The 72,089-nt window shown below is 40.0% G+C and overlaps 1 protein-coding gene across 1 annotated transcript; it reads right to left on the reverse strand.

The window, feature by feature from the left end:
- Positions 1 to 21,163: 21,163 nt before the first annotated feature.
- On the reverse strand, positions 21,164 to 45,263 carry lmo1 (LIM domain only 1). The gene is made up of 4 exons (XM_031748732.2): positions 44,474 to 45,263; positions 31,156 to 31,369; positions 23,658 to 23,783; positions 21,164 to 22,162 (listed from the first exon to the last, which is right to left on the reverse strand). The coding sequence occupies exons 1-4, from the start codon at positions 44,493 to 44,495 to the stop codon at positions 22,057 to 22,059; spliced, it is 468 nt and encodes a 155-aa protein (XP_031604592.1). The 5' UTR covers positions 44,496 to 45,263; the 3' UTR covers positions 21,164 to 22,056.
- Between the last annotated feature and the right edge of the window lie 26,826 nt (positions 45,264 to 72,089).

The following is a 72,089-nucleotide window of genomic DNA, read 5'->3' on the forward strand; positions in this document are numbered from 1 at the left end:
AGGGGAAACTGCACTGTGTTCCAATGGATTAATATGAAAGCCAACAAACAAATAAAGCCATGCATCCCTCCCTCACCCCCCCCAGAGTACTGGTCCCTTTCCTGTCGTCTCATGCTCCTGCACATTTTGGATTAACAGATAATCTTTGAACATGAAGGAAGGTCTGCTAACCCCGAGGGGGTGAGATGTAGTGAGTGAAAGAGAGCACAGGATTGGAGGCAGCGCCGCATTGTTTGAATGTAATGTGCTTGTCTTGTTCTTGTAAACATGAGGCTGTTTTTGTAGTGGTGATAGAGCTTTAAATGCTCCTCCTTTCACTCTTGCAGGTTGTGTCACATTGAGACCCACAGGTCTACATAGATAAAGGGTGCTACACGGCACAGGAGGTAGACCACCATTCAGAAGGTTGGGGGTTTGATCCCTGGCTCCTGCAGTCTTCATATTGAAGCGTCCGTTATTCCTGTATCATTTATTATGGAAAATTTGTAATATTTTGGCTCCTCCCGGTTCTAGCCTTTGTCCTGGTCAGTGTTGTTTAACTTGTAAGCCAGAGTCTAAAATTGCCAAAATATTCCGACTGCTCCCCTTTTCTCAAGTGGTCGCCACAGCAGATGGATCCACATATTTGATATGGCAGATTTGTACACTGTTTGCCTTCTCCTTATGGTCTCTAACTAGGGATCTTTTGTGTTTTTGGTGAATGTGTCAACCATTTTGATGTGTTCATCTATAGAAGTAATTTTACGTATAGACCGAGTGCCACATGTTAAATTCTGGAAAACAGTGCCCACTGGAAGGAATAGCAGTCCCACATTATGCAGCTGATTACCTTTAGCTGACTTAAATTATTAGATTTCACAAGGTCAGAGAATCATTTAAGGACCCTTTGTTAGCGCTGTCAGAAAATTAATGGTAGCTATGTGTTAGCAAGGCTATGTAGTTAGCATTAGCATTATTTGAACATTTAACAAGCATTCTTCAGAGATTTTGGTCCATATATGATGATAGTATCACACAGTCACTGCACATCCATTATATTAATATCCTATTCCACTACATCCCAAAGAATATGTTCAATCTATTGGATTACAGAGCATTATCATTCCCAACGCGTAACATACCAACGATTTGCCACGCCCCTAGGCATCTCATAGTAACGCGAAAGGTACCCTTCCCCATGGATTCTCAATTGAATCCAATAGAATGCCATTCGTGGCGGTAAGACACGCTTCAACCGCAGGCTTCAGCCGTCCATGCCAGCCCTAACCCTAACCTTAACCCTGTCTTTCGTCAGTATATTACGCGTTGGGATGAGAACATGTTGTGGATTAAGACCTGGTGACTGTGGAGCTCATCTGAGTTGAGATGGAAGCAGCCATCGGAAGATAGGTATACTGTGGTTATAAAGGGATGACATGGTCAGCAACAATACAGTACTGTGGAGTTTAAACAATACTCAGTTGGTAGTAAGGAGGCCAAACTGTACCAAAACATATCCCCCAGACCATTACACCACCATCAGCCTGAATCATTGATTAAAGACAGGTTAGATCCATGCTTCCATGCTTCCACTTCTAACCCTACCATCCAAATGTTGCAGCAGAAATCAGATCAGCCAATATTTTGCCAACCTTCTGTTGTCCGATATTTGTGGGTCCATGCAAATTGAAGCCCCAGTTTCCTGTTCTTAGCAAACAGGAGTGGTCTTCTGCTGCCTTAGCTAATCTGATCGATGTGTTGTGGATTCAGAGATGCTCTTCTGCATTGCATGGTTGTAAAGAGTGGCTTATTTGAATCACTGCTGTCTTCCTGTCTGCTCAAAGCAGTGTGGCCATTCTCCATCCACAATGTTTCTCTACATGCCTAATGCATTGAGCTGCTACCAGTTGATTGGCTGATTAGATATTTAACTCAGTGCCAGGTTTCTTGAAATATTCAATTTAGATTGTTTTTTAGATCTTTGTGAATAATTTTACCCTTTGTATAAATCTTGTAAATTATTGTAGCCTTTATTTATGGTTTAGTGTTGTCTGTCAAAATATATTCAATATTCAACTGTAAGACCTCATCTGCTGTCCCTCTTTATTCCCCCTTTTGCTCCCAAAGTGTGCCATTCTCAAAATATGAACCCGGTGTGGTTTTAGAGCCAAGGACAGCAGCAAAAACTGTTGACAGCAGTGTTTGAAGTAAATGAGAAAGCTGAGCCCTTCAAGAGTTACTGAAAGGCGACGAGAGTGCAAGATGGGCAAGAAGGACGATGATGATGGGGCTGACCTTCTGATCAGGTAAGTGTGAGGAGGCCTGCGGACAGAATCCCCTCTCTGCTGCCCAGGCTGGAATTTTGTGCTTGAGAAGTGTTTAACTTTCTCAAATCCCAATTGCACTCAGTGGGGAGTGTTCTCTTTCCCTTTGCCCACAGGTTTAGTGACTGCCCTCATGTGTGGGCCTGAGTAGGAGGGGGTGTGCATTTGGAGGCTGGGGATCAATAGCATGGCAGCTTGTCTGTTTAACAGAAGTAAAGTAAAGCTAGAAGAGAGGGAGTGGGGGTGAGATAGTGAAGGCTATAGATATCTGAGTGGGAATTATCCATGACACCTTGGCTCTCAAGCTGCAACCTTTAAGCACATGATTTAGGATCACCTCCATTTGTGGGATAGCCCTCGCACACTCAGCACATTCAGTCCGAGCCATTGTGCTCTGTTAGCTCTCACAGCTGAAAGCCATTGTCAGTTATTTGTTTAGAAATGCTTTTACTGTGAAACCCTGCTACCTCCATTGTTTTTGTCAGGGAAATTTAATATTATTGCTGCCTTCTTTGGTTTCACTTAGTTGTCAAAAAGATGTGAAAAATCTCTTTAAAGCCAAACCAGTCCATCCCAGCCTCACTTTTCAGCACCACTGAACTGAAGTTGTTCAAGCAATATATATCCTTTCTAATAACCTCCATTCACTGTGAAAAAGGTGTCAATAAACTGACATGTTAAAAACAAATGCAATAGCCTTTATCTCTGTGAAATTTCACAACCTTTGCTTCAAACAGAGACAAAAACAAACACTCAGCTTTCATGTTTTGCCTTATTTTTTAAAAGGGGACAACCTTGGATGAGACTGAAAATGTTGGCTTTCAAAAGGTTGACATTCAACTACTGTAGATATTATGATGGATACATGAGATGGAGCACGTTAATGGAAAATGACGATGTCACGGTTCATCTTCCGAATTCAGGCACATTAATCCAGCAGTGTTATGGAAAACGCTGATAAAAAAAATAAATGCACTGAATCTTTGTAACAAGTTGCATCAATTTCCCTTTTGACTGTCAGTGAATGAAGATTTCTTAACAGATTGCATTATTTACTTTGCTCAGAAAATCACAGAGCTGTAAAATCCTTGCTAGCATATTTCTTGATTTCTGGAAGAGATCCCAACAAAGGCATTTTAAATGTCATTGGGCTGAAATGCCCTATAGTGACAACTTAGCTTTCATCATACCTACGTTAATTAAACTTGGCTTTAGCAAAGACTTTGACACAGTCATTTGTGTATGCATGAGTGGTTCTGTCTTCGCCTGCTTTTTGATGATAGGTTGATGCCGTATGTTGGTGAAAATAGCTTGAAGTAATCTGAATGTTTGAGAAACTAATATATATATATGTATATATATATATATATATATATATATATATATATATATATATATATATATATATATATATATATATATATATATATATATATATATATATATATATATATATATATATATATATATACATATTGCATAGAGAGAGAGAAAGAGAGCAGAGGCAGAGACATGGCAACTTTTTGATCAGCAGTATTAGATTGCCTGGCTTGATAAAATCAATCATAGAGGCTTTTAGAAAGCATGAAATGCTTTTATGTGTTTAAATTAAAACCCAGCTGATAGGACTTTTAAGATTTATACAGATATTTGGGTAATTAAATGTCCAATATATTGACCAATATTTTTTTTACTTAGGTACTCTAAAAAAGTAATACATTACACGTTACTCGTTAATTTTCTTACGTTACTTTTTGCTCACTGGAAAAAATAATTTGTTACACTGCTCTTACATTACTTTGGCGTTATTCCATAAATTATCCATAATTACCAGTTGACAATATAAACCTTAGACTAGGCTAACACAAATAACTGTCTTAATGAGAACACGCGCACTCTTTCTTTTATTGTTTAGTTGTGAACACAAAACAGAGTTGAAACACTAAGAGCCAGTGAAACATCTGCTACAATTCTGCAAACTATTTATGACTGCCTTTGTTACCTTTTGAAGATCAGGCTGTGGCTGCTCGGCTGGGCACGGCAGTTTTAACATTGCTCGTGGTTCTTGGCTAGCTTTGTGTTAGCATGCTTTGTTTTCTATAATTCAGTTGTTTCTATCCTGGAGGCAGTTTGCACGTTACCATTGCACTCTTGTCCTTTTGTGCAATAAAAATATATGTGTTACTGAACAATGTAATGTGATTGTAGTAACACGTTACTTTGGAATGCATCACACCCAAGCTAAGAATTGAGTTAATCACCAGCTACGTTTGACGACTTCCTGTGGAGTGAATCCAGATAACAGAAGGATATCCTGGATATGTTGAACTTGCTTTGTGGTACAGGGCCCAGCTAGTTGTTAGTAGCGTTCCAAACACATACACAGAGATGTTGCCCTCTGGTGGACAAACTATGCGATGAATACTCATAACATGGTCAAAGGGTGTTTCTCCCACATCTTTTTTACTTTTTAAATTTTGATTTATCATCAGTTATAAATGCCAAAACCGATATCTCAGCAAATAGCTAATATCGGCGCAGTATATGGTAACAAACAGTATAAATTAGTGGGATTCACACATGTATATTTAATCTGATAATAAGTACATGAATTTAAAACTGTAATTGTCACTAAAGCACCGATTGTTGTTGTTGACAGCAAAAAAGTATATAAGCTGACACTTAACTCTTTGTATATTTAGATATGGCAAAATTCCTTGAGATGGTTATTGAAACTGGAACCAAAATAATGAGCCGGCATTTTCCAATTGTAAGACAAAGCATATTTAGCGGTGCAGTAAATTACATTTCTTAATGTGTGCTAAACAGAAAAGCATTTGGACCGGGAGCCTCACAGAGCAGATGTACAAAAAGGCTTACTCGGACATCTCTCGATTCCATGTACTTGTTGAATAAAACATCTGTCTCATGCACAAGGTAACGACAGTGAGAGGGCTTGTGTTTGCAGAGATGAAACTCCCCATCCTCCTCTATGCCCACGAGAGTTTAGCCTTGATGCATTTTACACCAGCCTAAAAACCTGCGTTGACAAGTTATCTGTGACCTGTGGTGAGAGCGGGAGTGGCTGCGGTGAAAATCAATCTTCGCCTCTTCTCTCGCCTTGAATACCAGCAGAGCAAACAAACAGGCCTAAACAATACGATATATACCACATATCAATTACACTAAATGCCTCAGTATCTATACTTCACTGTCCCAGGCACACACCGGTTACAAGGCACACACGCTGCTGTAAGACGATAATGGTGTTGCATTGTTCCTCGCCATCTGGGGGACTGATAAGGCCTGCCTGTGCATAGTTGATAATGAGAGCAGGCAGAGGAAAAACTGAGTGTTAAACATTTCCTTGGCCCATGAAAAAGGTTCCATTAAGTCCACTGACCCCAATTGAATATTAATGAGCTAATTAACGGATTTATTGTTATGCGCAATTTCTGGAGGGGCGATTTTTTTCAAGTGCTATTATTTTTTCTAATTATTTTCTGTACTTTTTATAATTGAATCTTTGTAGCTGCCAGCATCCTGTTTGTGCCTTGGCAACAAGAAAAAAAAAAGCAGCTGGCATCTGTTTTTCCTTCTTTAAGCTCGCTGTAACCGCGACAAAAACAAAACAATGTCCGAATGTTTTGATACAAGCGTGCGTTCGTCATCACGGCTACTCCCTGAGCTTTCGTTAATGCAACGCGGTTCCCAAAATGTTGGTCTTTGAGAGCGGCTTTGCTTCTGTGTTTTAGAAATGCACAGGCGTAAGAGATGTTCAGGTGTTGGATTACATAAGTGCAATTACTTGGTTTGGTGCAGGCTGCACTGCATGCATGCACTTGACAAAGGTTTAAATGGGGCAGTGACAGCTGTGCTTGATAGATAGCATAATCAGCTGATGTAGAGGATGCACTGAAGCAGTCCTCTGTGGACAGCGAGAGACTATAGCCGGCTACTGAGAGAAATGGTAACCTTGGGAGGAATGAGTGCTTATAATTTATTTAATAGATACATGGACTGCAAAAGTAAATTGTTATCTTAATTGTGTGATTGTTATTACATTTATATACCCGCGCTGCATTATTTATCACGTTGTAATGATTCTAGCCAGCTTGTTTTGATTTTATTTTCTAAAGCTCAACCATTTCCACACAAATTCACCCCAAACTGTTCTGAATTAAAAATAAATCTTGGGGATGATGAATGCCTATAGGATCTCCCTTTGGAGACAGACCCGTGATGTACCACAGGGATTACATCTTTGAGTTCTTCTGGAATTGCCTGGGGGCGCAGGCAGCCTGATGTCACGAAGTAGCATACGAATAACACGCCAGTTTAGTTAAATTGCTTTGCCTGTTATCACGTGCCACGTGCATGCAAATGCATGTTCCATAGGTCCTGATGAAGCGCTGGGAAGCTGCGGGGAGAAGAAATTAGCGCTATCCCGCACTTAAAAACAGCACCTCAGTTTGAAAGCCGTGAATAAGAAACAGCCAGGGCCATTCTGATAACCTTTTTGGATAAGAGTAATATAATTATTATTATATTTTGCAGTCTGCATGTTTGCCTAATTCTGTTTATGGCTTAAACTCAATTCTAGCTTAATAAAACCATCAATTTCTTTTGGTTACTTCACCAATATAACTTAGAGTAATGAACTCATTTTGCTGTTGTATGGAAATTTTGTCTCATTACAATAATTTTGCCTGATCCACTCGGCGGCCGATATTAAGAGTAAGGCCCTACAGTCATAGACTGGGTTATTATGCTATACATCACAAAGTGCATTAGGCTCATAAAACCTGTCAACAATGAGGTTGGAAAGTTTGCATGCAGCCCAGCAGGTTAATATATTTCCTCCAAAGACTGACTAGAAGTGTCCAATCTATTGCCACTTTACTCCAGATTCATGACCCATCACCGCTTTTTCACTCAGTACTTACCCTTCATCGTTTCCCATCAAATCAGCTACTCAGACTGTTGTAATTCCTGTAATGAAGATTTGATATATATTTTTTTAAAGATTAGGGGAAATATATTTGGTTACTAGAGAATAAGTGAAGATTTTTTTTATTTTAAAAAAAGAGTGAAATGAAATCATGGTCCATCTTAAGCAATGTTTGGTTCATTCATCCTCTAAGAGTCCCTGAAAAAGCCTTGATATCCTGCATCTGGATGCTATACTGATGATTAAGCAGTTGTTTGTTTTTGTGAAAGCTTTTCTGCATCAAACCTAATGTATGTTTTGGAACACTTAATATATTTAAGATTTAATATTTAATGCTCCGAAGTGGCGGAGACGCATTGTGAGGTTTAAATGACTGTGGAAACACATGCATCCACAACTTTCAAACAGCAATTCATTATCATTTTAACTACATCATTTCAGCGGTGAAAGCAACTCCTTATTGCATATTTCGAAGTTGTGTAGGAAATATGCATTCCATTTTCCTATAACTGACATCGCTTGATGGAAGTCGTGATTGCCCGCATGGTTGGCAAGTGAGTTGTAGTCACACTTATAAAGAACCAAAGTGGGGACAAAGATCAAACAACAGCGCATGGTAATTGTTTTGCAAACTGCATGTCAGCATGAATGTGTTGCGCTGAAAGAGCCTTGTTTGCACAGCACTTTGAGGCATCAAATGCAGTTCTGAAAAGCTCGATGTTTTTCTTGAAGAGGGTAATCTTTTGTAACAATCAATTACGATACATTTCCCCCTTTGTCTAGGCACTAATAGCTCCTGTCTGAGCACATGGTGAGGCATGTCTAGTAAATATACACTGTTTTCCTTTTAAATGTCTTATAATATGCATGGGGAACACAGAAACACACTATGACAGAGGGATTGAGCATTAAAGCTGTAGAAGCAATTCAGCTGAGTTTCTCAGTCTAAGAAATGAGAATGGAGCAGTTTGTGGCTTTCCTCCCATTAGCCAGATTGAATTACTGTGTTTTACTTTTAAGGGCCATCTGTTCTGGTTTAATTCATATTTCTAAATCTGTCGTGTGTGTGTGTGTGTGTGTGTGTGTGTGTGTGTGTGTGTGTGTGTGTGTGTGTGTGTGTGTTTGTGTGTGTGACAGAGAGAGAGCGAGAGATGGGTGGTAACCAATTTTTCGCTGAAAATAAAATGAAGTCTTAAGACTATTGTGGAAATGTTGCAGTTTGCAAGCTTCTCAAGACATCTTTATTGGACAGTCTTTGCCATAAGCTGCTGCATGGTAATATGGCTGCATTGAAAACTACGATATCTGCAGTCAACAAATTACCCTTCTAAAAGATGTTAATTAAAAGACAGCCATCACATTTGCAATTCAGCACAGTGCACGGGAAGATTTGTCCCATTTTTCTCTCAGATACCAAAAGGATGCAGAGCTACATAGATACTCAAAGATAGATGGATGTGATGTTGCTGTATATTCAATTACTTACAACCCTTTATTCTGATTTTTTGGGAGCTTTTCACTCCAAACCTCCAAACCTCCTGATTTATTATGCATATTATTATACTAAAATACTTACAGTTGCACTAAAAAAAAAGTAAATCGCATGAAAATGGCCTTTTTCAATCTTTGAAGCCATGAGTTAAGAAAAAAAAGATGACATACTCAAACAAATTATACATAAAAGTGACTACTAAAGTGACATTTTCTAGTCAGTTTCACAATTTGAATAAATATAAACACAGAGAAAGTTAAACATTGGAATCGGGGGTTCTGAATGAAGTGCCAAAGACAGCCTTAAAGACTGAACTATATTTGAAAGTGAGGACTAGGGATTTGTCTTCTCTTTGTTGCTGAAGTGTGCGGCATCATCAGTATATAAAGATTTAATTTATTCAGAATAAATCCTAAATCCCCCCTCTCCCTGCATGAACTCGAGTGACAGTAAATAAATAAACAAAACAAATAAGCCAATGAATGCCATTAACTGAAGCCTTAACATAATGCTCTTGTCATGCATTTATATTGAATTTCAATATTTTACAATGGATTTTGTAATCCATTATTGAACAAATTGATAAAAATTAATGTATATGTTTTTCACACCAGCTTTGCCTGTTGTACAACATCTGTTATCTGCATGATAACAGATGTTGCACATGTGCATGTGCACTCCTGTGTACAAATCAGCATCATCTTCTGTCTCATTCTCGCTGGCAGGTTTGAGTATGATGTTTTGTGCCCTTCTTCTTTGTTGACAATCCATAACCACAAACCTAAACCAGAATCCCAAATTCTCAATGTCTGTTTTGGACTCTAGACTGTAGATAAATTAGCAGACCATATCCACATATTGTGGGTCTAACTGGCTGCTTCTTAAAGCGTTGACTGACAAGGAAGCAGACACCTGGGTAGTTGAGCTTTGCTGATAGATTTTGTTTCACAACAATCATTAAGAATTTGCTGTGATAAATCATTACTACTGTATGCCTTCGTACTATATAGGAGTTAAAAGTTTGATCAATAGAAACGGTTTATCATGAAGACTTATGCCATTAGCCATCAGCACACATAACAACTGAACGGAGCCCTGGTTGAAATCATTTTCATATTGTTACCTTCAATTCTTACAGAGACAAACATGTTCAGATGTTGGAGTTTGTGCTTCACTTTGTAAAATGTATTTACTTTTTACTGAAAAATAAAGTCAACATTAAGCACGTATAACTGCATCATGTCAAAAGGCCACAAAAGTTAGTAAATCCCCACAATGCAGCAAAAATAATAAAGTGTCTGGTTTCTGTAGCCAACTGCGTCATAAGAGGCACGCTTTAGTGACAAGTGGGTGCTAACTAGGTTGCTAGCTGTTGGTTGGATCAGCAAAGTGAAGTCACTGAACTGGACCTTTGTGTGGTGTTTATGTATATGTTTATAATGCAGTTATCTTACAAATAATCTGATTTGCAGTGTGGTTAGTTAGACCGAGAGACAGTCCAAGAAGTCCACTATTGCATGGTTCATGTTACTTTGCAGTGACTCGGAGGAATCTGTGTCTGTGCTATGCACCCATACAGTGTAAGCATATAGCGTTCTGACCAAGCTTCCTAGCATTAGCAGATTTTCATACCCTCTTGTTCAAATAGGGTTACTTCTGGCTCCAAAAGCAAGGTAGCAATGACAATAATGCTAAAATTGATGCTTCAAACTTGTGGTTGATGTTCTCTTTTTACTTATGTATAGCATGCAAGCAAGACTGCATTAGCTAGCACTCGGGATGTATAGAATATCACTGCTGCACAAGAGAAATTTCCACTCTCCTATGTGCACTTTGCTGCTACTGTATGCAGGGGGTGCATGTTAATTTAGATTAACACTTAGAGATCTCTTTTAATTTAATTATTGCTCTCAGGCATTATCTGCCATGTCACATTCTTCCCTCTTTCTCTTTGAAATGCTGACATGAATCTGGGCCTGGAAGAGCCTCTAAAATGTTAGTGATCCACTGTTCTGTTGCAAAGATGGAGGTGCATGGCTTGAGGGGACAAACCATTTCCCTGCCAGCAGAAAGACTCTCCAGAACAACCTCTTCACAGACCAGCAGGCCTTGCACTGTCACTGAGTCCTACGATTGAATTGAATGGTCCACAGATTACTCAATTATTTCTATATACCAGCCTTCCATGGCAGACTAAAGGCCTATTATTGGAGGGACTGAGACCATAGGAACTTATTACATGTGTGACCTTTTAAAGCCTTTCACCATGATGGATCTCAGGTGAGAATTTACTGGAATCAATTTTTATCTGAAAGCTCGATGCTTGCTCACCAGCCCAGCCCTGTGTGAAACATTCACTTTATAAAAAAACAAAAAGCGGCAAAGGGAGAGACGGCCGCTCGACTGCTGGAAATGGGCAACATTTTAAAGCATCCCAAATGCTTGTGTGTCCTTTCCTCCCAAATTAAAGAGACTTTGAAATAGGGGGCTGGAGGAAGTGCTGGAGTATTGTGCTTAATCAAGGTAGAAATACAAAGACAGAGCCAGTTCCCCAAAGGTTCACATCAAAAGGTGCATCCCACTTTGTGAGCTATTTAATCAGTTAAAACACAGATGGCAGGCTGCCGCAATTAATTAATCATATATGAGGCATCCTGTACCTGCTAGCAGAAAGTATGTCAGTGCTACAGAGATCTCATTTGGATTTCATTGTAACTATGTGCCACCAGAATAATTGCTCTTTATGAGCAGGGCTAGCTTTGGAATTTGTTCTGGATATAATGTAAAAAATGTGAACTTTTGCTACTGTCACTGAGGCAGAGTAAAGGGCCGCTGTTATTACTGACAGAATTCTTAGGAAGCTGAGTCTTTGCTTGTGAAGCCTCTTTTATGTTTCAGAAAGAAACATAAAAGGGTAAATAGCTATTTATTCTGGCTAAATTTATGAAAATGGCAACAAGCGTGGGTGAGACTGATGCAAATTTGCTGCAGGTGTGAACTTGATCTTTCTTGTTTCTCTTACTTTCCCAAAAAACTGAGGAAAAAAAGCAAGAAGGGATAGAAACCTAGACACACACACACACACGCTCGCGCATGCACTGCTACTAGGATACATACGGAGATGCAAGAGATGTGTATGTATGTAGAGTTAGAAAATCCTTATAGTTTATTATACTTCTTCAATGTGTTGTATATTTTAACTGCACCGTGTACAGTGCGTAACAACGCCAGAGCAGTATTGGTAATTACCAAAATAATTTTCATCATTATGGTTCTATAATGGTTAACCCACCAGTATGCACAAGCTCTTTAATCAAAAAGGTATTTTTAATGTTAAAATGTAGATAACAATATCGTTATTATGAGTTTTCGATTTTACTCGTCTGCAAGAAAGCCAGAAAAATAGTAAAGTACATTCTTATTTTTTGATTAATGTGCCAAATTACAGTTATTTACTTGCATTCCTTTGCTTTATTGGTAGAATGTTATGCTTTATTAATTTTCTGACTTCTCAGAGAAGTCCAGTGTGCCCGCTTAAAAATGTGAATATAGTTTATTTGCCTTATAAATATAATTTAAGAAAAAAGTTTGACAGATTTCTAAAATGTGTGTGTGTTTTTTTAATGACAGGTGGTCTAATAAACATTTTAAGCACTGTAACCAACAACAACAAGAAATGATCATTCTTCTAAAGAATGTCTCAGCAAATTGACCTCAATAATAACAAAAGAACAGTCTCAACCTCCTGTGAAGACCACCGGGTTTAGCTGCTTAACAAGCAGATATATCCTGATATATTTACTTTGAGGCAATATACTGTATATCTCAGATGACTGGGAATTCTACTTTGCTATCACTCATTTATGTTGTAGCCTGTCCAGAGTTTCATTAAATACTACAAATCTGTGTTTGCTGATGGGTTAAACAGTAACAGAACTACAACAGATAATAGTTATTAAAACAACCATGTATGATGGACTAAAAATGTAGCATTGAGGCAGACAGCCTGTAGAGCAGGATATTATACTTAGTTGTGCTAAATATAAGATCCAAACCAATAAAATCTCTCCAATAAAAGCCTTAATTTGACTGAAAAGTTCAAGGCCTGGTATGTATCCCTATAAAGTTTTTGATTATAATGCAATCTATTCAATTGTAAAGTTACCTAACGTCACTACTCATTTAATTCAACATTTGTTTAATATGCGAAGTTTTGGAAAGAGAAATACATTTAATGCTACAAGGTCACGGTTTAGCTGCCTGGTATGTTATAGAGGATGTCATACATGACTTGATACTGTGGACTGATTTGTAGGATTAAAATAGCAAGTTCAGACTGTGACACACAGGAACTCGTCATCTGTGCCTACATAGGTTCTATCTACATGTCTGCATGGGATCTGGGGCACAGTATTGATTGCAAGCAGGGGTTAAAGTGGGATTTGGTGGGTGGGGGAACCTGGAGATCAGATGCACTATTGCAGTTTGGGGAAAAGAATTACTTAGAAAGAAGTGACACAATAATTTGTTTTGAGGGGTCCAGTAGATTTTTCTTTGTGTACAGACTGGGATCAGCTGATCTGTGGCACTGCTACTCTGATATCCACTGCTCTTTGTGGATGTAGCCAACTGAATTCAACAAAATATAAGCAGCGAACTATATGGTTCCGTAGACACTATAAAGCTAGCATATTTAATTAAATATTAATTGAATATAAGTAAATATAATCAGCAATGAATCAAGCAATCAATCTAATCACCCAAAATATGAATTGAAATATAAATTGTAGCCCAGTAACAGTAACCCAAATGCAAATAGTCCAACATAGTGCATCAATGTAAACTTCATCACAACACTGCATACTAACCAGTATAGTCTGCACTAAACTGGTATTTTCATGCAACATTTGAATAACTATACTTGAATTACTATACTTCAATTTGTTTTGCAAGATATCTCACAAAAACATAATAAATCAAAACATCAGGTACAGAGGGGGAAATAATTATTTGATCCCCTGCTAAATTTATATGTTTGCTCACTTACAAAGAAATGGGCATGCTCAGATTTTATGATAGTTTCATTTTAATTCAGAGAGACAGAATATTACCCAATCCAGAACAAACACTTTGCATAAAAGTAATAAACTGATTTGCATGTCACTGAGTGAAAGAAGTATGTGATCCCCTACAACCTAGCCAGAAATTTGGCCCCCACAGTTTGGCTGTGTGCCTCGAGGAAAATACTGCCTTGGTCTAGAGTGTGGATATGGGCATTACTTTTATTTTTATTGCACTAAAGGACAAGAGTGCGATGTTAAAGTCTATGTTTCGCTGCTAACAGAACTTCAGCTCTTTGCAAGCATCTGCACAGACAGCATGCTAACGCTAAGCTAGCAAAGAGCCCAGAGTTATTTAAAAGTTTAGTAAATTATGACCCGGGCCCAGCAGCCTGAACTTCAACATTCACAGGTAACAAAAGCAGTGATGAGCAGTCAGGCTGCAGCCTCCGTTTCTAGCTGTTAATGTTTCTAAAGTAAAATCACCGTGGCGATCGCTTTAAAATCTCTTTGTGCTGGTTTTCATCGTTGCTTTTGTGCTGCCGGCTTTGTGTTCATAGCTAAGTACTAAGAGAAAGATCATATGTGTGTTCTCATTAGGACAGGGATTGTGTTGGTGTGTGTGTCTGTCTATATAGTTAAATGGTAATTATGAGACAATAAGGTCATTTTACAGAGAAAGGCAAAAGTGATGTAACAGGTAGTGTAACAAATTACTTCCTCTTGAGAGTAATTAACGTACTGCATTACCTTTAAGTGTTCTGTGTAATATGCGTAATACAATACTTTTTTCAAGTAATGACCACTGATCACAATATATGCACAAACATTTGACCACACAGCATGCAGTTCATTTGCATGAATGTAACGTCTTTGACAAACATGCTTAGAGATGGTGGTGACTCTCAAACTCGAGTCAATAAGGAATCAAAGCAATAAGTGAAATCGATGGTGGAATAGGAATCGCTAAATTCTGATCAGTCCTTACTTACATGTATGATTAAAATGTGCAATATATAAAATGTAACTTTCCTCCTTTGTTGCATCTATCAGTGTCACATAAATGTTTTTTTCTCATCCTGAGAAATACAGCAGATGTACCTTTAGCCAAGAGACACATTTTGTGAAAAAATGTGAAGAAACAGTTCAGGTGTTTGCACTTGAAACCACCTGATACTTAAAGTAATGTTACTGACCTTATGCTCACTCCACAGCTAGCTACATGTAAAATACTGCAACTGCAAATTTACGTCTGCACCATGAACGCATCGCAGGGATGAGAAGAAAAAAGATGTATTGAGGGTGTAAGCGGGCCTTGGGATGTCATTATTTTCTTATTACTGAGCAAGTATCTCCACGCTGTCACTGGATGTAGCGCCAGGCTGCAGCACACGAAAAATTAGCTCATTTAATAGTAACCTGCCTATCAGATTTAATTACTCATCACCTGAAGGTGCTGGAATGCTGTTCTGGATCACTCAGGCTCACTTTAACCCCTGATTGTAGGATTGCTCACATTTTGGATGTCCAGGAGGCGTGTTGTGTTTAAAACTGGAGAAAATAGAGGAAAGCAGATGACTGAAAAATGCTTCTGAAATGCTTTCTGCTTAGAGACACTGTAAGAGATTCTGAAAGAGCTGGTAAGAAGTCACTTTGTTGCACTTGTTCTGATTTAGCATTTTATGATTAAAATGTGCTGTTGGGGAAACGTGCAGTAATCCAATGAAATTGAACATTATTTTGTACCATTACAGTGAGGACTGAAAAATATTGGAAGTATTACAGATCTGTGTTAGGACTTGGTTGAATTTTAGAGTGTTTTCTGTCGTGGCATGGAGTTATATAAATTCAAAAAGCCAAATATGATGAAGTGAAAACTGAAAGGACTCTGAGGGCTGACAGCAAAGATTGAAAAAACCACTGGGGTGAGGGCAGCCTTATACGAGCCTGTGCTAGTATTAAGTTAACTCTGGATGTGTCAGTATTGAACTGCATTGTACATAATAATGAAACCATGAAAAGGACCACCGAGCATATGGTTTGTGCATTTGTGAAGTAGCGTTACACCATCGAACTGATGCATTCGGAGCTTAAACACAGTACAAACTACTCCCCGTGATTTTATTTGCTCACTCACTATGTAAATACACACAGCAATGCAGTGATCTCTCAGCTTTTTTTTGGACGTTTTATACATGAAGTGTTTCCATCCAATCCCAAGTGCCTATCCTTGGGGGTGTAAAGAGACAGCATCACATCAGAGATAATAAAAATAATATACTGTATATGTCTTCTCTGGATCATCCATACTCAACAAGGTGATGCGCACGCTCGCTATTCTTTATGAGAGAAGAAAATTGCACATGTAATAAAATCCAATTTTATATTTTATTCTGAGAACTACAATAAACACAAAACAAGCAGTAAATAAGCTTTTCAAAAAGCTGATTACCAAAGCAATTTATTGCCAAGTCCAGGACTGTGTTAAAGCAAAGCAGCGCTGGAAAGTGGAGGGACCCACATTCCAAATCTTCTCTCCCTCAAGCTCTTTGCTTGCCACGTTATTAGCTGGGCTGCTTGCTGAGGAGCCAATCTGATCAACTTATTTTACTATACAATGTCCCAGCTCCCGCTGAAAGCAGTTAAAAATTGCTTGTGATTGAGGTCATCTTTGCATCCATTACAGTGGTAAACACTATGTCTTTGACTGAGGACATTTCCAGTCTAAGAGTTAGCTTTTCTACAACAAAGAGACGGAGCTTAGTGGCAAGAAGTGTAACAACATTTTAATGTTTTCGAAGAGCAGATCAATCTATAAAGTGTTTATTTGTGGACTACATGTTCCTGAGCTGCATTTTGGTTTTTTTGTCACGTAATAGATTTTACTACAGTGTACAATATAAGGTGTCATGTTATGAAACTGTCTACTCAAATCACCATTTTGCCCTTCTCATGTTAGTTACACTTTTTTGTTCTGAATCACTGATAAAACAGTGTTAATGTGAAAAATGCTTCAGGGATTTCGTCGGCTGTATTGTATTGCAGATATCTGAAATTAGCTCTAACTTTAGGTGAGGATGATTGAGGAATGAGCAAAAAGTAAAAAGTCTGCATAATATTTTTGAATATAAATTGAGGCTGTGATGGCAGGAGAAAATGCTATGTGGGGATTATTCACAGTTATATAATGTTAGGAAGAAAACCAGGCGCTTCTCATTTTGGTCACTTATCCCTCATTGTAAAGGTCTGTATATTTCATTGCTGGTGCAGCAGCTTAGGGGATACATTTCAAAGCAGCAAATAAAAATTGGCTAAACTTCCAAAATTAGCACTTCAAAGTCAAACATGATTTGCAGCGAGGGAAGGGGTGGAAGCAGTGTGACTGTGAAAGTGTGTTTGTAAAAAGCTAACTCAGTGTGTGTGCGTTTGAGTGTGTGTGTGTGGCAGAGCTGATGTGCAGAGTTCAACATTAGGCCTTAGAACCAATTTCTAGGCAAATTGGTTTCATTTAAGAATGAGATCAGAGTAAGCAAACCTCTTTCAGGGCAAGTTCATGCATCTGTAGCCATTTATTTCAGTTTTATATGCATTGCTTGGCACAGGCTGTTTGTAGGTAGAATATGCATAATCTTAGCCATGGGCACCATGCTATAGTTAACATGTTCACATTTACCTGTTATTACCATGAATTTAAATAGTTTCTTCCATTTTTATTGCATTCTGTCACAAAGAGCTTCAGCAGTAATTTAGCATTTTGTTTTCTATATTCCTTCCAGCACTGCTGTGGAATCAGTGCTAATCAAAGCCACTTGTAACTAATTGCCCTCTCCAGTCTCTTGCATATAGCAAAAAGCAGGCCTATTAGGCAGCAATGGAACATATGCTGAAATTTTAGAGTAGCTTTGAAAATCTGTTTATTTGCAAGGGGGAATAACAGTCACTTGACCACAATTAGCATCTCTGTACATATCCTTTCATGTAAAAGATTAAGTGTACCCTGTAGAAATTATACACAAATACACACACAGACCTATAAATTTGGACAAGGACAGATTTAATCCATTTAAAAGTGCATACACATAAAGGTGAGCTTCAGAAACATAAAAATTTACATTTTTCTGTCATCTCCATAATTCGAGTTAATAAAAGACATCAGTCACAGGGAAAACTATGTACACTTCTACATTTATCACATCTTCACATCAATACAATTAGATCACGGAGTTCCAAATGAGATGCTGATAACTAGAACATGCCCCAGTCACACAAGCCGCACAAGACAGCCGCCATAGAAAAATGTGGATTCTTCTTTTAACCGGTTGGCTATCGACTACAGTCGGTCGCTAGGTACAATTGGTTTCGAAAACCTCCCTGTGATTAGTTTGGTTGCTGTCAGATTCACTGCAGTTCCCCATAGTTTGCATGAAAGACGTTGACTTCTCTGCAGACACCTGCAGCTTCTCACCTCGCGGTGGTGAATCTGTAAAAAGTGCAATGCAAAATGGAAATGCTGCACCTTTTGAAATTAAAGGCATCCACTGTCACCAAAGCAATAACACTTTAAGGTTTTTACTGCAGCACCGCCAACCTCCAGCAACCTCAACCTCCACTTTCTAACCAGTTGGGAAATCTACCTTTTTCTCCCAGTGGCTGGAGGATGCCAGGGAGTGGCTGAACAGTCTCAAGGCCTGTGCAGCTGAGGTCTAAATAAGTGACAGGTGTAACCCATATCATTTGAAAATTCTCATATCTAGGATATTGTGTTCTCTGTAATATTGAAGTATGCAGTGTCATCAAGCCAAGCCAGTCTTTGAGGCCTTCAGAAAAAAAAAAAAAGGCTGTGGATGCCCACAAATCTGGCAGGGGATTTAAAAAGATCTGCAACTTATTGAAATAAGTCCCACCTGCCCCCACGTTGTCCAGAATAATTAAAAATGATGGCATTGCCGTGCATGTTTATTAAATATTTTGGGAGATAAATGTGAACACATGGGATGGATTTTTTTTTATTTTGGTAAAAGAAAGAATGAAAAAGAAAGAAAGGAAACAGGTCTGTTAGTGCATAGATGCTAAGGTTGTGATTCATGTCCAGTGCATCCTGTAATTTCACTGCTTTATAACACTGATCCTTCTCTAAGCCTGAACACTGTGCTAAGATAGAAAGGTTTGGTCCTGGATGTTACAAAACTTGTAACATTGTATAGCTGTATAGTTGAGTCATAACAATAAAAATACCCTCCTCTAATTAGCTGTCCTGTTGGGGTCACTACATACAATGCCTTTTGTGTTATGAGCATGTTCCCTTGACCTGTAAAGAAGCCCCGTTTAAGATCCACAAACTTGCTCTTCCACTGAGAAAGGAGTATTTTGTTAGATGGAAATGAACAGAACTGTTCAGATAATGATTATAATTCCCCATATGGCCGTAATGAGGTTGATTCCTCGCCAAGAGTTGGGCAACACACTAATTTATATAATACACTGGCAAGAGGTTACTTTTAATATACCTGAAATAATCAAAATGCATAGCCTATTATCACTTCCTTCTAGAAAACTCTCAACCATAAAATTAAATTCAGTGTAATTAGAATTGTTGCTGATGGATCCAAAATAAAACACAGAGTTACTAGTTTCACTTAGATTTTTTTGGCAGCCTTTCCACTTATCTGCTCTCCGTGTGGTTTTTCTATTCTACGTGCACCCTTTATGACCACGCTCTGCTGACAGCTGTCCCTATGTCAATATGAATGCCTGTCAAGAGAGATTATACATCACATGAGTCGAGGCAGATAATGAGCAAGAGGGAAGGGCACTTTTTAACACCCCCTCGTGTGCAACATATGACACCAGCCAAGCTAATTAAGCAGATGCCATAATGCAGTAATCAGGAACACAGAGGAGGTTGGAGAATTCACAAAGTTGAGTCATAACAGAGCAACATTTGGTGCTTAAGAACTTCTCCACCAACACAAGCAGATGGGAATGCCAAGCTGCAGTGCGTGTGTATTTATGTGTGTGAGTATGCCTGTTTGTGCATCGTGTTTTGCAATTATTGATGTGTATGTTTCTTAATAATATCTGTGTGCATGTGTTTTTATTACATAGATAGACTGCGTACGTGCATGCATGCCAGTGCAGACATAGCTGAATCGGCACGTTCCTATTAACTTTCAGTCGGGGACAGTGTTACTTGGTGAGGTTTTTTTTTTCCTCATTATTTTTCAGCAAAATGAGCAATCAGCCACATTGCAAAGAGCCTGATTGTTTCCCCCTGTAAATCAATCCAAGAATTGCAATTAAAATGTTCTCTTATGTGGTATAATTGATGCCTACCTAATCCTTTATTTGCACACCTGCCGGTGAGTCTGAATTTTTAATGAATTTCTAATTAATGCTCTTTGCACACTTGATTTATGTGTTAGCAAATTATAATGATGTTCTGTGTCCTGCTGGTAGGAGAGTTCTTCGCAGATTGGCGAGCCTCGGTGGAAATCTGAAGTTTGTTGGACACACTGTTGAATGAATAAGAGTTAATACACACATGGAGATTAGGCGCATTAACCCCGAGATCATTCATGTATTCGTCATCTGAGCCACATTTAGCGACATATATATGCCGTGGCCTATTTCTTTGGAATTGCGCGGTTCTCAAAAGGCCAAACATACATGAACGTAAATGCAGCGATTTATGTTTATCTCACACAGAGATAAACTGGTGACAGAAACTCTCCCACCAAATCGAAGGCAGCATTAGGTGGCTTTAATTCTCAGGGTCTTCCACGACACACGTGAAGTCTGGTAATGTGAGTGAAATTAAGGCCAACGAGGCCCGTCCAAACCGATGTGCAACAATACTTCTTACTGGCCTTGGATGGAAATGAAATGGATGATGAGCCATGAATTTTTAAAAACTGCTTCGCAGTGTGTAAAAATGTGGCTGTTTCAGTTTTGCTGAGTGTAACATCACATAAATGTTGAGATTTTCAATTTTTTGTAATTATAGCTTGTTACTGCTAGTAACTGTGTAGTAACAACAGGAAACTATGATTAGTATTGAACTTTCAGCCTTAATATATGAAAAACAAACCCATGGTTATTAGTGTTCCTGCACATAGCTTTTTATTATCCTTTTGCAGTTAATATATGCTTGACGCCTTTCCCCCCTCCTTTAATTTAAAGATTAATGTGTACAAATACATGTAATAAGCAAAGCCACTGAAGTGGATTATCACTTGATGGAGTGGCTGAAAATCTTGACAGCTCGACCAGAGTTGGTATATCAGATATAACCTCATCAGATAAACAGACAGTGTCACACATCTCCATTAACAGTCTTCTGGGGAAAGTACCCTTTAATACAGCTCTGCACTTGTGTAGCTGATGAGTTTGAATGAGCTCAAACTCAATGAGCATTTATTTTCTCTCTAATTTATTTGCTGTTGCATTTCATTTCCAGGCCAATTCACCCTCATAATCAGATGGCAATTAGTGAAGCATGAATCACACAGAGCAGCTCAGCTTATCTCAGCCCCCTTTCATGACACCTGCACGCTCACAACAACACGGTTTTGGAGAAGCATTCTTTTATTCCAAATAAAATCTTATTTAGTTCATTTTAAACAGCATTTCTAATTCCATCAGAACTCTGCAAAATGTAATAAAACTTGTTTCGTTGCATCATGTTTTAAAGAGGACTTCAAATATATTTTTTTTCTCGCCTGCAGGGCTCTTTACAGCATTGCAGTTTTCTGATACATGATTACATATCAACACGTGGGCCAACTCCTTCCAACAACAACTTTGGTTTTTGGTAAGAGAAAAAAAAAACTCACTATGAACATTTAAGAATCTTTAATTCACACTAGTAATAAAATTGCATTACATTTCATAAAATAAATGTTCCAGTTTATATATACAGAGAAAACAGACTGTACATACCCTCCAGTGAACCATTTCTTAAAGGAAAAGAAAACAAACCTGAAACAAATTTCACAAAACATACAAGCAATACAGTGCTCAGCTAAGCAGGCACAACTGTACATCAAAATTTGTAACTGCTCAGTGTTGAGGGGGGGGATGTGGGAGGGGCAAAAAGTTTAACATTTACAATAGAGTCCTTAGGGACTGATAAAGGGGTCTTAAAAAGTATTGCAGGCAAGCAGACAGACGCTTGTCTTTTTTCCAAGTGCAGCGGAACATCCATCTCGTGTGTAACGTGTGGAGCCGGTTGTTGCTGCCGTCGGGGTCCAACTATTGGACCTGTGTCTCAAAGCTCCCATTCAGCTGACCTTCCTCATAGTCCATTTGACACAAAATCATGTTGTTTTTTAGGAAAAACTTGTCCCCGACGCAAAACCTGTTGGCACACAAAAACAAAAGGCGAAAAAAAAAAACATTGTCAAAAAAAAAAACATTGTCAAAAACAAAACGAAAAAAGAAGATGATTAATGCTGGCATCACGACAAAGTGGTGTGTGTTTGTTGACTGTGCTCTGGCAGTGAAAACGCTGCGTTTAGGATCAGCAGGTACTGATGATTCTGTTTGATCGCACACATTTGGCTCGAGACGTTTTACCTCATGCAACGAGACTGCGGCTCGCCAGATTCGGAGTCTGTTTTGATGGCCATCGTAAAATGTGTGGCTTCAAATAAAAGTAGATTAAAACCCTAAACAGTTTCGAATCAAACAGACACATGCGCTGGCACCCAATGAAAAGCAGGTCAGCTCTCCTTGGCCTGGCAAAAGCGGCGGTGGCGCCGCAAGAGTTTCCAAGGAAACTCTGCCACGGGGTTAGCTTTTCACACACCAGTTTAGTTCCAGTGCTCGAAAACATTTTTCCTCTAAAGTCTCACAGTCAGTTGGAGAGGGAAAAATAACACATAGCAGCCTGCCCCACTGATGTTCTTCTGTGTGCTGCTGTTTGTTTGTGTGACACAGTGGACACAGCTCCATAATGTGACTGAAGGGGAGTGAAGATAAGAATACAGCTGAAAATGGCTTGGCTTTAGTAATGTGCCAGGCTGGTAACACAGTAAATAAAGCTGGTAACGGTCACAGCCGTGGCAATACTGTGCCAGATGAGACCTGGCTTTGTGTCTGCCAGCTGAGAAGAGAGACTGCAGTCATAATTCCCTTACAGCAGGTGTTCACTATGGTAACTGAATCTGGTCTGCAGAAGGTTAATGGGCTTGTGCTGTGTGGAGGAACAGGGTCACAGCACCCCTGACAAGCATGCAAAGGACGTTCTGCTTTCAGAGAGGTGCCATTACTGACAGTATATTAATGGGAAAAAGCAATATTTGGCTATGTCATATTCTGTGTACATCATACCATACAGTAGGCTTTGTGCTTGCTCCAATTCTATAATAGTTCCTATCCCTTAGGAAAACGCCATTTCACACCTGTGTCTATTCTCTTTTGTGCAACAGCACAAATCTGGAGGACGTCATTTTTTATTTTTTTTTGTGGCTCCTTTGCCTCCTCGGACAAATGAGAACAAAAGCTAATTTTACATCCCATTGGCTTAAAAGATTTACAGATCTAGCCACAAACAAGGACAAAGTGCTGGCAGCGTGACATAATAGAAAATAATTAGCAGGGCATTACAAATGCAATGCAACCTTGATTCTTGCAACACAAGCCAACCGCAATTTACTCCCCCCACCACCACCAATTATAAGCTGTGGTCTGCAATAATGTAATGAAATATAAAATTTCTTTTCCACCTGAGATTTTTTTTTAGAGCCTCCAATATTTAAGCCACTGGCCATTTTAACGCCCTATTTTTGTGTGTGTGTGTTTTTTTTCTTAAATATGCAATGTTGTTGTGCAGTTATGACCCCCATTCTTACCTCTGGTTACAAAGCTGACAGGCAAAACAGTCCAAATGGTAAACATTATCTCTGGCTCTCATCACCATTTCAAAGGCTGGGATCAGTTTACTGCAGGCTGCACAGTTCCCCGTTGTACCAAAGAGCCTGAAAGACAGAGCGCACAGACAGAGATTAACCCACCTTCTCTTTACCTAGATGCAGTAAAAAGAGCAAACAAACACGTAGCAAAACGACAGCAAGAAATGTAAAAGAAAGAAGTTCAATAAAAACGGGGGCTTTCACAGAAAAAAGAGAGAAAATCGAATTGAATGCAAAAATCTTTCTTGGCATCCAGTCGGTATATTTGTTAATGAGAGTTACAAACATAGATCTTAATTCTTGGCTAATGATCTAATTAAAATGATCACATGGTTTTAATCTCCTTCTTCAAAGAATTTCCCTCTCGCACACTGCAAAAGCAACGAAAACAGGTCTGAGGCAAACCATTTGAACTGCTGAAAGTTTTCTTCTTTCAAAACAAAACTACCTAATGAGTCTGTCTTCAACCAAATCCAGCTGGATCTTTTTTGCACAAGAGGCTACACTCTATAATGTAGTCATAAGTTCAAAAAGATTTCTGTTACAAGGATTCAGGCTCAAACCGTCGCTCTCTCGCTTTTCTCCGTCTTCCTCTTTCATTCAGAGAAGAACCTGAGACAGTGATGGTAGATGTAACCTTGAGGAGTTAACTAAATGTTTTACAGTGAACAGACTCACTGCTCAAACCTCACTGCGGCTTGTTTGGGCTTATTAGATAGGAGCCAAATGATAAAGGTCACAAACACAGCAAGAAGGCACTGGTGTAGATCTCCTCAAAGCCAAAAAAAGGAACCTCAAATTCTTTCCCCAGTCAGATTTACATTTTCATTTTCCAAGCGCCTGCCCCTATGTTTAATTTGGAGATTCTGAAGCACAGATAGATTTATATATTCTGCAGCAGGAAAAGGACCGCTTCACAGCTTTGCAAGAGGGGATAAGGCAACAGCAGATTGTCATTCCAACAGTATGTTAAACACTTTTCCCCCCCAAACTTGTAGAGCTCAGACAGAGGAGTCTCCGTGTTGATATTCTGCCTCGTTTATGCGAGTCCCATTCAGTTGCTTTCACCTTGTTAAAGAAAATGTCTATCCAGCAGCTCTGCTTCTAATTAGGGGCCACTGCCCCAGAGGAGCAGGAAAGACAGAAACAGAGGGAGAAAGGTTGTTATGTTCCATGAGAGGGATTCACAGGGTGTTAAACTGAAACATTGTTACAACTGGTTACTGTTTCAGTAACAAAAAGAAAAAAAAAATACTGAATGTTCTCATACAGTAGACATCTGCCACCCACGGGGTGCTCTGTAACTCAAAGAATGTTTTTTTCCCCTCCTCTTTAGAGAGACACAAAGACTTATCCAAACAGCTTTAAAAAATTGCAATCTCACACATTCAGTATTGATCTGAAAACAGAGCAAATACCAGTGCTACAGAACCTGACCTTGTTATCACACTATTCCAGCATTCATATTACAAGACATGAGTGAGTTTGTGTGGACAAAGCACAAGTATTGGCAACTGTGAACTGTTGAGTTTCCAGCTTATAAATTAACCCTGTTTCTCTTTTACCTGGAGAAAAAAAAGAGAAAACTCCAGAGCACCCAGAGTCATCATGACATTCAGAGACTCTTCCATGTAGTGAGCAGGTCATAGTGATGTCCTTTCTCTCCCTCAGGGAACCTAGGCTATAAAAGAGCCTAGAGAGCCTTGGTCATTTACAGCAATTGACATGCACACACCTATAGCAGCCAGAAGGATTATTCTAACCCATCTCCATTACACCCTGCTGGGCTGCAGACATGGTGCTCAGTTGATACATACAGGTTGTGAAAACGCCTGGTGGGGAAGCCCAGCTTGCTCCTGACACCAAGTTCCGCCTTCAGTCAGAGCAGCGTGTCACATCTGTGGCTAGTTTTTACTTTGCGGCTATATCTATACTCTCCACAAACCAGTAATTCAAATAGTGTGGGTATAACCTCTTTTCCACTCTATTATGAGGGTTATTTGAGCTCGCCGTTGGATACGAAACATTTACAACATAAAGCCTGCAGAACCTGGTAAACACCCACGTCTTTCAAACTCCACAGTGAGAAAGTATTCTGCTAATGGCACAAAAAAGGGGTTAGAGGCCTTCAGTATGGAAGGACGGTAACGGCTCTCATAACCGGTCTGTCTTAATCGTCTTAATAGTCTTTCATGGTAACCTGATTTCCTTATCAGCTTTGTGATTTGAAATCGCAGGCAGATATTTGGCACAGAGAAGTTGGAGTGCAAAAAAGTGCTCTCGGTAATCGCTGTGTCCCACTCATACTGTTCTTCAGCCAACAGCTGATGTGTCTGGGTTATAATGTGGCATCAACATATGGCTTAATTGAGCCCCTTGTGCTAAGAGGAGATTACAGGCTGAGTGAACTGTTCAACACACATTATACTCTTTTCTTCCTGCTCCTATGAAACTAAAAGGCAGTCAGAGAGAAACAGCAGCAGAGCATCCGAAGTAATGAGTTTCATACTAAAATGCAGTGTTAGCCAACAGATCCCAACATATTCGCACAAAAATGAAGACGCAAGCTACTCAGAGTCACCTTTAACTTGTACTAAGGTATAGATTGTGTGTGATCAAGGACTGTGCAATCATACACAACATGTATACTACAACATATATAAAACCACAAGAAACTGCATTAATTTTAACCGTCATTTTTTATAAACTTGACATGCTTCACCGCACCCAAACAGTGCATTCCACGAACATAAGCTGTAAATGGGTTTTGTTCATTAATTCATTTCATTTAAAGTAGATTTTCTTTTTGTTTGAATAGACTATTTTTGGAGGAATTCGAATGCATTGTTCTGACACATGTCCCGTATTGTAGGAGTGCAGTGGCTCATGCACTTCAATTTCCCTGGTCATTTGGATTAAATAAATCAATATTCTCTAAAGAGAAAGTGTAAAAAAAAAAAAGAAAGAAAGAAAAAAATCAACATCAACACCGTTTTTTCAGCATTTATGACTGGCAAATTTCTCCAGCTTGTAATGCACCAAGGCCTGTGTGCTTTGCTGATCAATCATCGGTATTGTAGCAGGGTTTGTAGCAAGAAGCCCTCTTTTAAAATTGAACAATTCTGTGGTTCATATAAATGGATTAAAGGGTTAGAAGTGCTGATTTGGATTGCTCACCACAGCCTATGAGGCATTCTCATATGGATTTCTAAATGGCATAATGCAGTATAAGTAAAAGCAAGCTGGATGTGCTTATTAGATGAGTGTTGTGTTTTTGCAAACTTTAAAATGTTTTTACTGGCAGTAACAGCAGAACTGAAACTGAAGTGGTAACGCTTTTAGGTATAAATACAAGTTACGTTCTGATAAAGATGTGCTAGCATCCTGCTAAATTTGCTATTGTTGATGTTTTGCAATTATTACTGTTAAGTCTTAATCTTTGTGGAAAAGATCAACAATGAACAGTAACCTTAGCTCTTAAATAATCTGTCCGAATCTCATCGTAACCACCTCGTAGTACCACATTAACCAAGTAGAGCACTTTGCTTTCAGACTGATGGCTTACTTTTGTTTCCTAAGTAGAATAGGAGGCAGAGCCTTCAGCTTACAGTTAGGTCTGGGTCAGGTGACCCTGAATCCTCCCTTAATTACGCAGCAGATAGTTACCCCTCCCTGAGCCTGGTTCTGCTGGACATTTCTTCCTGTTAAAAAGGAGCTTTTCCTTTCCACTTTCGGGGGTTGTTTGACTGATGGGGTTTTCTCTGTATTATTGTAGGGTCTTTACCTTACAATAAGAAGTGCTTTTGTTGTGCTTGTCACACTTGCATCAAGTAGTGGTTTGTGTGTGCTACTCTAACACAGCTGGAGTTCACAGGTCATTGGAGAAGTTGGTGATCAATGCAAATTCGTATAATAGCCTTGCCACCCCATAGTTTTGCAATATGGGGTGGCAAGGTAAGAAAATGTTAATGACATTTTTGTACCACTGTTGTCGTTCCATATTCTACGTCATGTCTTTAACACACACTGTGATGTTTTCAATGTGTTCTTTGCAAACAGAGATTAAACAATTTATAATTAAATATGTCAGACTGATAAATCTAAGGGTGGCAATGCTGGGATGTGAGAAAGTTACTATAATGGCTGTGAAAGAAAGACTCTCTATGCCAAACATACATTTTTACTTTAGACACTGATCACCAGTCTTGGTAAGTATTAGGATCAAGACAGCTTAAAAAACCTTAATATATCTGCAGTACAATATGCAGCAAACTGTATTATCAATAAAGTCATTTTGTGGGTTATTTAATGACCATAATTGACACCATTCAGATACACAGTGATGAGTGACACCTTAAATTGTATCTGTAGACACGTAGAGATGAGAATGTGTGTCCCTGCTTAACAATGCTGACATTACTCTTATCTCACCATCTCAAGATTATAGGCTTTGTTTGGATCACTTGCCGTCATTATTATGGCTTAGGTCTAATTATATGCATGCTGACTTTGGGTTTTTAAACAATTAAGTTGCATTTTAGGTTCTTAACTTTATAGAATTTGTATACTTGCCTTATCCCTGCTTTCTACCATCTTCAGTGCAGGGGAATGAAGCCTATTCTCGACTCCTTAAAAGAGCTCCTATTTAGTAGCTAAAAATGTAACTTTGTGTGCTGGTGTGGGATGTTGCGAGCAAAGTTGGACGGCAGGAACATAAAGGAGCTCTCCTTCCTCTGTTATTGAGTTATTACAATGGGTCTTTAGAGAAAAGAGGGCCTTCTTTAGTTCTTTCAACTCTCTGCTTTGCTAACTTCAAACCCTTAAAGCTCCTACAGTGCATCATCTGCCTCTCTGAATTGCTTCTCTCAGATTGGGCTGTGGCTCTTGAAGTTTTCTACCTGTTCTCTGAGCTCTTTGAGACTTCCCTGCCTGCATAGGGTTTGTCAGATTTCATAAAAGGGAAAACTGTTAATGCATGCGTCGCGTGTTCTGACCTTCCCCAACAGTTGTGTCTTTTTTGAAAGTGTAAACCTCTGTACAGATCTATCTCGCCTGAAAAAGAAGAGCGACTGTTTCACTTCCTCAAGGAGTAAGAAGAAGACTGATCTGAAAAACAGTCACATCCACGTGGAGCCATCCTCCATCCCATTGCTATTCAGCTGGTTTTAGGATAACTTATAATGTCCATTATCTTGAAAACGTTTTCCTCTTACAGTTAATTACACCACATTTTGATAAGTGGCTGACTATTATGTCCACTCTAATATATGAAACAGAATATTGAATTATTTCTAGCTTCATGTCCTGATGATCGTATCATCACTACATATACGAGGGGTTAAAGGTTTTACGACTTCACCAAGAGACTGACAATAAAGAAAATGCTTAATAAAGCTGCTATTCTTACAAGGAAGTTGCTTAAAAAAAGAACGATGCAGGGAACTGACATCAGGTGGATTAAAACTAAACTTTTTGATGGTGCATGGTTTTGAAGGGCACGGGAGGACACTGGCTGAGGTGTGCATTTTGTGTGTGTGTGTGTGTGTGCGCGCGCGCTGGAGTGTAATATTCAGTAAAGTGTGGGTGCATTCAATAAGTTGCTAATGCCACTGAAGGACAATCACAGATGGAGCTCCTATAATAATTAATGTGAGCATGGCAGGGTTCCAAACCCTGGGAAATAACCAAAGTGTGTTTGATCCACTGCTTGTATTTAATGAAGTGCGGGAGGCTAATTCAGTGTACAGATTTAACTTCATTACTGCAGGTGAGCAGAGCCTTCGTCTTACTACAGAGAAAAGAAGGAATGAAAAGGAAACCGGCGCTGCATGGAGACTGCATCACCTACTTTCAAATACTCTGGTCTCTCAAACTGCCTCTTTTCTATATACGCAAGGCAAGGGTTTTAATTTGTTCCATAATAGAATTCATCTCAAGCATCTCAGCCATTAAGTGTTCTGCATTTGTCGCAGGCTGAAGAGCAGGCGAGTGGGATGGATTTCATTAGACAATCTGGGGCAGCAGAGGAGCACAGGAAGCTCTCTACAGCTCCGTCCTTTTTATTCTTATTTTAGTATTCCTAACTCTTGATTCCATATGTCATTCTCTTCATTTCATCCCTTCTGTGACCTCTACATCTTAGTGGCCTAATGTGCGAGAAAGCTTTTCCTTCTCCCTTTACAGTGCCAGTAGGCACTTATGGCTTCAGGGTTGAGGTTGCTGTCCTTTCAGCTGATGTATTTTACCAAGTGAAACTCTGAGCTTCATCATTTTTGCCTTCTCCCGGTCATTTGCCCATTTATTATTACCTCATCTGCACCATCTGCCCCTTTTGGGGGCAACATCAGGTCTTAGTCAACCTCTCACTGCATCTTAAAAGCATTAACTGTGGGTGGGGACTGATGGATGGTAATGGCCTATCTCAACGTAACATCCCTAAGCGCCTCTCAAGTGGGCTGTAGGCTTCTTCCAGGTCGAAGGAAGAGCTGAAATAAAAGTGAAATGTCATTAAAAGGCATCAGTGAGGTAGAGGAAAGCCAGGTTGATTAAAGCTCTCTGTGCTGAATTTTAGTGGCTATTTAAGCGATGCTGCTCTTTTTTAATTTACCATCTTAAATTGGAATAAACTAATCAAAACTTAAATGGGTAGCAGTAAGAGATAAAAGTGAACACGCTGTGAGACAAGGAGGCAGAAGGAAAATGGAGAAAAGGGGAAGGGGGGAGGACGGTGCAGGGCAGGGTGTTTCGGGAGGAGGGGCCTAGGGCACCGGCATCTTTAAGTCGGCCCCAGGGGGATTCCCCCTCAAATAAATGGTAGGGAATGTGACCTAACGCCCAGGAAATGGTCATGTTTAATTTAACAAGCAGATGGCAGGGGTATCAGAAAGAAGGGGTGGGGGGGGCAGCACTGGTGAAGCAACAAGCCTGCCTGGAGGTTTCTCACAGCCTACAGTGCTGATACAACCAAAAACATGTCTTCATGACAGAAGCCTAGTTCACTGTTCATGTAAAGAAGAAATTCATATATGGTTGGGTATCCACGTGGTTTATCGTAGATGTTGGAACTGTGATTTGTGTTTGTGGACAATTTTTTTAAATAAAAAAGAGGAAGAAGGAAAAATGGTGTTCTAAAAATTGCCCATATTTTTCTCCTTATGCAAAACACATTAGCCTTGACCTATATACATTCTGTAAAAGAATAAGGCATCAACCTTATCTGATAGAAATTGATTTTAAAAGTGTTCGCGACTCATACTGACAAAGCACAACAAACCCTACCGGGAGGTTTATATTAGAAACTGAAAAGAGAGGAGGGAAGAAAAAAAGAACAAATAAAAAAACAACAACTCTGCGATCCTTTTGAGTCACACAATTTTTGGAACGAGATCGCTTTTGTGCTTGTTGTGAGGGGAGAAAGGTGATTGTGTGTCTTTCTTGCCTCAGGTAGTCCCTGCGACAGAGGATGAGGTTGGCTTTCGTATAGAGGGTGGAGCCCACCTCCCCCAGGCGGCAGTCGCAGCAGGCACATTTGAGACAGTCCTCATGCCAGTATTTGTCCAGGGCCTTGAGCAGGTAGCGGTCTTTAATCTTGCGATTGCAGCCAGCACACCCCTTCTGTTTCCCTTTGGGCTGGACGGAGAGCATCGGCACACCTGTAGTGATAAGGAGACAAACAGCCACGCGTGATTTACGGCCCGGGAACACGAGTGACTTTTCATGTTCTCTTTTTGATAAGCTGGCTGCTTCTCGAGGCGTCTAAGCCTGGCCTCGCACACGGCCACAGCACACTGCCTACCTGCTTCATATGCATTAAAGAAAACATTCTTCCATGTAGATAGGCACACAGGTCACATTGGACTACAAAGCCTCGACTTACTTGTTCCACTAAGAACATGCTGTAATACAAAAAGTTACATGATCACTGGCAGCAGGCTTCAGAGGACCGAGCACGTCTCAGGTAGTTCTCAGAGTTATTTTGCTTACCGAGGTATTTACAACAAGCTGCGTAGTATGTTAGTGACCTATCATTTCATCAAAGCCCATTTCACTCAACTGTCCACAGCTGTAAAAGCTCCTCGTGGGCTTTGTTTGGTATAGATTAACATTAACCTTTTAAAAAGCCTCTGACCACAAAAACGTTGCTACCAGACCCCAGTGAGATATGTTATGGCCTAAGTGCCTTTTAGCACACGCGGGGACACACACACAGACACGGACTCATATACACACGTGTGTGTGCGCACACAAATCGCCAACACACACAGTGCTCTCTGCTCAGAGCATTACAGCCTTTCCTCCTTTTACACTTATCTGTACTCATGTGTCTGCAATGAGCGAGCCTAAGTTACCAAACTCGCAAATTGCCCTGCTGTCACGCAGGTCCCCTTTAAGTGCGCCTTTTAGCCTCCTAAAGGACAAATAAAGTCCATTTAATAACTGCACTAAACACTAATAGTCTATGTGTGGTTGACATTTGTGTTTGGACTAAAAGCCCCCCTCAGGCCACTGCTGGTACAGAGGCAGGGGTGCGCAGCTCCCCTCTGTAGCACTAACAGGTCTGCCACAGCTGAAAGCACAAGACAACAGCTCTTAAGACACTCTCTCACACACTGAGCTATTGATCCATCTAAAAGAACACACAGTGGACGCCACTTGCCACTCTACTTTCAAAACACATTTCTCTCCTCCTCTCTCTCGAAAAAAGAAAAAAAAAGACTGGACAGTCTGCAACATGGGGGGTCAGGCCAACATTTTGTATGTGTGGGCATCTGTAAAGGGCCCCATTTTAAAGACGGGTTATACAGAGTTTTATATGAAATGTCACTGCTGCACTTTAGAGTTGTGCATGCGGTCCAAACCCGATATATTTTTATATATACACACACACAGGTGTTTCTCAGGGATGAAAGTATGCAAACGTGTGACATATTGTGTAGTTGTGTTATGTTAAGTGTGAATAAGGTCATCCTGTAGTTGGATCCGTTTTAACTTCTGCAGTTTACTGAGCGATACACACAACTTCAGCTGGTAACAAGGGACTGCTTCGCTCCGCGCTGTTTTTCTCAGCTCAATCTGTCAAGTTCGCTCTCCTTCACAGAAATCTTACACCGCTTTTCAGCAGAACTTCTTTGGAACAGAAAATCATTATCATTCTCCCTGCCTTTTTTCTCCTTCTTTCACATGCTCTCACACGCAAGCAAGTGGACCCACAAAGTACCTCATTGGATCCAGATTTGCGCTGCAATTTTTTAAGGGCCATCCGCACATCAATAATGCTATGACTGTAATACAAATAGCACCCTTTTTTTAAAGAAGGAGGTGAAGGGAATAGCAGGGCTTGTTAGTCAAATTTATGACTTTGGTTTATATGTCAGTAAGTGCTCTGGTGGTGTTGAGCCGTCTTATTTCTTTATCAGAAGTAGAAAGGAGAGGCTAATTGGTCCAGTGCTGGTGATGTGAGCCATCAATTAGTGTTCTGCCTGCCCTCCAGCTCCCTCGTCTCCCTCCTTCCCAAAACAGACCCCTTGAAGCTGCCGCATTAGGATCACAAAACCTGCTATAAATACCAATGTTCAGTGTAAATGAAGCTAAAAAGCTTCAAATTCAAGCCACACTGGATAAGGGCGGACTCTTCTACCTGTATTTCATGGCTTGTTAGGGGAGCTCTCTGCAGGTATGCCAACAGTGCTCGCCTGACAGGCTTCTACAGAACTAAAAACAGTCTTAATGAGGAGAGAGAAAATGCCTGTGTGTGTGTGTGTGTGTGTGTTTCAGAGGTTGTGCAAAGAAAAATATAGAAGTTGCTGCATTTCCCTCAGGGATTTCAAAAATCTTTAATTTGCCTTTTATGACACCTAATTAGTTATTCTACTCAAAATCTTTGCTTTAAATAAGAGAACTAATTATACAAAAAGGTCGTTCCTCCACCTCCGGAGGGCTACTCGTAATTGGTCGAGACCACCACCACCCGCAACACTTCCCTTAAACATATCGCGTGTGTTTTACATCACATTTGAAAAGGCCAAAGCTTAACCCGTCATGGAGTTACTGTGTGCTGCTCAACACTTTTTTTTTTTTTTTTTAACTAAAACGCTTCTCGGCATCATTAAGGTGACAAAACAGACTGTTTCTTCATGTCACAGAGGTTTCTCTGTTTCTTTATGCATATGTCCCGGTCCTTTAGGCCTAACTAAGAAAGACACCTCAGCAGAGGAACGTCAAATGTCTGCCAAGAAACCAATATGCCTCTTCCTTGCAGCAACACTGGGGAGGGGGAAAGAAAAAAACCAAAAAAAACACAAGTTTGATGTCTTCTACCAAAGCAGCCTCTGGAAAACGGCTTTAATAGTAGTGTAGCAAGCAGTAGCTAAAACCTACTAAACAAAGAGCGGTGACAGAAAAAAAATGATTGTGTAAAGTAAATGTCTTTTCAATTCCCTTAATGCCATGAGACATTTTCTTGCACCTGTCACCACTCCCGGCGCTCTGTGAAACGGTGGAGTAGAACAGACCCTCCAAAGCTTGCCACCTCCCAGAAAGAAAAGCTGCATTATGAAAGGAAGCAGCAGACTAGGAGGCAGCCTCCACTTAATCCAATCCATTTAACAGATACAAGTGCCACTGACCTTCCAGTGTCATTTGATGTTACCAAAAGCATGCCTCTCCACATCACGATTCATTCTCCAACAAGGGATGCATTTTACCCCTCAAAGTGGAGAGACAGCACTTGGCCTGCCAAATATCCTTCCTGAGGAGAAATTTAATTTGCCATTAGCACTGTGTGAAAATGCCTGTCATCTCCCTCTTTTTTCCCCCCCTTTAAAGATTGTATCTTTCAGGAATATGTACAGTTAGTTTTACTCAAGCCAAGCAGTCTGTCAAAGCATGTATTTCCCATTATAGATAGCATCCGATTTCTGTTACCCCATTTACACTTCCATCTGTAGAGCTATCAACAAAATCACATCAGTCCACTAACCTTTCTGATATATTTAAGGTTTTAAAAGAAAATACGCTGGATGGAGCACTCAAGGAAATACAGGGGAGGAAAATGGAAAAATACAATTATCACACAGACATGGGAAAACCTGTAAAAAAAAAACAAAAAAAACCCTACAATTTGCCCCAAACTCCCTTTCCCCTCCCCATCGTTACCATTAAAGTGTTGGTTGCTATTTTAAAACAAGTGAGCAGGTGCTTGAATGGTATTCCGCATACACTAATTTATACGAATCCCGGAGCCACCATCAGCTATGCTGTGTCATTTCATGCAGACTAAAAGGAAGACTGGTTATTGTCTTGTATCAGCTTCTGTGGGCGTAAAGGTGTGGGAATGATAATATTAGTCTGAATAATCACCTGCTAAAATCAGCACTGTTTCTTCTTATATTAAATTTACAATGAAAGAAAAAGAAAACTTGACAGTAAATGTTTATTCACTAAAGAACTAAACTGATTTCATATCAGAAATAGCTTTAAAACAATATAATTTTAATGTTGATTAGCCAGTTGTCTCATTTGATAGGGAAATGAACTCACAAATTCACCCCTTCACTAGTCTACTGCTGTGCATGCACACACACCCACACACACTCCCAGTGGAACAGCTGCTCTCACAGGCACTCAACCTTTAATGGCAGAAAGGACAGTTACATCTGCTTCTCTGTTTGTTAAATGTCTTTTGATCAATTAAAAGCTCTGACGCCATGGTGCGATGCAGACTTTGCTGGTTCACGGGGAGGTAAAGGATCTTGATGAGACTCGCTCAGCCTTCCTGACACATGGGGAGGGAGGTGGTCTTTCAAGGAAGTGGAAGCTGGCCCTGGGTGGGCCTCTTCTCGGGGGCCCCTATAATTCCAACTCCCAGCTGCACTAAATAAGAACGCGTTAGCCACCAGCGTGGTGAATACACAGAGCGCGATGCTCGGGGAAATTAGATACTGTATTAGCAAATGATTGCATTTATCGGGAACAAGCGCATGTGTCATTATCCCCACCACCACCACCCTCTCCTTTATTCAAACCACTCCTGCACAAGACATCGGGCCGGATATTAACCGAGTCTTTAAACTGCTGCATGAAGTTACAAACGATACGCGACTGAGCTTAAATAGCTCGAAAAAGTGAAGAATAGTAGAAAAAACTCAAAACTTACTGTGCTGATTTTGGTCTAGTTCTTTATCCAAGTGTTTTGTGCTTCAGCCGTGTTGTGGCCTTGGCATTGGAAAATAAAATTTGTCCCTGGGCCAAGGTGTCTGCCACTGAGGTTAATAGGCATCTCATGCAGATGTCTTGCTATTGTGCGCATAAATCAGCCCCTTTTCATTCAGCTTCCATCATTGCTGTAATTGAGTCCGTAGACGTGTTTTTATATCTCCGAGACAAAATACAAGACATCTGGTAATAATATCAGCTGGAATAGACATGTCAGTCGAAAGCAGAGTGATGAGCACATTCTGAATGATAAACAAAATAAAGAACACTGAATCATGTGCCTATCGTTAGCTGGCGCATATGCAAGGAGCAAAAGAAGAGATATGCATGAACACGTGCATATGCTCTCTCGAATTAGGCCCAAGTCAATATTACATTTCATACTGGCTGTGTTTTTTTGTTTTTCCCCCCTCTCATAATTTGCTCTAAGAGCCTTCTATGTTACCGTGCGGCATGCTACTTTTCCAGATGGTTGTGTATGAATGCTAGGGTCTGTGAGGTGATTTCTGGGACTGTATGCATGCTATGATTATGACATAATTAACACCCACAGTAAGTGGGAGAGAGCAGACAGGGCTGGTGCAGTTGAGGAGGGGACTGTTCATTAACAAGATGCACTCTCTCAAACTTTGCAGCTTGCTGTGGCTAATAAGCCCCGCTGAAACGGAGCCCAGCCGTCCCTTGCATTGACCCTGGCACTGCCCAGGATAAGGGAGGGTTTTGTCTCCTGGAATAATTGCTCTTTTCACATGTTACAAGTGTCCTGACCCCCACGGTCGGCAGCCACTTTCCCTACCATAATTACTCCTGATCCGCTCCAAATGAGTCAGGCACATTAGGGCTGCAATAACACTGGCCCAGCTTCAAGCGCGGCATGGGGAGTCTCAGCAGAGCAGCCTGGAACAGGGCTGCCTTTTCTCCCAGCCTACGGTCATTTCCATCACGTCAGAGGTGCATTTCTTACACTTGAAGTCAGCACGAAGGCCCTAGGCCCTTTTTCTAAAGGCTTACAGAAGGTATTGTTAGCTCCTGGTGCTCACTACTCACTGTGGTTTGGCTGCACACTCCATCCCAATTAACGGAAAACTTCATTAGGGTGCTTTTTTTCCACACTTTTCAGCCCCCTATTATTTTTAATTTATTCACATGGGGTTAATTAAAAGAAATGTATCACAGAGATATGCAACAGCTTTCTAATTAAATTCATTGCTGCTTTTTTTTTTTTCAAGACATGAAACTGGCAGAGTTTCCAAATTATTACAGAAGGCGACTTGTTCCAACACTTGGTTGCTCAGTAGTAGGTTGAGATTAGAGCTCTGCAAGGTAAGCTGTCAACAGCAGAAAGAGAGTGAGGGGGAAAGAATGAGGAAAAAGAAAATGAGAGTGGGGGATTAAGATGAATGAGGAGGAGGAGAAGAGACACAAAAAACAGCCATGGTTTGATCGTGCAGTTTTACTCCAAATAAACCCCAAGAGAGGTCTTAAAGAAGGAAGACTGTCAGTGTTGACAGATCAAGGAGACCATTTGATATTTCATCCAGCCAATCACATGTGGGCTCACTGTTGAGCTTTGTCTGCCGTTGGTCTAAGGTGTTTAGTTCTCGAAACCTGCCATTTCGCAGCTTTTCATTTAAGTGCAAGCTGTCAATAATCGAGAAGGTGAATGCATCTTCATCTCAGCTGAGTACAGTAGGCACAAGATCAACTGACATTTCCCCCAGAGTCTCCATTTGAGATTGAATAAAGTTTTTTTTTTTAAATCTATATATTGTCAAACTAGATACTTTTAAACCTTTATAGAAGAGGCAATCTTATCTGCCACTTTCTGATTCCTGTCAAGAAAAAAAGAAAGAAAGAAATCAAACCATTAGACCCGTCACAGCCACTTTCCGCCATCCGGAACAGAATGCACAAACACTTTTTAGTCCACATTAAAAATGCATTTGGAGATGGAAAAATGGAGCCCTCTAAAGTTTGTGTCACTCATGAGGTCAGGAAGTGATGTACGAAATCCTTCCCACTCCCCAGCAATTACTGCACACTTATTATTTCAAAGGATATGCCAGGAGACAGGTGTGCCATTCAGGGTCCTCGGTGTGTTGAAAATGGAAGGGAAGAAGGAACACCATACTGTGGTGCACTATGTGAGGTTCTTTAATCTTGAATAATGCAAATTCCCCACAGGGGGCAGTTATTTGGCAGCACAGGCCTCTAATGTCATTCAAGCACCTACTCCCACACCTGATGGGGTAAATAATGAGGGAGGTTGGGTGCACAATTAGAGAAAGAGGTCTTCATGAAGAAGCTGTCTCGCAAAGTCGGGCCTGTCCCAAAACTCTCAAAAGGGAAACGCCATAGAGGATATTTGATGTTTCATTATGAAAATGGTCTTAATGAATACGTTTGAATACTATTTTATTACCCCGTAATATAAAAGAGCTATGCCATTCCCTCTAGGAGTAATTCCTGTTGCTGGCTAAAATCAAATGGCTGGTCAAATGAAATGTAATAAAATGAAATGAAAGGTAATGTGATTGAAACGGGGGCCAAAAGTGTCTGAGGAACAGGTTTAACTTTAACTTCATTGGGAAAACACACACACACACACACACACACACACACACACAAATGGCATTATTTGATAAGAAGCTGTATTTGCAAATACTCAGATAGTCAATATCAAAAGCCTAATCTGTTAACTCTAAGGGGCAACAAAAAGGCTGTCTTAATCACGGGCTTTAATTAGCTATTTAAGATTTTATTAACTAAAGGTCAACCAATGAGGGGTTAGCTCTCAGCAAGTTGGCTCTTATTTAAGTGAAGGCACCCCAGGCTCTTCTATTTACCAACAAGATAATTGCAATATCTTAATAAAGTGTGACAGCTCCACCCTCCTTTCCTTTGGATTCCTCTATTTCATGCTATAAATCAGCTATAAGGGTTTTTTTAATTTTGATGTTTTGGGTATAAATAAAAAAGAAACTCAAGCATCAGTTTAAGTATTTCAGTACGTGTCATTTTAAGCTGTGTAAAACATTAGAACAAAAAATTTTATGGCAAATTTATGACAAAAATTAAGTTACCCGGAAAGAATAAAACAAATTTTTCAGAAACCTTGAATCTGCTTAAATCTTTTTTCAGAAGTTGAGAGCGGAGTGAAGTTAGTCTGAAAGTTTAAAAGCCCCGCTAGCAGCCCCTAGAGGCTGCGCTGCTCCTTACACTTACAGGAACAAAGTCTCTTTCACTGACCAGTGAACACTAACACCCTAAGAAACAAATCCACACAGGCAGGGCCAGAGACAGATGAAAATGTACAACAATCAGGGTTTCTGCAAACGGGAAATATGACAACGGCAAAAACTAATAACTAATAGCTAATAACGCCTTATTGATTTCCAAGCACCGATTGGCCAATTTTGATGACTTTTAGTGAGGGCAGTGGCAGAGGTTTATCTCATCTGAGATCCGGTTTCATGAATTTGTATGACTGGATTTTTGCTCATAGATAGTGTGATGAAGGATTGAAAGATCAAACCAAACAAAAACACATATACACAATTAGGATTTCTTTGTTACCTTTGCAGAAAGCATTAATAAATATCAAAGTAAAAAGGAGGAGTAAGTAGTAATCAATATGTCATATTGATATAGCTGATAGATTCTTTAAAATCTCCGAATAGGGTTTTGCCATTAAAAAAACACATGTCTGCACACTTTTAAAAATATGCATCAAGGGATTAAATCAGGAGGGTTTAAATAAAATGTAGGTTAGTTTGATTCATGACACAAGAAAGCCTTAAGAGGCTGATAAGACTCGAGAGTCGGGTCAAACATGATTCAGAACGCACCATCGTAATCAAACAAACATAAACATCCATTTATATTTCAGGTTTAAAATCTTTCCAAATGTCATTTACGTTTTCTCCCCCCCCCATTGTAGCAAAGCTGCTGAAGAACGATAGTTGGTGGCTTTGTAGTTTTGACATCTGCTCATCTCAAGAACTTTGCTGCATGTCATTCGTCTTTCCCATGTCTCCTGTCTTCCTTTTCTAAGCCTATGATGACAGAATAAAGGAGAAATGATTTTTCTTTCTCTCAGCGAGCAAAGAATGAGCTTTACAGAGTGCAGAACGACACAAGCACCAGCCGTGAGCATGCAACCGGTAAACAGGTGAATAAATAACTTCATGTTAAAAAAAAAACAAAAACAAAACAACAACAGGAAAAAAATAACTGATGAGATGTTGCAGGAAGTGTGTGCATGTATGTTTGCAGAGGCATCAGTGTATCGGGTTTTTTCCCCTCGCCACGTAAACATGAGTGCAGTCAATAACTGTTGGAGGGAGTCGGCTTTACGGTGACAGGTAGCAGTGAGACTTGCTTTCAACAGGTTCAAACAGATGAAGCAGTATCGTATATACAGTGTATACGCATGTATAGTGTTAGTTATTCAATCAGTGTTGACACCAGTAAAGCGGCTCATCTAATATTTTTAGATGTATTCTTCTGCATTTGCCTCTGAACTTGCACTAAGACACAAGGTTTCCCCCAGTGTCTGTGACTCATCTCAGCTTGTTAGAATATATGCAGATTTGGGAAAATGCTGCATTGGTCCTGCTCATTTTATACTGGCTGAATCTCACCAGTCTCGCAATATTCCTGTTGATGCTGAAAACATCGTTTTTGAAGTGAATAAAAACAAGCCAAAAACAAAAAAGGGGGTCAGACTTGGGACAACACAACAGGGATGGTCTGTTCTCTGTGATGCATGTGGTGGCAGCAGATCTTGTTGTGAGAATTTGTATGATAACATAGCTAGCATGTGGCCTCTGGCAATAATAAAAGGGATGCTCTTACAGCTCAAGAGTGCATAATTGAGTTTGTGTGCCACACTGATGAGTGCAGCAATTTACATCGGAGGCAGGTGGGCGCGCTCGCTAACACGCGTCTCTTAAGTCTCAGTTCAGTCTCTTTGAATTCCACTTAGATCATGGAAAGTGATACAAATCTCCCGCACTCGTAAAATATGAAACGATCAGGACTGATAGGGATCTAGAGGTTTTAGTGGTGACAGACGAAATTGTCTCTTGTGAGGCTTCTGCATTTGTAAGATCAGGCTCAGATTAGATGGAATTAAACACTCGCAGCTGAAAATTGTATTAATGTGATTTTGTGTGCATTTTTTTTTTCTTCTGAGCTCAGCTAAAATGAATAAAGTGAAATGATTTACATGGACAGCCAAAACAGTGAGGGTGTAAGACTGTTGCTTGTACCATTTTGTTACATATTTATAAAAAATTAATTTAAAAAAGCACTACGTTACACTTGTAAATGTTTCAAATACTCAACCGCCTCCTGACAAACTGTGTGTAAAAGTTCAATACAGGCAATGCAGGAGCCTATAATAAAGCTTAATAAAAAAAATAAAAAAAACTGTACTGACTTAAGAAATATCAAACGAAGCAATGTGTTTGTAATATTGTTCAAGCCCTAGAGCACCAAAGCCAGATGTAATTTCAATATTTGAAATGGGCAAGTTTAATTTTGAAGTAAGACCAAACCAATAAGCTGAGAAAATAGCAAATACGAGAGAGCAAATTGCATTCCTTTGTAAAAGTGAAAAGACTTAAGGAACATATAAAAGTAATCTCCAACTGGAAATTAGAAATCAACCCTCAGAAAGCAAATAACAGAAAAGAAATATTACTGTCCACTTTCTAAATCAATATAACATCGCTACAAGACAGTATTACCATGGTAACACTGGTAAAGAATGAAGCAATTCTTATTATTTCAAAATAAAAATCGGAGCCCGAAGCCCAAGTTTTATTACAGCAGCTGACAGAAAGATCGCCAGTCTGTATTCATCTGGAGCACAGCTTTTCAATCACATGCTTTATGAATGTACACATTTTTAGTGGACAGGTTGATAACAGGATCTTAAATTAACAAGCACGGGTAACTGGAAACTTATCAGTAGCTGGAGGTTTTTTTTCTCCTGTTTTTTCCCCCCCGCCCTTTGGTTCAGGTCTGTAAAGAGTATACTGTAGTTATGGTAATGTTCAGCAGAAAGATGCCTTCAGCGTGGACCCACTTTCTTCTCCTGCAGTGTACGAAGAAAGAGAGAAAACGGCTGAGTTGCTTTTTCCACCCCTCTCAAATTATACGCAAATTGGAACCTCATATCGCAGGGTAAAATAAAATGTTGACAGTGAATATTTTGGTACATGTTGCTATTCATTGCCCACTATAACCTGCATATTAGGTCACTTCACAGAGCAGTGCCTGTGTTCCTACTGCAGTCGTCCTCTGTGCTCCCAGACTCAGGGCTCTGCTAGATAATATACATACAAGGATAATGACCTAATCATCTGAGAGTAAGGAGCTAAGTTTACACACAGTATCCACAGGTATCTGCATCCAACATGAAACCATTCAGAACGAGTATTTCAATGACAGCTGACAGGGGTGCGTCACAAATTTTTATTTTACATTTTCGACTCGTGACAAACTTGTGCAGTGGGAAAAGAACTGGTATCAGTCACAGAGGCTCGTTTCTGGTAATTGCTTTTGCAGCACAAATTGTTGCAGACTTTTCTAAGAGGAGTCAGAGTTCAAAAACGGTCTGCCAAACAAGCAGCATCATTACTTTGTTGCCAACTTGGATCGCTGGCTTTGAACACGAGAACAGACACACTGATGATCTGTTTTATAGGCCGCGTACGGACTGAAATATGAACACTTAGGCGACTCGCACACGGGCATAGTAGTACATCAATCAAGGAAACAAAAAACAAATAAACTAACAAAAAAAACCAAAACAACAATGCAGAGCAAGCACACATAAACACACATGTGGCCACCTAGACCCACACCTCCACTGCCACAAACGCGCGCATCTGTTTGCGCAGGCACTAAGTGGATACATTAGACGTGAAGGTTGAATTGACAAGCCTATAACTTTGGAGCCAATAAACGCTAAGAGGCATCATAGAGAAAGAGACCAGATCCGAGCTGCTCTGCTGACAACCTGGCCAAAATGCTGGAGCTGCTGGTTGGACCCAGCAAATAAAGGGTGAAGCTTTTAGGCAATGAGCAGCAGGTGATCTCAGCTTTTCTGCAAGTCCTAATGCTCCTAAAAGCCTCTCTCCCTGGTTCTGTAATTGGGCATCAGTAGTTAATGTAGTATTGACTGCATTACATGCTCCTGTGCATCCTTTCCCACTAATGCCATTTGCATCACCTTGTACATTTACCATATTGCTTAGCCAATAACTGTTAAAAGCAATCTGAATCATGAATCATATAGGGAACTTTTAGCAAGACAGACATCCAAAGGAGACAATTTACAGTTGAGTTAATTTGAGTACATTAGCAGCACAACATGGATTCAGCCAGACAGACCAATTTATGTCTCTACCGCAGTCCTTTTATTGGTTTTTGGATGTGTAAGTGAAAGGATGCTCCTCTAAGATGAATGAAAGATCCATTTTCAAACATAAATAATGGGTCACAGATGCATCCATTACTTTTGGAGGAGGAGGAGCCCTGCATAAACTGGAGTGTACAAGAGAAATATCCCGTACTTTGAGAAATAACACGCACACACACACGCACACACGGGGAAAAAAGAAGTGTTTTATGGTTGTGGTGGCTGTCAGCGTGCATGCCAGCAGGTGGTCTGTATTGTCAGCAAATCGACCTCAAAATACTCTTAAAGAAGTGACAGAATAAAGACATGCAACACACACCTACTTGGGTTTTAGTTCATCTCGATCAGGTTGTGCAAATGTGTTCAGAGCATATGCACTAAACAGACCCGAATGTGACGGATGCACTGCACACATCTCAACATCGGCTTAATCCAAAATGGGACGTCATTAGAGGCGAATTTGATTTAAATTAAAATTAATTAGATTGCCTCACCCATTAACCTAAATACATTGAAATAGATAAGTAATGCAAGTAGGCCTATTTGGATGGAAAGTGAGCGAACGCTGCACAGGCGCTATCCATAATTTGCAATCAAGTTAAAAGCACTCTGCTGTCATCTCCCATCCCGTGGTGATGTCAAAGGGCTGCCTCGCCAACTTCACAGACGCAAAAAGCACTTAGGAGGAGGAAAGAAAAGAGGAGCCACATGCACTGCAGTCTGTGTGGAGTATCATCAAACTCTGGCTCACACGTCAAAAAAAAGAAAGACAAAAAAAAAGCTGCAAACAAATCCCGTTTATAATAAACTCTCCCTAACTGAACTGCAGTTTGGCATTTGTAGGGTTTTTGTGGAAGAGCGCATCAACTTCGTGGTACAGAAAGCACATACGATATTGTTAGTTAACAAAAAAAGGAGGGGAGAGGAGGAGAAAAAATCGCCCGGACCCCATCGTGACTGAATGGGGTTGAAAAAGCCAGCGTTAAGCGGAGGCTGCCGGTGCACAGGGTCCGGGGGGCGACGGGGAAAAAACACTCAGCGTGTAAAATGTCAGTAGTTTGCCGCGTTACTCCCTAGGTTATAGCATCCTACGGTGGTAGACGTTACTCACCCTCTTCCTTGTCCAACACCATCGTCCTGAGGAACGAGGAGTCCTTCCTCGGGCGATCCGTCCTCGGCTCCAGCAGGCTGCACCGCTCGGTGTGCTCACAGCTTCTCCTGGAAATGGCTTTGAAACGCGCGGTTGACTAGACTACGCCTCGATAAACCGAAACCCTGGAAAGATGAATTGCCGTCTGCGCGTTTTCTCCCTCCTATCAATAATAATTCACACACGGAATACGGCGATAAACACGACGAGAAACCCCTATCCGGACTGAAGTGCAGCGCAAACAAATAGCGATCAAACAGCGTCGGTTGCTCTTGATAAATTCCATGCGAATAGAATAAAAAAAGAAAAAAAAGAGGAGGAGGGGGGCAAAAACAATGAAAAGCGATACAAATCTAGTGTCGCCTATCTGTAACTGTGCACACACGGTCGGATCAGACGCTCAGACTGAACGGCTGAGCTCTCCTCGCTTCTTAATATTCTCTCTTTCCCGTTCTCATTTGCTCCGAAACGGCAACTATATTCAAACAAATCCAATTGCAAATCTGACAACTGCTAAAAGCAAACTCGCGCCGCCTCTCTCCCAGTTTATGTGCCGCGCTCGCCTCTGCTGCTACTGAATAAATGCGCGCAGTTTCCAGAGACTCTCGGATTCCCCTGTTAATTAAATCAATTCATTATGCTCAGATCTGATTAGCAGCCCTTCCCCCCTCTTTGAATCAATTATTCAATACACAAACATAATTGCTTGTGCCAGAGGTGTCTAAGTATTAGCTTATTTAACTCCAAGGACACTAATTACCCCTAGGGCAAGGGAACTTTTCTCATTAATTCTGACAAAACACAAAAGCACAGCTAAGGGAAAGTGTGTGTATGTGTGTGTGTGCGTGTATGTAACTGGTCCGCCTGCCAGTCTGAATGTGCGCGATCGAGAGGGAGAAAGAAGGAGAGCGCGCATGCACCTAAGTTGGTATTGATGCACGTGCGCACGCACGCGGGTGCATGTTTCAGGGAGAATGAGAGAGAGGGAGAGAGGAAGAGAGACATTGAAGGAGAGCAATAGTGCTTCACTGGTACAGTTTGAGTAAACATAAAACGCGCTCATTGTTTTTTTTTCTTTTCCCCCTTCTCCCTACTTTTTTTCTTCTGCAGAATTTAATAGAAATAGCATCTAATTGTGGTCTGTTTAGCAGTTAATTAGTGTCCAGACACAGTTATCATACAGGCTGCAGATAAACAGTCGTTTCAAAAGACAGCACAACAGATGGGCTGCGTTTTTGATTAGTGGGTAGATAGAAGGTTCAGTTTCGAATCTGGTAATATAATTGTTGCCTGTTATTGCCAAGATGAAAGTGTTGCTGTTTCATGGTGGAGCCTTAAATAGCACCACTTTCACTTGCCCTGCGGAGACTGTTAACCAATTAAGGGTGAGATCCAACAAAGATTAGCCATTTAGGAGAGTAGAGTGGAGTATAGCTACAATAATGTAGGTTCGTCAGCAGCCAGCAGGCTGTCTGTGGTGTGAGCTCGCTCAGTCTGTCCTTGCCTTCTGTTACATTTTGCACACATATTACAGACCTCCTCCAGGCATATCATCATTAGCTCCCATATAAGCAAATTATTGTAATAAACAATTGCGATAATAATGCAATTTCTATTCAAAACTGTTTCGGAGCACATTTTCAGTAACTTTGCCGTGGTGAAAGCTTATCTGTGAGATAAAACTTTGATGACGAAGCGCGAGCTAAACTGCACCGGTTTTGAGTTGATTATAGGTTCTGTTTTAACACTAGTCTGCAGTGGATGAACTATGCATGCTTTATTATTCTGTAATTATCCTGCTCTGCTTTTGAAATAAACATTTTATAGGCCTTTCTAATGTGATCATGCACTACAAATCTAAGGTATAAAGCTGACTGTACATGGCCCGTAGGGATAATTTCAGTTTTCAGCGCAGCAGGCTGTGGTGAGATTGGGTTGGCCCTCAAATCAATGGGCTGATCCTTCTCTGTATAGCGTTCTGGCTGACACGCTTGACTTTTCATCTCCACGGTCACATAGATTGATGACTTATGACCGAGAATGTATGTTTGCTGACCTCTAGCAAAGTGAGTGACACATAATTAATCCAATCACACGGAAAACTGGGAAGGAAATGGGAAGAATGGTTCAGTATCATCAGGGCTCCACTTCAGAGAGCCATTTGAGTTTTGAATGTGAACACCATTTTGTGGATTCCTGTGGATTTGACACAGTTGTTTCACTAGAGCCTGCTTGCTATGAAAAATTTCTTGTAGATGAGAGGTGCCGTGTATATTAAAGTCACCAGCATGGTCGTCATATTTTAGTTTCGTATTTGAACACACCGGGAAGCCCCTTTTGAATCCATTTTATTGCCATATTTGACTTTTCTGTTGCTGCTTGGTTTGGGCTAGACAATAAAATTATGTCATTATGTTTAAGTAACAAGACAACATTGTTAAAGTTTGAGAAAAAAATCAAGGTTTGTATTAAAAGATGCACTACCACACATTTATTCACACATGTTAAAAGACAAACGTATGCCATCTCCAACAAGGTTTTCTGACATCTTTTATGTTTATGACTATGTATGTGACTGCTACATGTCCTTGGATACCAGGGTTGCACAACCAGAAGAACATTTTAGCTCATGTTGTCTTGCAGACTGCCCTGCACAGTGAAAAGTGACGCTAAAAGGGTACTGAGTGCATTACAGTATAAAGCCTTCGCTTCCTAGCCAACCATCAGTCTGTGATGATTTTGGAGTTATATGGTGTTGACAGGACCATATATAAAGTCCTGTTTTAACATATGTGAAGTCACGGACAAGTTGAGCAGTGGTTCTCACTAAAGGTAGTTCTCATTAATATAAATCTAAAATGATCAATTATAAATTATAATACCTGTGATACATGCTCCAGGTAGGCCACGGTGTATTGCTCATCCTCTCAGCCCTCTGTCTTGGGTGCAGACCCTTTCCTACTTCACATCCAGCAGCTAGGTCAGTAAATACTAGAAACAGGCCCCTGAGTGGGCCTCTCTGATACACAGTTAATTAAAATTCATTTCTGAGCATGCATTAGCCATGCCCATCTATTTATGGGCGGCTTTCAAATGCAACCACTACAAAACAGTGCTCTGTAATTAACCCCACCTAATCAGATAGCACACTAGTGTTGTGTTCCTATTCGTCCTCAGGCACACAGCCATTGGACAGGGGTTTCAGAGAGAGGATGAGCCCATTCTATAGTTCAGAATGGCTAAGCAGATTAAAACCTCATATCAAACATGATATTTACAGGCAAGGCTCAGTGGAGAGTGCTCCTTTTATGTGGGATGGGGAGAGGCTTCAGGGCTGGGCTTTTAAAGCCATGTCCCTTAATTGTATTCTGGCTAAGTGGGATGAATGGTGCTTTTTAATCAGACCACTGACGGGGCTCTGTGTTGTAAAAGTATAGAGATAGTGCCTGATAGTTAAGATGCTGAACGATATGCTTTTAGTCCAGGCTTTTCCAGCTTCCACCGATATTTGAATGCATTTTGGCATTCTGCTGACACCTGTAAACATCGGCGTGATTTCCCTCGTGTTTCTGTTTCTGTACTGTAGGAAAAACTGGTTTGGTAGGTCACTGCAAAAGGGAAAAATAAAAATAGAGTATAGTCACTACGTGACTTGAGGTTTTTAGGTCTGTGACTTAAAGGCAGACATTTGTGTGCTGTTTGTAAATGTGCCGTGCTTATAGTCAGAGAAAATCTGTAAAAACTACACAAATAAAGTTACATTAAAGAGTGAGACCTGCTTTACTTTGTTACCCTGAGAGTTAAGGTTCTGCTCCTCCTAGTGGCTGATCCCGGCTATGTTTCCCCTCAGACTTGCTCACAAAGGGCTTTGATAGCTGATTTTTAACACATCTCGTAATAAATTGCTAACACTTTTTCTTCTCTTCTTTTAATCATCTTTTACTCATCTTTTACTCGTGTGGAAAATAATAATTATTGGAATCTTTTTGATGTAACCTGGCATGCTCATCATATAGAAACAGTATAAACCCTGCTGTTCACCTAGTCAATTTGAATTTCATGACCAATCACATGTAGACAAGGTGTCAGTTGGTGGGTAGGGAAGAGGGGAGAGTGAATCCCTTTCCCAAACAGTTAATCCAACTTTAATCCTAGTCATTAGGAATTAGACATGCCGAGCTGTCCGGCCGTGCCTCTAAATTACAATCAAACGGTTACCAATTACACAAATTATTGATGGTAGATTCTCTTTTCAACTGCAAATTAAGGCTATTAAGGAAGGCTCCTTTTTAATGCAAAAGTGACTAATTAACCAGCGGATAGGAAATCTGCTGCCCAGATATCAAAAAAGTTCTCAGCACACATTGCAGAAACACAAGGGAACCAATTAGTTTAATTATCAAAACAGCTAATTAAAATTGCACAGTTCCTAATTAGTTCTTTGCTTTTGCCTCTAATTGACAGCATGGAGATAAATGGGCTGCCGATGAAAATGGGGAGAGGAGAAAAACAGGAGAAACTTCGGCAGAATATTTATGCTGACTTTATCTCCGTCTGTGTGGCAGCCCTTGAAAGTGGAAAATTAATGACCTTAATTCCCAAACTGTTTTTCCTCTAACGGTGCTCCCCTCTGTGCTCCTGGTGCATGCTCCTTTGTATGGGCCTGCCACCCTGCCAACTGCTGGAATGGGAAAAAAGGGATACTTGGGGGTGGGAAGGAGCCACGATTCTCCTCCTAATGTGACAGCTCCCACCTAACAATGGAGAAAGATGAAAGAATGGAGCAGATGTAACCACTGGGAGCGTTGCATCATGGGACTGCAACTCTGTTGCACTTTTTTCTAAAGCACTTCTATCATCTAGGAGGGCACTAATTTGTCCAATGAAAAAGAAGAAACTCTGCTGTGATAATATGCATTTGACAGCCTGGCACTACTTTAAATAAGTTTCTCAATTTGAATTTTAGATTGACTAATGCACGTAGGCTGCCTTCAAAAGTCTGCGTAGCCATATTTGTTGGCGTTAACATAACTGTGAACCTTTTTTCTTTATCCTCTCGATTTATCTTTCCGGTTCTCCTTCTTTATTGGTGTGGTCTGTTTGAAGGTCCTTGAAAACAAAGAAGAAAGATGGATCCAGTTACTAAGAAATGCTACACTGGCAAACCTGAACGACAGCCATTTACCTCACGAGATTTTGTGCTAGACTTTGTGTGTATATGTGTGTGGTACCACTCTCTGTTGTCTGTCCTTCTGGCAGGCTTTGTCTCTTTGTGTTCCTGCAAGGCCAACCTTGTCATGTGTAATCCTGTCCCTGTCTGGATGCAAGTGACGCGTGGGTCCTCTTGGCACATTAGTAGATAACTATCGACTAATCAGTTTACTTTTGGGACTGTGTGAAAATGTAAATTACATTAATGCTCAAATTATGCATCAACTACGCAGATAGGCCAGACCAGAGGCCACATAATGCTGGGATCATTCAGTTAGTGCCTTCTACATGCAGTGTTAATGCACTCTGATTTCCCTGCTCTGGTTCAAATCAAGTGTGCTACGTCAGCCAGTTGGTGTCTGGGAAACTGGAAGGGTCTTTGTATGAAGTGGAGCTCTTCTTTGCAGAAGTCCAATAAAAAAGCAGAGAGATGACAGCTGCCCTTTGGATTTCTTTTGTCTCATTCGGTGGAAAGGACTTTCTGTTCCACATGCATTCTAACATTTTACTCCCCACTCAGTCGAAACTGTGGATTTTAATTTGTTTGTAATCTCTGTGAGGAGCTTGCCTAAAGTGAATTCGCTAACATTCAAAAAAGGTGATTTAGCTAAACCCGTCCATCTATCTGTTTCAATACTAAACAATGAAGATGCAGGTCTGTTGGAAAGCCTTGGCCTGGAGGAACTTGCTGCCCATGACTAACAAACACACGTCTAGCACTAATTGATTGTCTTGTGTTTTATTTATGGTGCAGTAGTAATTAGTGGACAGCATAATGTAAGCCATTCATTAGCACCTGGCTACCGCTATGGATTTCACTGCTTTGTCTCAGATGCACACATCATTAGGGAGAAACAAAGACTGGAATTTATTAGCGTGGCTTCTTATAAATATTCTTAAAGTCAGTGTGCCTTTAAGGAAGAACACAGGCCTGTAAAACTTTTGTCAGCATTTGCTCACTGATTCCATTTTCTGCAGAATATGTTAAGGAAGAGCAGTATAAATTTAATTTTAATTGTTTTGTACACACGCCAGTGAAAAGGAACTGATTGGATACAGTTCAGAGACAGTATATTAATACGTTATTTTCATATGTTAATTGGTTTGCATAATCTCTCCCTTTGCTTGGTTTGGAAGTACCTGGCATTGAGAAGGGGACTGAAGAGAATAGAAGACTCCAATTTACATAAAGCCAGCTCCTCTGAACATTAAATAATAATGCATATGCAAGCTGAAGGTGTGTTCAGTTAGCAGAAAGCACATCTTTATAATTTATAGTCCAGCTGTTTCAGTGCTTTCGAGTCCATTTTCCTCCCTCCCTGCTTTTAATGAAATCTTGTTACTGGAGAATTGACTGCAATGAATTGAGATTTTAATCCCATTGACGATCTGCTATGGAAATGCACGCTGGTAGCAACTTTTAATGGCGGGGCCTGTAATCAGAAGACACTTGTATTCAGCTCTCTATAATAATGAATCTCATCAAATGTTAAAGCTTGGGTCGTGTGCAAGGGGCTCAAATTTCAAGGTTTTTGACCATCCCCATTTGAGAAATTCCTCAGGGAGTGTGTGATTACTCAAGTTTAGCAGTTTATTGCCTCATCTTTCAATAGCCACTGAAGCACAAAATTCTCATCTAGGTTGCTCTTTTTTTCTCCACTTGAGGAACAGGCCAATATAGACTGCAGAACAGCTGCTCAGATCCCGGGGAACTGCTGTTGGCACTGCAGTGTTATTAGCTGCCACCATTATTGTCCATTCACAGAGTCATTTAAGGAAAACTAAATTCCATGACAAAAATCATTGGTGTGATTTTAATTGTTAGAACTGCATTGACTACAGCGGTGTTTGTGTCTTTGTGCAAAAGCAATATACCGGCATGTATGTGCGCAGGAATTTAATATGTGCACAGAAACGGTTATATGGCAGTGCCCAGAAAATAACCGTGCAAGTAAGAGGGTTAAAGACAAATATAAAAAAAGGAACATAGAAGAATATCTATCAGTGTATAGTTCCACGATTTCATCATAAATTTACTTGCATAACATAAAGTAGCAACATGAGGGGCTAAAAAGAGCCATGGAAGAGCCAAAAATTGCAGTTCCTATAATGACCACTAGAGGCTGACATGTCAGTTCCCAAAGACTTTAAAAGGCAAACTTTAAAGCTGAATTTTAAATGTTTTCAGCCTGGTACAAAAGTCTTTTGTCCTTTGATCTATCTTTGATCAGGATATTATTTTGATAGCCCACCTTTGTTTTATAAATATTTTATTAGAGGTATGGCCACTTTGAGTGACTGGTTGGTGTCGACAGAGAGCGTGTTTATGCTAATAGTGCCTCATAAAACATTTCTAATGCAGCTATCGATTCAGTTAACTGTTTGGTGAGTCAAATTCACATATTCATTTGTATGTTACATAGCACTATTTAGCAGGTTAACTGTCTATATGAAGCAAATATCCAATCTATTGATGGCTATGCTAGCCAAGCTTGCTAGCATTAGCATTTCACCCCCTTGTTCAAATACATTCACTTTTGACTCCCAGGAGAGATGTCTGTGGCCAAAATGCTGAAATTAATACTTCAGAACAGAAGTTTATGAACCAATGGGCAATGTCGCTGTAGCTTCTGCCATATTTTGTATACAGTCTATAGTTAGCCCACGTTAGGTCATTACTATTAGGCTGTAATTTCACAGAATACAAAGTTATCATCAAGTTCAATTCAGGTCCCCCATCCAGGGACAGCACCTCATCCATGAATTCCTATAACTGGAATCACAATTTATATTTATAATCACTAATATATCTATATAAAATATACCATATGGGAAATTAAGAAGCTAATTATTACAAAGAGATGAACTGCATTTTTGCAAACTGCCTGCATGCACTAAGATTTCAATTCTATATGGAATAGGCTTTGTGTTTTTTCCTTTGAACCTCTGCTCTGGAGAAGACTAGCGGGTCGCATGGGTGTGAGTGATGTGACGCTGTTTTATATTTGAATGACTAAATGTGACCTTTGAGATTAGAGGAGGAGTTGCTTCTCGGGGGGGCTGAAGAGAGTCCCCGCTGCTATGAAGCTCATGTCCCTTTGATCCGTCTGTAATGAGACTAACACCAGGCGTTGTGGTCACTGAACACATTGACACACCACTGGAGAGCCGACAGCTCTGCTGCCTGGTACTAAAGGTGGCTGTGTGTGTTTATGCCTCAGATACAATAGGGCCCGGGGACATGTAGTATATCTGCGGGGATTTACTATTTGACAGAGTACACTTCCTCATGCAGCAATTTGAAGTTAACATACCGCATGAATAATATATGCAAATGCCCAAATTTGTCATGCCAATTAAGTGACGTACGCTCGCAATGACACGTATCAATATGTCTTATTTTCTCCACACAAGGAAAGTTAAATCCATAAAAGAAAAGAGTTTCAGGTTATTTGTGTTGATCTAACCAAAGTTTTCACTTGACATGATGCCACACACTCAAGTTTGAGGGCATTCACTCTGACCTGAACACGACTGTGTTGAAACCCTGTCCTCTTAGACATCTTCAGAGATCCACTGAAGATCAATCATGACCGGGCCCATCCCCACGAGACCCTTAGTAACAGCCACTGATTGCTTTCTGCTGTGCAGGCCGTTAAGTGGAGTCTGGCAATGGGCTCCTGGACAACACTTAACAATCAATCAGAGGGCACAACCACTTCTCATTGCATTCCAGTTCTTCCCCCGCATTACAGACAAACAATAATTCAGGTGGACATGAGTGACTCTTAAGAATCACAGCCTGAGCATGCCCCATGATTTAGCTGGAGAGGGATACATCGGACCATCGACACAAACTTGAGTTGCCAGATTTACATAAACCCAGTGATTGAGGATACTGCTGACTTTTTACCCATTGTCATTTGGACCGTACTGACAGCATGAGTTTGATGGTTATCATGTGTGTTTGACTATCCAAGATTACCAGTTGTTTGACTTTGAGAATGGAACAATAAATCGCTGTTATGATTATCCCAAAACCGCATCTCAGCACCAAGGTTATGAAACATATTTGTAAAAATCTTTCCTCCAAGGCTGCATTTCATACTTTTCCAAATACTTCACTGAAGTATCCTGTTACAAATAGCTTGAACCATTTACGAGGCTAGCTGTTTACCAAGGACAAAATACACAAAAGTTAGGGAGTAAAATACAAGAATATTAACATCATGATAACGATAGCTTAGTGCTTTACCAGTGTAACTACATGTGCAGCTGAAAGTCTTCCATAAAAGCCTGGACTTAAAGTTTGCTTATTGATTAAGGATTCCATTGACTTAATGAACCTTCAACCTTCCATCAGTTGACTAGCCAATATATGCACTAATCTCTAAAACGGATGTCTGGCTGTGGTTCCTTTTAAATGAATTGATCTACTCAGCTCACCCCAAATGGGGAAATGGGCAAGTATTGATATGATTCTTGACTTAATGATGGATGTGGGAGATGGTAAAACACGAGCTACACGCGTCTGGTTGCTGTAGAGTAAGCGGAAATTCAGCGAAAAGTCTTACTGGTGCTCTTCACAGAGAAAAGCAATATAATTTGTGTCGATGCCAGACACTCAGCTAACCTCTTTGAAACTTTTAAAGCATTAATATTCAAAATAAAAATCTCTTTACATTGCCTTGAATATGTTGGATCAATAACTATCTATATATTATATATCTATATATATACCCCAAATGGTTTTTCTTTAGTTAATTTTCATTCCTCTTTATATGTGTAGCCTACAGATTAAGCAAAGAGCTCAAACTGTCATTAAAAGCCAATTCTTTCTCTGAAAGACAAAACCAATGTGAACGTGCCTTAACAACTCATGCCAACACGTAACATACCGACGCTATGTGACAAATCGTCGGTATGTTAATATTCGGAAGTATGAGAGCTGTTTGGAATGAATCTATACATGTAAATGTGTTTCATGCTCTGATCATGAATCACTTTGGAAAACACTATTTGACAGGGTTGTGGTTAAGGTTAGGGTTAGGGCTGAAATGGACTGCTCTAAGTGTGTGTTACCACCGCGAGCTGTGTTCTATTGGATTCAATTGAGAATCCGGAGTGTCTCATAAGGACCTGGAAGGGTACCTTTCGCGTTACTTTGAGACGCCTCGGGCCGTGACAAATCGTTGGTATGTTACACGTTAACCTGCGTTTTATTTAGTAACCAACAGGGGGCAGCTCGTTTGGTTGCAAAAAGAAATCAGATTGTACACTTCTGCTCATTTTATGTTTTTATGCTCTTAATTGCTAGTTTTCAGTGTTATTTAATACAAAAGATGTTCATTTTGGAAACTGTGGTCCCAGTTGGAGTCAAAAACGGCGATAATAATGGCCGCAGTATGAGCATGCACTGTTTCATGGTGTTCGGTCAGTTCCGCCCCTTGCTCGTCATGTCTGGTTTGAAAACACCAAGATAGCAGTGATCAGTTTGAGGCTTCGAGATGGGGCCCTAATAACTAGTGTTTGACATCACGGTGGTTATGAGTGAGACTCTAAAAACTGTCTTTGCTATGATATATAGCAATCACGCCTACCTTCAGAAAAGCATCACAATGATTTTGCGTGACGTTCGGACTGCACGGTAAATATTTATTTGAACTGTGATTACGCCCAAGAACGATTTCTGCATCCCTCCTCACTGTGTTGCTTCACTGCAGAGAGAAAAGCATAGGACAGAGGATAGAACTTCTAACTGTTCACTTCCCGCAACAGAAAACCATTGTTCAATCTCTCCACAATAATAAGCGTGAGTGCCATGAATAATCACCAGCGTGTCAGCTAGCTGTATTGTGATCCTTAGCACTGGTGAGCCTCAGATGGCATCAAATAATTTTGTCTGTCTTCCCTCTGAGAGCTACGCAGCTGAGAATGTTTGATGTCCCTTCAGTTCATTTCAATCGCAGAAAGGCATTTTGAGAAAATTGAAACAACCCATTTCTTCCTCTGATCTTCTTCTGCTGTACATGGTTGTCAAAAGTGTTCAGCTTTTCTTTGACATGCGATAATGAGCCGGCTATCCAGGTCAAAGGCCCTTTAAATTTGATCTTTTATTTTATAAATGAATTTGTTATTTCTGTTGAAGAAATAATAAGTCAACACATTTTCAAAGATTTGCAGATTTTAAATCCCACTCAAGAAGGAAATTATAATTAAGGCATGGAAATAGTTTCATTGATGCACTATAATTTTAAAATTAAACAAAATGAATAGTTTTTTTAATGTGAACATTTAATTATAGACCTTATGCTGTTTGTCTCTTCTCCTAATCCTTGTTCTCTGTTCGACTCTTCAAGAGTTTAGGTCGAAAAAAGCAGCCAAAAAAGTCACTGAAAACCATTTTGCATGTGATTTTTCTCTTTTAGTGGTAATAAAACAAATTTTAATGTGCCAGTACACATGCTGCATCATTTAGCTCACCATCACAGGCAGCACACCACATGGCTGTCCCATGGTCTTTCACACAGACATTGATTTGTTGCTGTTGCAGCTCAGATCCTTCATCGAACCTTGTCTAAACTATGAATGTTGCAGACTGAAATGGTTACTATGTGATGCATGTGACGTAGGATATTACCCAAGAGGCACCAAACACACCTGCTCCTGCATACGAGGCCAAAAAAACAAGAAAAAGAACACTAAGTCAGGTGTTGGCCATAAACCTTAAAGATGCATTAAAGTCAAGGTTGCACCTGGACTCGGAGGATCTGTTATTTAGTGTGTCAAAAGTTAGTTAACTTCCGTATAGTGCCTGCATGATGATGATGCATGATTTCGAACTCTCGTTCATTTTCTTACCTGGCGAGATGCACTGCACTGCAGGGATCGCTCTGGAGACCAGGCCGAAATAATTTGAAGGTCATTTAGGTAGAAGAAGGCTCTTTGCGCCCAGAAAAAAGCTCAAAGGCAGCACAGTGTGCAGTATTTGTAAGCCACTCTAGAAAAGTACACAGAGAAACTTCTCGTGGCAGGGCCCCGCTGTAACATTGCAGTTCTTGCAGTGGTGAAGCACCTGGCTAAGTCAACTCTAGTAGCATTTTAATGTGGATATGGAGAAAAGAGCTCTGCAAGCAGATCCAGAAAGGGTCTGGTGCCCTGTTGTTAGAAGTTCATCATTAGTATTCAACAACTCCTGGCAAAACTCTCACTGTGGTGTAACCGACGCATAACCGGATCATCATTCAAAATAATACCTAGGTAAGGTCAGCTACGAGTAAACTGTGATCTTTGGTTACCAGTAATTACTTGCAAATAGACAAATTATTCATATTAATGTCCAATTTATTTGTTTGTGGCATTGAGCTGTGACAGTAGTGCCAGGGTCTCTGCAGAAAAGCTTCCCAGATGATTTACAAATAAGAAATTATTTGATCTAGGAGAGTATGATGCTACTGAGCTAATGCACAGGAACCAAGAACCGGCTCAACAAACACAACCCATCGAGCCTACTGCTCCTCCACGGAGGACTGGTTAATGCATTTGTGCATTCTTAAATAATGCTCTTGGTTTGAGAGAAAGAATCAATGAATCGGCGTTGAACATACAGGCATTATATGGTCATTGTAAGGCTATTTGAAACAGCTGTGTGTGTGCGTGATTTTGGCTGTGTGAGTGTGTTTTCCAGTGAGGGCACGATGAGGTACAAGCCCTGTTCACAGTGATGTCACGCAGACTCTCCGTAGACTGGCTGAGTAAGAGGAACAACAGAATTTCAGCTGGAGAGATCAATTATAGATAGAAGAAAATGAATGGGAAAAGTAATTTAATAAATTATTGACTTGATGTCTTATATCATGTACAAAAGCAAATGAAAAATTAGATTGTGCATTTGGATGAAGTTGGATTTAAAGAGCTTCAAAATTATATTTAATTAGACTATGAAAAAAAAGTGTCATGGGTATATGAAGTTTCACTGGGAAGGGTAAATTAATGATCACGTTTGCAGCAATAGCAAATGATGTGCCAGCTAAGAGTGGGGCTGTCTGGAAAGTCAAGGATTGGGTGGGGGTGGGGGTTTGAAAGAGTCCACACCACAGTGGTCTTCTGTCTTCCTTTCAAATGGACCGATTTGGAGGAAGTGTTTCTCTGCTCTGTAGGCTTTTTGCCGTTAAGAGCTTACTAGGTGCTAAAACAAAAACACAGCTTTTGCATCTGACAACGGAGTGTTGTCACTTCGGCAGGTGGTCTGTGTAACTGTTTAAATGACAGTCTGTCTCAACTTTGTCATTTATACTGCAGTTTTTCTATCTTCAGTTAATGTTGCTCTCCTATTCTCTCATCCCTTTACTCTCATCATAGGAGAAAACACCTGCAATGTCTGTTATTTTCATTAAAACTGCATCTCTATGTTTTAATTTTTTGTGGTTCTGATGGCCTGTGCACCTTGCGTGGCTAGTCTGAAAGTCCAAACCTGCCTCAACTAGCACATAATTCTTTTATACACCAGCTATTTAAAAATCTGTGCAAATACTTCCTGCATTAAAAATATTTTTCAGACTCACTTATTCTTAATGAAGCTGTTCACATCCAGCCACGTCATTTTGCTTGGTGAATTTGCGGCATTTATTTTTGCATCGGAATAAACAGATCTGACCAATCAGACCACTGCATTCTGCAACAGGTGCGCTGTAGCTCAAAACACGCACCAGTACTGAATATACAAACAGCAAAATAATACATTTTACCTCAGATACTCAGCTACATACTGCTCCTGGTCAATCAGTTCTCTGAAATTATTTCTCTGCCTCCTCAGATGTGGTCCCAACTCTGCCAGCAAGAGTTCAAATTGTCCCACTGACATCCTAAAATATGTACAAAAGTGGTCGCAATACAGCTTCGACTCTTGGCCCAAACTGTTAAGTTCTCTCTGCTGCTGCTTTTTCGTGAGAATTGGACAAACCCAGAATCTCCGTTTTCTTGTTTAGAAACATCAGAACCAGCTCATTATTGCCTGATGTTGACTTCATCTTTTTTCACAGTGTATTTTTTGAGGACAAACTTTCCACAAAACTAAACGAGCTGGGTGTGTAAATATATTACACGACAAGTTCGGATCTGAAAAAGTCTAAATATCACGTTGTTTTTTCGCTGTGCGCTCAATGAACAAAGGCCCTTACGCTGTGAAGCAATTTATAGTTTAGTTTGATCCAAACCAAGACCACCCCATTTGGCTGGATCAAGTATTTGGTCCATACATGTGGTCAGTGAGAGGTTTCACACTACTGGTTTTTGGTTTGGACCAAATGAATTAGCTGTAAAAGCACATGCAAATCCATGCTAAAAGTCTAAACAGCTGCACTGATTAAAAAGGAACATGTTCCATTAGATGTGTGATTCCAAAACATGGCTAATTTACTTTGTAGACAAATGATACATGTTGTCAATATGAGCACATGATTCAGCTTTTCTGGGTTTGGATTTAGTGCGAACTTTAATTTGCAGCGCTGTTTCATTATTCCAAAGGACACATTCAACACTGAATTAAACATTGGGTTCAAGACTTCGAAAAAAGCAGATATGCTGGGTCACCCAGCAGCCTCGGGAAAGTAAATACAGATTGTAATTAGGTGGAGAAACTCTAAAGTTGGATTTCACTTTCTCCTTTGCATGAAGTGTGATGTGAAGAAGCCATGGGACAAATAGGAGGAGAGGGGAGGAGCAGTAGCGGGAGAAGCAAAGGAGGAGAGATGGGGGAACAAAGACTAATTTATGTGTGAGCTTCCATTGGTATCTCTGGGATGTTGTATCCCCTCAGATTGTGTCGCCTGGTGTCTGGAGAGGCAGAATGCAAATGGAGCCGGTTTCTAGGTGAAGTTGGGCACAGTCACAGGCCCGTGTTGGGACCTGGTTATGCAGTTGCTAAACAAGTGTTCTTTGTCATGCCGGGCCCCTGAGGCTGAGCCAAACGAATCCTATCATCTACAGTGTTGTGTTACTTAAGCAAAAATACTCAAGTTTGCAGCCAGTATTTATAAGATGAAAGAACCTCTTCGGGGAATGTCAGAATTAGTTATTTTCCCCCCAATTAATCTGTGTTGAGAGTATAGTTTCATGGTCCATGCATGGGCTCCCTGGTGGATTGGTTTGGTCTGCTGGGGTGTTATTTGCACAATAGTCAGTGTGTCAGAATTCATAGAATAAGGAACTGTTTATCTTCTTTTTATGTTTGCTGATGTGAAACCAGTCCAGGAAGATCATTATCTAATAACAGACAAGCATCTTTATGAGAATGTGGACTGCTCTTTTTACCAGTGGATTTATTTTAACAGCAAGGAAAAAAAAGAATGTCTCCCAATTTGTTTCTCTTCTCTCCCCTTGCTTTTGCTAATCTAATAAATGCTCACACACTGACTAATACTAGGCCAGAGTCCTTGATGAATTAAGAAACACTGTGTTGACTAATTGACAAAATCATTGAAAAGTAAAGATAAAATCCTCACTGTAATTGAATGTGAAGCATCATTTATCTATAGATTTGTACCAGACTGCTTTATTGGATTGCTTTCCTGCGCCTGAAGTATGCTTTAGCAAATTGACCTAAATTCTTATGGGGAATATAAAAATCAGCTAAATTTACTTTCAAGTCCATGAGTTTTACAATCCCTCTAATCATGGAAGTTCAGTGCTTGAATTCCTCTTCATTGTTTAGAAAGGGGGGTAGGCTGCATGTCGACAGGCATTGCAGCAGCCCGGGAACAGAATAAGGTGCTAATAAAAAATGTGTGACTCTACTAATGAATCCGATTCTGCAATTCTGCAACTCAAGCACTTAATTATCATAAGACATTCACTAATGTGCTCATTCAAATGGGCAACACTTTGCTTGGAATAAACTGTATGGCTTAATGACTTGAGAAAAAGAGCCTGATGACATCCTGCTCTCTTATCAACACTTCCCCGAGACTGGCACGAGAGATGATGGGTGGATACGATCAAACTGGCCTGTAAATGAAGCCACTGTAATCACGGGTGTCTTAAGAGTTACTGAGATGCGCCATTTATCCGTGCATGCTTTATATTTTTATACATTGATCTGGGTTTGTGTACAGATGAGGAAAGACAGACATCTAAATGGTATGTTACTCGAAGTTTAAGTGTAAGGAATTGAAGCCATTGCTTTTTGTTCTAACATCTGCTGGTGAAAGGAAATTAAAAAAAAAAACCCACAGCAGCAGAGGGCCTTTTGCTCTGAGTTTGAAATAGGTCTACTTTGACAGCCAACATCAAAGTAAGTCATTATGTCAGTATATGATCCATCCATTAGCTGCACCCTCAACTTTTGTGGCATTAATTGCTCTTTATGTGCATACACCTGCTTGTGCACATGTATGTGAGTGGTGCGTGTGAGAGGTGTGTGTGTGTGTGTATGTGAGTGGTGTGTGTGCCCACACATATTCACACAGGCTGTTCAGACAAGTAGAGGTGTAAAATTAAATCCCTCAGTGCAGTGGCATGCAGATGATGTGCTTCAATGGCCTAGCTGCTCTTTGCACCAATGTAATTGAATAACCTACAGAAAAGTCATCACATTCCCACTTTGCTATTCCCTCTCTATGTAACATGTAAAAAGTCCTCTTGTAACTACCTGGGAGAGCAACCCATCAACAGCTGTTAGAGCTGACTTGAAGGTTAAATATTAGGAAGGAATCCAATTTCTCTTGTCTATTCAGCTCAGCGGTGTGTTAGATTGCAGCTGGACTGTGCTTACGGAGTGTGGGATATGAAGTGGGCTAATCAATCCCCTCTGCTTCATTCTCAAATTCCTCTCATATCAGGTCCCTGCCCCCCGGGCAGGCCTTCTGCTTTCCGAAAGCCAATTCCACACGAAATAAGAACTGTGACCTGCAGCTAGAGGGTGAAGTTGAGTTTTCCCTTCATGATTAATCTCTTCTTGGGTGGTTTTCAGAAAAAAAGGAGAGGGGGAGGATAGAGAGAGAGGGTGAAAAAAAAATAAGAAAACATGCAAGTCGCTGCCTTGTGACCTGCAAGTTTTTTTCCTCTGAATGAGCCCGGTGCACTGGAGCCTGCTTATCTCCCGAGAGAAAGACAGAATTCATTTTTTGACAAGGTTTCATGTTGACATTGAGAAAATGAACTACCCGATTCTATGATTAAACCTGGGCTGTCATAATTGTCATCTGAACCTTGGTGACAATGAAAATTTGAGTATTTTTTCTCCCCATAGCTTCTTGTTTGTATATGTAGTGGCTCAAAAAATGGAGCTTTGATTCAAAGCTTAATAAACTATAACGCTTAAATCAGGGTCATATTGCTTTCATTTTGTCATGAGAGGATATTGACATCAAACTGTACGTAAAACAAATAATATTCATTTACAGACTTTCTCCAAACATTCCCTACCATTTGACTTTAAAAGAAATGCACTTGGTGTAGTGAAGAAACTGATGTTGCCTGACCTAAAACAAAGTGGCGTGCTCTTATTTTTGAGCAGATGGGCTGCCAGAGTTGAAGGGTAAAATGATATAACCTTAAAGTGCCAGTATCGCATTTTACAGGTTTTAATGGCATCTGTCACAAAGAGTGGACCTGTCAGACACTACTTTCATGCAGCTGAATTGCCCCTAATGGCTGTTTCTCCTGGTTCAGACCCACTTTTAGATGCAGAGTTTATGTCTGTCTAAGGAACAGGCACGTTAAAAGCATTCAGCTAGAATGAGACGGACCATCTTTCGGGCCATTTTTTTTTTTTTTTTTTTTTGCTATTGTCCAATGTTCCACGTTTTTGAGCTAGCTTATCATGTTTGTTAAGGAAAAACTCCCTTGAGGACAGCTATGACTTGAGTGTTAAATGGTCAACACTGAAAGCACCAGTGTAGAAGAAATGGTCTCACACTGGGACCCTAAAAAGGCCTCTGGAAATGTTTACATTTTTAATGGCATAATGATGATACTGCATCGAATGTACATGTACATCTACTCACTCATCCTGTAAATTTTTTAAGTGTGTAAACAGTACATTTGGTTTTAAAAAAAAAACAACAAAAAACAGCCCATTTGCCCACATACCACCTACCAAACAAATTGGCTGAGAACAACAAAGTCCAATCTATGTCTGAATATCTCTTTGTTTGTGTGTTTTCCCTCTCCAGCAGGGCACTTATGAAAGTGTTCTTTTGCATCAGAGATAAGGTTTGCTGGCCCACTGGGAAGCGACTGAAAGTGGGTTTTAAAATATGTGGGAGACCATATTCCTACAGCTAGAAGTACCTCTGCGCCAGGCTAAACAGTGGGCACAGGCCTCAACACACACACTAATGGAAGAGTGAAGTAGCATACGGTGTAGGAGTGCAGATTTGGGCCCAGGTAAACAAGGCTCTACCCACTGTTGGTCTAAAGGCCTGTAAGTTATTCATTAAATATATGTCAGTGCTTTCTACTAATTCCCACAGTAACAGCCATATTGTGTTTTCTTTCTTTTTAATTTAAGGTGGCCTGCTTTCCAATTACACACATTAAAGATTGGTTATGATTGATTAAGTCTTTTAAAGCTGCAATAAAGATTAGCCTAAACAGCTTTCACCTCATGGGATAATATTAAAACAAAACATTGAACTATAACATATAAAACAACAATTATAGTTTTTACAAGTTTTGCAAGTTGAGTCTAATAAGAAGCTATGAGAGACATTAATTAAGCTCAACTTTTTCCGTCTGGTGCACAGCTGAAGGGCAGTTGCGTTTGAAATAGGTTTACTTTGACACCCAAAGGTGCTCATATTCCTGCATTCAGCAAAAGTATCTCAAACCCTTGTGTGCAAAATAGTTATTTATAACTTAAAGGCAAATTAAACATAAATATGATGTTTGAGTTTTCAAAGTAGACCTATTTTTGAGATGTCCCTCTCTTTCACATCCTCTAAAGTGGAACTGCAAGTTTTACATTAGGTAGGGAGCTCTGCGATGGAGGAAAGAAATCCAATTTACTTTAAGTCTGCACGTGTACATGAGCAAGACAAGTCTGTAGCTCTTGTTGTGTTGTTATAAATCAGGTTAGAAGAAGAAATGTAAATAGCTGTGTTGAGGAAATTGCCCAGAGTAATGTGTGAATAATTATTTATTTCTATTCAGTTTCTGTAACAGATTATTCCATTTTCACTGCTTTTTTAAAAGTCTAAATTCCTTACCTGTGTCTCATATAACTTACAAAACAGTCTTTGTTTTATTGTAGTGGATCATTATATATGACTGTCCTCATTTTGTTCTTTTTTTGCTATGAAAATGGGAAATAGGAGCAGGAATTTATTGAAATGTACACAGAAATATAGTATAGAAGGCAAAAATAATGTTTTTACAATTTTAACAACCTTGAAGGTCAATATTTGGTATGATCTCCTTTATTCTTCAACACAGCCTGAACACTCTTAGGGAAACTTTCTTCTAATTTCTTTAAGTAGTATTCAGGAATGGTTCACCAGGCTCCTTGAAGGACATTCAAAGCTCTTCTTTAGATGTTGGCTGCCTTTTGTTCTGTTCTCTGTCAAGATGATCCCACACTGCTTCAGTAATGTTGAGCTCCAGGCCCTGGGGAAGAAAACCCATGACTGATAGCGTTCATTGTGTGTTTTTCCATCCAGGTAATGCTTTTATTGAGGTGGCAGTTTGTTTGGGATCATTGTCAGTTGTTGGCAAAAAAATACATGACACTGATACTGAGGTCAGTTGTTGAGGATATCCTGAACTTTTCTGTCAGTATGTACTGATAGTTTTGTCGCTATTAGCTGCTGTTAGCCGCTGTTAGCCGCTGTTAGCCTCTATTAGCTGTTGTTAGCATCTATTAGCTGCTGTTAGCCTCTGTTAGCTCCTGTTTTTCAGTGTTAGTGAAACTTTCTTTAAAGTGACTCTAACATTGCTGGACTTGGACACTTACAGACATGTTGTGACAATGTTTATCTGAGGTAAAGTGTCATTTTTAGGACACTCAAGCCTAACATTAACTCACATGGCATAATGTTAGCTTAGCTGTCATCATTGTCAGCTGTTGGGAGATGTGTGGGTCACATATCTAATCTGCTGAAAATAAGCAACTGCAACAATATCAGGAAAAAATAAGTATGTTTATGCACATCCTTGTGTTTTTGAACCCTGATGTCAGTTGAGGAAATAAGTCACAAACTCTATAACTAATGGAATCATTCTTCAGTAAGTTTATACAAACACATCTGTTGCATTTGTTGAAAAAATAAAATTACACACTGATCAATGTATATCTTTTTTGTTAAATAATCTAAGAAAATGACTGAACTTTAAGGACAAACTGCACACTATTCCTATATATGGCAAGTTTTCAGCTAATAGATCTCTGGAAATCACCTTGCTGGTGCAAAAGTACTATTTTATGCCTGTCAAACTGTGTTATCTTGGAGATGTTTTGTAGATTCAACAAAGAACATAATGTGTTTTTGCGACAGGCTGCTAGTAAAAAAGTACCTAAAGATACAGTTTATCAACCCTGGAGTTAGGCACTTCTTGGGTTCCTTTTTAATGCTTGAATGATTCATGACTTAGCAAACAAATAGACAAAGAGAACAAGGGTACAAGGACTGGACGGAAAATGAGTGAAACAGTACCAAATGTCTAAAGGAAACTTTTGGAAGACCTTTAGAAAGCTTGGAGAACTATTGCTCAAGACCACTTTAAAAAGAAATGAAAAGAAAAAGTGTCTCCTTGGAAGCAATAAAAGACTTTTGCAAAGCATTATATAACTCTTTTTAAGACTAGCCATTAACAAAATTCATACATACTGTAAGTCATTAGTGTATATTTGTAAAGTTCAATATAGTATCATGTCAGTATCAATATGATGTCTCAATGAGCTGGAAGGGGATGCAATGGCAACAGAGTGAAACAAAACAAACCACAACACAAAGAGAAACAGTGGAACAATGCTATAATGTTGACCAGTGCACTGATGAAAAATTTAAATCCGAAGTACCACATTATCAGTCACTTCTGTTACTTTAATCTAAACAGGGAATTATTTATAGCCACTGAAACTGTCGTAACCTTTTAATAAAATATATTTGTTTAGAGATTTGTTTGTCCTCTAACAGCAATGGCTGGCATTCTCAGTTATTATGGTAAAAATTGAGTTTTAATCTAGCTCTCCATTTTGGTAAGTATGCTTCAGAGTGTAGGCACATATTCATAACCTTTCTGCACAAGCAGCATAAAACTTTAGCTCCACTCCTTAATGATGCGATGATGATGTGGAAGACTGACACTTTGTCAGATGGTTTTATCGCAACGGTGAGGGTGCAGAGTGTGAGATGCAGCCACAGTCCCTCTCACCTCATTGTCCTTTTGCAGGATGGAGGATGGAGTGCCGATGCCCTCTCTTTGCACCAGCTACAACTGTCATCTCAGGCTCATTCAGAGCTCCGCAGCACTTAGGCCCCATTTGCTTTTAAGGATGTCTGACAGGACAGCAGCCACGTATGATCAAACTTTACTTTCACTGTGCACTTGTGACAGTTCATTGAGAGAGGCTCTAATGTGCTGTCAGCAGTCCTCTTCACTCAGCTGCCTTGATTTACCTTCCCCATCTGTCTCAGTCAAACAGCACTAAGTTGAGAATGATTGGAAGAAAGGTGGCCTGTTAATTCCACACCCTTGAATTTAGTAAGAAACTCCCTTCACATGAACACAAATGGTATTTGTTCATTTAATACTTATTCTAATTACATTCTTTGTGAAATAGTGTACTTGACTTCTAGCCTTGGCCTGTTCCTGTTTAAATATGTAGGAAAAGAGGAATCTGTGACCACTTCACATACTTCCAGGAACACTTTAGCAGTAGCTTTGATTATAGATGGGCTTTGCATCGTCAATATTTTATTAGTTTAGCTACTAACAGCAGAAGGGATGGTTTGGAATTGTGAACTTAAAGCTGCGCTAATCAATATTTATGCATAAATATTATTGAGGGTGAAGGGGGTCACTCGTGGGGATGATCGCACAGGGAATTATCACCCGACTCTACGGCAGCTATCTGTGGCGCACTTTAGCGTCTTTCAGCGTGTTGTTTTGATTTTCTGACCCGTATCTTTGCAGTTTTGGTTCACTCTCACAGCCCTCGTCAACATTAACTTTCACAAGCAACTATTTTTAGATAAAAGCTCTAAAAGCCTGCTGTATGCTATCTGCTCAGCACTAAGCACCAGACTGACAAAGTTCCCAGCTGGTGAACACACTGGAGTGTTTACCAGCTTAAGACCCAAATATTTTGCTCAGGAGGCAAAACAAAGTGAATGTTGGACCGCCATTCGCCTAGCGGTTAAGAACACACCTTAATGTTGCTGTGTAATAGCTGAATGTATAAATTAGCAATTGTTTGTTGGCAGGTTTTCTAGATCAGCTTCAAAGGTAGATGCTATATAGCTTTATGGTGTTTACCGTTTGTCTGTGCTGCCCCCAGATGGGCTAAAAACCCACAGGTCAACACAGTTTTAGGTGACAGTTTATTTCAGTAGTTCATTGTACAAACTGTAATTGAAAGTAAAGTGACCTAAAATGCAATGCAACATGAGGAAACACAGCATTAGGAACTTATGCGGTTATGGAAGTCTGTCGCTTGCCTTAAAGTGCTTCTTTAATTTTATTTTTTTTTTGCCATAAAAGAACAAAACTTTTAAAAAAAATTAGCACCAACTTGAAAATATTTGGCTTCTGAATGCTTTAATTAATAAAGTATAATTTCTTCTATTGGAATTTTGTTCAAAGTATGCACATGTACTCCTACCAAACCATGCAGGCTGTGGAAACCTTGCTTATAAGTGTCCATCTGTCTGTACAGTAATTAGCCTCAATAATGAGATGGACGAGTACTTACAAGTACCGTGTTTCCTCCTGTGAGTTGGAGCACTGGTAAATTCATTTTTACCATAAGTGTTTTATAGCTGTTATGCGTGTTAGTTGTTGAGTGGCTATTGAAACATCAAAATAAATGTGTCCAATTTCATCCTACGATATCACCCCATTGCTTTTTATTCAGTTTAAATTACAGGATGTGAACAAAGCAGCTCCACCCCTCTCTGCCATTATTCCAGTGATTACTATGTCCAGAACCATTCAGTGTAAAACAGAGACGCTAGCAGTAAGTACAGCTCCTTTTAAATGTTTCTCACGTAATGATTTACTGCACTTGATGAACTGCGCCAAAGAGAAGGGAGAGAGGGATCGCTCTGTGTTTGTAGGCTTCAAGACCTCTCTGTCACTTTAGCTCGCTGTAGTGCTCATCAAAAGATGATAATGTTTCTGTTCATTTCATTCTAAGGTCTTCATTCTGGTCTTTTATGATTTAAGCTGCATTTTTGCAGAAGTGGCTGCTTTTACAAGCTGAAATACAAGACTCATGAAAGCCTAATAAATGTGAAAATGAATGACATTTCTTTCTCTCTGTGTTCCTCTTTCTGCTTTGATCATACCATCCCATGACATATCCATCGCCGGCATTTCAGCTCCTCCAGGAGTGGGCATAGCCTAATTGGTGCTACGAGGAATAAATCAAAGCAGGAAGCAGGACTTGTTCCAAACAGAGCTCATAATGTACTAAAAAAAAAACCCTCTTGTGTTTCCTGCAACTGTCCACTGAGTTTACGTGTCACCTCATGTAACATTTTTCCAACGCTGCTGCAGCTGATGTATGGCTGTTAAAGAGTGCCTGTGATTCAACATTACACAGCCATCCTGTGGGTACCTGTGCTGCTCTCTTGGTCCTTATTCTAATCTTATTTAACAGTCTCTGCCTGACATGCAATTCAATGCAGGCCCCCAGATTGGAGAGTTTCCAAACAATCCTGAGCTCACCCAAGCTTGGAATTGGTTTTCCGTGGAACATCTCCCTCCTCCCTTTGGGCACTTTACCAATTTGACCAAATTTGTTCCATCACTGGTTCTAAGTACCAGAAGTGTTTTCTGCCCACACTTGGACTCGTTTCTGCAATTTGCACATTCTTTGCAGAACGTTAACAGCTTTGTCAGGGGCTGAGCTAACGGCTGTTGTGGCATGGGGGCCCATGTTTCAGAGGCAAAGAATTTTTACAAAACATTAGGAAGAAATCTGTTCCTATCCTATCCCACATTTTTAATATGCAAGGCAGTTCTGTCTTATTTAGCATCCATAAGTAGCAATAAATTGCACTGCACTACAATGCAGTTACAAGCAGCTATGAGGATGTTTAAAAAATGCATTAAAAATCATATGTCTTTACTTTAGGAGATATATTTAACTATTGAACAAATGGGTAATCTGTGGCTGATAACACTGTGCAAGAAAGCTGCAGTGTGTGTAGAGGCTTTATAGCAATAGTTTATCTTAATCCTAAATTCAATTCAGGTTTATTTACATATCACCAATTCACAACAACAGTGGCGTCAAGGTGCTTCATACTATGATGTGAAGACCCTACAGTACTGAAGAAAACCCCAACAATCACACGACCCCCTCTGAGCAAACACTTTGCAATGGTGGGAAGGAAAAAAATCCCCTTTAATAGGACAAAACCTCCAGCAGAATCAGACTCAAATGTATATCATCATATTTATATTAAATTTACATTACCTAAACTACGCTAACTGTTGAGCCTATCCCAGTTGCCTATCCCATTTGTAATGGGATGAGAAGCGTAGTACACTCTGGACTGATTACCAGTCTGTCACAGATCTAACGCAGAGAAAGCCTAAAGTCAATTTAAAATCACCAATTAACCTAACTGTGAGAGGAAGTGAATTTGAACCCAGGACTTTCTTGATGTAAGGTGACATCAAGACAAGAAAACTCCTTACCATGCATGGAGGCTTTCACCCCAAATCCAGCACCCTGAGACTGTACGGTAAGCAGACGGAAGGAGGCTGAAGACCACTGAGTGTCAGAACCACTATAAGATAAGATAAGATAATTCTTTATTGTCATTGCACAGTCATACATAGTACAGTAGTACAATGAAATTGGAAAAACTGTCCTACGTCGGCACTACATATAACACAACACGACATGATATGACACATCACAACGCAACACAAACAACACAACACAGTATATTAACTTAGAAATAAAAAAGAAGAATAAGTGTTATGTGTATTGCACACTGTTATTATTGCACATTAATTATTATTGCACATTCAAGAAACAAGAAAGATCCAAGAGTACATCAGGAAGATGGTCACAACCAATCGTGTGTTTAGCGAATACCTCAAGCAGCAGAAGCCCAAGAAAGAAAAGGAAGGAGAAGAGAAACCATCATGGAAGGACAGGCTCCTGCACGGCATGTACCACCGGCAGACAGAAGAAGTGGCTGATACTGAGAAATCCCACCAACGGCTGGAAAAATCAAGGACATAACAGCAGGGTGCAAGATGCTAACAGACACAGCATACATGGAACACATAACCAAGTGGCTGCCTTAGTATAAAGGAATGTGTGCTGAGTATGGCCTGGAGGTCTCCAAGTCAAAATGGCATACACCCTCAAAGGTGGTTGAGAGTGACCGAGCCAAGACCCTGTGGGGCTTCCAGATACACACGGCAAACTGGTGATGGCTAAACAACCAGACATAGTCGCGGTGGACAAGCAGAGAAGAAGGCACATGAGAACCCGGAGAAACACCAAGGGCTGAGAGAGGAGCTCGAGAAGATGTGGACGGTGAAGGCAACAGTGCTAATTGGAGCATTCGGGGCAGTAACCTCCCAAATTGCAGATCCCAGGAATATATATATATATATATATATATATATATATATATATATATATATACACACATATAGTCTTTATCTTTTTCTTTTACACTACATATTTACATATTCTTTAGTGTGTCCTTTAGCTAACTTGTTTTAATTTAATCAAATCCAGTCAATCAAATGCCTGCTTATATGTGGGGTTCCTATTACTATGCTAATATTATTAGAGTTATTAATCTGCTGAACTTTGTTTTTGTATGCAAATGTGACCCTTGAGTCACAGATGGAGGCTAAAACCTGGGTGTCACTTTTTGACAGTAAGGCCATCCTCATGCTGCTCTGACCCACCTGTTAAATGACTGAGTCAAAAAAAGGAGAGTTTGCTCCGCAGGAACATTATCTGAACTGGTGTATTTTTACTCTAAGTTGAGATAAATGTGCTATGCCACAGAGGCATCTGTCCAGTTGGCGCATACTGGGAATACAATGGACCACTAAAAGTTGATATACTGTAATGGGCTCAGATAATTAGAGTTATAAAATTCTCCATAAATGCCCCATTGAGATCAAGAGTATTAGATTATGCCCACAGAAATGCACGCCCACTGCTTTTTTTAATTTAAGGGATGAGTGTTAGCAGAAATATCATTTAGCCATGTGATCACATTGGAGGTGTACATACAGATAAAGACCGGGATGCTTCATAAAGCACTACTTTAGAGTTGGGTGATAAGTGCTTGAATTATAAGTCAGCTAATTTGACCGAGTGATTCTAAACTTTCCGGCAATTCAGAGGCATGAGCTGCTTCAGGCTCCAAAAGTAATTAACAAAAACTTAAAATAATTTGAGCTAATTCTTTTCTAGCTATCTGGTAGAAAATGATGCATTACTGTATATTTTGATTATGAGTGGAAAGAACGCCTTTATCTGCTAACTGAATACCTAATGCTGAGCCCGCTTCTTTAAAGGCGCCGCTCCGGGGGATATTTGCAGTGTGCGTTTTCCCTCCTTCATTTCATTTGCGACTATCCTCTTTACATACACAATTCGAATCAAAACACTTTGTCATTACATGTCAGTCTTCACCTGCAGCTAACAGCATCTCCACTTTCTCTGCGTGGATATGCTCATTATGATAAAGACTAAATAAACTCTGTTGGAGTTGCTTTTATACCGACACATCTTTACCTCTGGTTTTAATTGAAAGAAAAGCTCAAAGCTGATGCTTGAAATGAAAAAGGTCCCGTAGATGTTATGAGATGCATAACAATTTAAATGTCACATTTTGTTCATGGGGTAATTGTTTTGTTTTAATTTCCCAAAAATGATTTATCTTTGCCCAGAATGTGTTTATGTTTGATTTGAGCTCGGCTGAATAATGTACACAGCAGCATATGAGTTTGGTATCAATTTATTTGTGTAATTCTGCAGGACTTATGTGATTCTGGCCTGCTGCACTATAGCAGCCCTACCTCCTCTGCACTGCTGGTTCCCTGTGAAAGCACAGGGAGGAGAGACTGAGAGATTGAGAGCTGGTCCTATTTAATGTCCTCTGATGGGCTCAGCCTGTTCTTTATCTCCCTCTGCATCATACTGCTCTGAGTGGCT

This window comes from Oreochromis aureus, linkage group 1 (genome assembly GCF_013358895.1).
Source record: "Oreochromis aureus strain Israel breed Guangdong linkage group 1, ZZ_aureus, whole genome shotgun sequence".
Classification (NCBI taxonomy): domain Eukaryota; kingdom Metazoa; phylum Chordata; class Actinopteri; order Cichliformes; family Cichlidae; genus Oreochromis; species Oreochromis aureus.

Coding starts and splice junctions, on each gene's coding strand:
- lmo1 (XM_031748732.2), bottom strand. CDS start 44,495: ATGGTGTTGGACAAGGAAGAGG. Junction 31,370..44,473: donor GGTGTTGGACAAGGAAGAGG/GTGAGTAACGTC, acceptor TTATCACTACAG/GTGTGCCGATGCTCTCCGTC. Junction 23,784..31,155: donor TGTCGCAGGGACTACCTGAG/GCAAGAAAGACA, acceptor TCTGTCTTTCAG/GCTCTTTGGTACAACGGGGA.